The sequence below is a fragment of the Microtus pennsylvanicus genome, chromosome X (genome assembly GCF_037038515.1).
Source record: "Microtus pennsylvanicus isolate mMicPen1 chromosome X, mMicPen1.hap1, whole genome shotgun sequence".
Classification (NCBI taxonomy): Eukaryota; Metazoa; Chordata; class Mammalia; order Rodentia; family Cricetidae; genus Microtus; species Microtus pennsylvanicus.
In genome coordinates this window covers 91,085,323-91,157,411 of record NC_134601.1, presented here as the reverse complement: position 1 = coordinate 91,157,411, position 72,089 = coordinate 91,085,323, and the positions used below count along the sequence as shown (strand labels likewise).

The 72,089-nt window shown below is 38.4% G+C and overlaps 2 protein-coding genes across 2 annotated transcripts; both read left to right on the top strand.

Moving 5' to 3' along the window:
• Positions 1-36,582: 36,582 nt before the first annotated feature.
• On the top strand, positions 36,583-39,066 carry LOC142841599 (dynein axonemal light chain 1-like). Its single transcript, XM_075958522.1, has 3 exons — positions 36,583-36,693; positions 38,387-38,604; positions 38,645-39,066. Exons 1-3 carry the CDS (start codon positions 36,583-36,585, stop codon positions 39,063-39,065), a joined length of 750 nt encoding a protein of 249 aa, XP_075814637.1. The 3' UTR covers position 39,066.
• Positions 39,067-58,577: 19,511 nt separating this feature from the next.
• On the top strand, positions 58,578-67,349 carry LOC142841195 (G-protein coupled receptor 83-like). Its single transcript, XM_075957992.1, has 5 exons — positions 58,578-59,839; positions 60,448-60,573; positions 61,662-61,795; positions 62,163-62,848; positions 63,443-67,349. The coding sequence occupies exons 1-4, from the start codon at positions 59,384-59,386 to the stop codon at positions 62,809-62,811; spliced, it is 1,365 nt and encodes a 454-aa protein (XP_075814107.1). The 5' UTR covers positions 58,578-59,383; the 3' UTR covers positions 62,812-62,848; positions 63,443-67,349.
• The last annotated feature ends 4,740 nt before the right edge of the window (positions 67,350-72,089 follow it).

Genomic DNA, 72,089 nt, shown 5'->3' with positions numbered 1-72,089 from the left:
GTTTCTACTCCCTTCCAACTTGATGCCTCTATATCCTGTGATCAAAGTGTCCAATATCTTCAGCAATAGGGCCTTAGAATAAAGATTTGGCAGAACTCTAAGACAGGGAGACTGTATTGTTTGGGTCCTCTGGGAATTCTCTAATAAAAATAGGGAGGCATTCCTCACAGCTGGCACTAAGATTTCAATTTATCTATCCATACAGAGTGTCTCTGCTAAAACTTTATTTGACATTATACATTTTAAAAATTCACTTATATTTTATTTTTATTGAGCTCTACATTTATTTCTCAGCTCTCCTCCATACATTACCCCTCTCCTTCAACCCTCTCCCAAGGTCCCCATGATCCCAGTTTACTCTGGAGTTCTTGTCTTTTTCTACTTCCCATGTAGATTAGATCTATGCATGTCTCTCTTAGGGTCCTCATTGTTGGATAGGTTCTCTGGGATTGTGATATGTAGGCATTTAGTGCTATGAACTTTTCTCTTAACACTGCTTTCAATGTGTCACATAAATTTGGGTATGTTGTGTGGTCATTTTCATTGAATTTTAGGAAGTATTTAATTTCTCCCTTTATTTCTTCCTTGACCCATTGATGATTCAAGTGAGCATTGTTTAATTTCCATGTGTTTGTGGGTTTTCTGGAATTAGTATTGCTGTTGACTTCTAGTTTTAAATCGTGGTGATCTGATAAGGTACATTAGGTTATTCTATTTTTTTGTATTTGTTGAATTTTATTTTGTTACTGAGTATGTGGTCAATTTTTGAGAAGGTTCTATGAGTTGCTGCGAAGAAGGTATATTCTTTTATGTTTGGATGGAATATTCTATAGGAGTCTGTTAAGTCTATTTGAGTCATAACATCTGTTAGTTCATTTATTTTTCTGTTCTTTTTTTGTCTGACTGACGTGTCCAGTGGTGAGAGGTGGATGTGGAAGTCTCCCACTATTAGTGTGTGGGATTTAATGTATGATTTAAGCTTTAGAAGTGTTTCTTTTACATATGAGGGTGCCCTTGTATTGGGGGCATAGATGTTTAGTATTGAGATTTCCTCTTGATGTTTTTTTCCTGTGACTAATATAAAATTAACTTCTTTGTCTTTTTTGACTGATTTTAGCTTGAAGTCTATTTTGTTAGATATTAGGATAGCTACAACCGCTTGTTTCTTAGGTCCATTTGACTGGTGTATTTTCCCCCAACCCTTTATTCTGAGACAATGTCTGTCCTTGAGGTTGAGATGTGTTTCTTGTTTGCAGAAGAAGGATGGATTCTCTTTTCATATCCAATCTGTTAGCCTGTGCCTTTTTGTAGGTGATTTGAATCCATTTACATTACAGAATATTAATGACTAGTGATTGCTATCTCCTGTTAATTTAATTTTCATTGTTGGTGATGTTAATTTTTGTGTTTTTCCATTCTTTAGGATTTGTTGCTATGAGACCATCAATTGTGTTTTTGTTCCCGTAGCCAACTTCCTTGGGTTGGAATTTTCCTTCTATATATAAATTTCTATATTGCTTTTTCACAGCCTTTAGTTTTTGTTACTCTGCCCTCAACTTCCTCTCTCTGATTCTGTCACCCACCTCCTGGCATAGACCCCCACTATTCCCTTGTTTACTTTTACGTATGATGTGTTTTACTATCCCTTTTCTCTTAAAGTTTCTTTTATCCCAACCACTCTAGTGGCATATTTCTATCCTTTACTGGCAGTTAAACAAAATGCATTCAGTTTCTAACCAGCATCTGCATGTAAGGGAGAGCATGAGATATTTGTCTTTTTGGACCTGGCTTATTTCACTAAGCATTCTTTCTAGATCTATTATTTTTTCATGAAAATTTTACTTTCTTTACTGCTGAATAAAATTTCAGTGTTTATATGTACCATATTTCTATTATTTATTCAGACACTGAGGCTGCTTCTATTTCTAGTTAATGTGAAGAGAGTATAGGTATCTCTTTATTTGGAAGTTGACATTTTTGGGATGCCCAGGAGAATTTTATTATTATTATTATTATTATTATTTGTTGTTGTTGTTGCTGTTGTTTACTGTGTGTCGGGGTTTGTTGATGTTTCTTCTTGTCTTATTTTATGAAATAGTTTGCGAAACATTGGTGCTGTTTCGTATTTGATTCTAGGATAGAATTCAGCAGTGAATCCATGTGAACCTAGAATATTTTTACTTAGGATATTTTTTAAGTTATTGTTTAAATCTGTTAAAATATTTATCTCTTTTCAGCTTGAGTCTAGAAATCCAGCTATTTCTTTATGAAATGTTCAGCTACTTTATACTCTTTTTTCCATGCATTTCTAGTAAGGATGTGCTGTGTATTCTTAAATCAAAAGCCAAAATAAATTCTTAAGTTTCTTCTTGCCAAGAATTTGGTCACAACAGTGACAAAGTTATCTGATATAGATGATTTTTGTTGTCTGTACTGTTTATATTTTCATACTTGCTAATGTTCTGTCTAGTTATTCCATTAGGTAGTTAGAGTAGAATAGCAATTTCCTAAATATGACCATAAATTCTTTGAAATCTCTCTCAGCTTTTGTTTTAGGAATTTCATTAAGGCTCTCTTTTCAGTGTGTATCAGTGTTAAATTGTTTGTTTTCTTGAATGTTGAAGTTTTACTATAATAATGTAATAATACACATGTAATTTGTTAGCAGATTTCAAGGAATTTCTTAAATATACTTTATTTAATATCTGTATAAAAGTCAATACTTGCTGTTTTTATGATTCTTGGCATGGAATATCCCCTTTTACTTTATTTTATTAAAATTTAATTATACAATATTTTGGTCATGCTTTCCCTTCCAACAACTCTTTCCAGATCCTCCCCACTATTAGTACCCATCCAATTTCATGTTCTTTCTCTCAAACAATGAAAACAAAATAAAAGTCAAAGCAAATAAACAATAAGACAAAACTTAAGAAAAAATAAAATCTAAGTGAAGTCAAATTCCACCCTCCACAAAAATTTAGAGTCTGATTTGTGTTGGCCAACTATCATTGGGCATGGGGCCTGAACTGAAGTGTGGTTGATAGAACCACTAATACTCCATTGGCAAAAACCAATTTTTCCTTTCCCATCAAGTATCAGTTGCAAACAATTTCTTGTTTAAATTGCTTGTCCACTTGCCCACAGAAATTCTGTCTGGTTTGAACTTGTGCAGGTCTTATGCAAGTTGCCACAGTCCCTGTGAGTTCATATGTGTATGAGTACTTCTTAGTCTGGAAGATGCTGTTTCCTTGGAGTCATTCACCATTTCTGGCTCTTACAATCTATCTTCTCTTCTTCATAAATCCTTACACCTTGAGACTGAGTTCACTTAAGACTGAGTTTCCCAAGTCCTCCACTCTCTGCACATTGTACAGTTGTGGGTTTCTGTGTTATTTCTCATCTACTACAGCTTAACTGCTAAATTCAAAGTCTCTAAGCAACTATTATGTACCAAGTCCTCTACTTGGTCCTAGATACACACAAAAAAGTTCATCCATGTCCTGAAGAAAATCTGAGTCCTGTAATATATCTACATATAAGCAAAAAAAATAAAATAGTGGTTGAGGTTCTAATATTTTTCAGACAGGAGTATAAGCAGGCTAAAAATAATCTAATAGTATCATGCTAATAATGCTCAAAGTTTTATTTCCAAGAAGACAAAATAAACAATTATTTAATTTGCTTACTTATCTGTCCATTTAAGAAATATGGGAGTTTTCATATTCAATTGGACAATGAAACTACATCAGTAAGCAAAACAAAGTTCTGAAGTTCCTCTTATGGTCCCCATATCACAGAAAGAGACACCAGTAAAAATTCATATGAAATTTTTGGAGACCCTAGTAGTCAAATCAATGTTGAACAAAAAGAATAAAGCTGCAGGTGTTATATTACCTTATTTCAAAATACTGCAAAATAATAGAAATGACAATATGGTGATGACATAAAATATGAATTATAGGTCAACGGAAGAGAAAAGGCAGCACAGAAACAAATTCAAATGTTCACTTGGACTTTGATAAAAATGTTAGTGAAAGTGGATCTCCTGTAGAAAATTAAAATTGGAAGAGATGTGCAGTGGGGAAGAGAACGTGAAGAGGTTAGTGAACATTGCAACAAATAGAATGACCAGCAAGTATAAATGCTAAAATGAGCTTAGTGTTTTTCTGCAAAAGAAGGGTGAAAAGAAAGGGCAGGATTCTTGGTGTAGTGTGAGCAAGAAGAGTGATATTAGATGAAGTTGAAGAAGAAACCAGGTTCTCCATACTGGAAGACTTTGTATTTTGTTTTCCAAATGAGAAATAATTAGGTAATTGAATAGGGAAGTTAATGTGTCTGAATTTCAATTTTAAGAGTTCGCTTTGGCTTCTTTGTAGAGAAGGGGTAATACAGAGGTAGGGAAAGAAGCCAAAGTCCAGTAAATTTGGTATTGCAGCTGTTCATACAAAGGATAAAAAAATCCATAGAAACAGGGTGGTGACTGTGAAGAGAAAAGTGAATGGATTCAGGATAGGTTTCTGAGATAGGGAAGAAAAAAAATAGAAGTGTGGGGGGCAAGGAGAGGTGCTATCTATGTCTTTAGTTTGAAAAATAAAAGCACATTTTATTCTGGATTTAACCTGAATGTAACAGAGAAACTGTTTCATGTTTTGAGTAAGTGGTAGAAAACAAGGGGGGCGGGACATCTGGCCATCTTAGTTCACAACATCTAGATGGTAGGACATTAGGTTGCAATTGTAAATGTGGTATTGCTGAGGAAGTTTTTGTTTGTGTGTATGTATTCATGTTTGTGTGTATAGAAACACACAGGTAATACCACACTCACATATGTGTATGTATGTGTGTATCTGTGTGTATATGTGTGTGTGCAGGTCAGAGATCAAGCATGGGCATCATTTTTCAGGCAACAATTATCTTTTTTTGAGGCATTTTTTAAAAAAATCTGGACATAAAGAAGTAGCCTAGGTTGGCCAGCCAGCCCATCTCCATGCCCCCTGTTAGGATGACAATCACAAAGTACAATGTCTGACCTTTTTTATTATTTTGTAGTTTTGATGAAGTCCTTATGTTTGTGAGAGTGATTTCTCTTACAAACTAACTGACCAAGCTGTCTCCATAGCACATGAGGAAGCTCTTTTTGGCTTCATAAGCTTGACGTTAATATCATTCTTTTTTTCCCCCGATTGCCAAAATTTAAGGCTATATTATTTAACCTCTTCTGTATCTCTGTCCTAAGATAAATGATAAGATAAAGATTTCTCAAATTCCTGTCTTTTTTGCTGTCTTTATCTCCTATACACTCCTAAGAAAATGTCAAGTCCTGAGTGATGGGTCCTTGTGAGTGAATATAAACAAACTAGGGCTGTAACATGATAATTATAGGTATGCCATATTCTCTTCAATGCTGTACCCAAAAAGATAAAAACTCGCTTGAACAGGTACTCATCAATTATCCATATGACTCTGCAACAAATATTATATTTTAAAAAATTCAAGTTACACCAGTAATGAATGCTTCTTGGTAGCATAAGGAGTGATTTTCATATGTACTTTCCTTGGCAATGTTGTATAACAGACACAGATGGAGGCCTTATGAGTCAGACAAAACAAAACCATCCTCAAGGGTTGCATTAATTTTCTTTCATTTAAAGGCGAAGCAGCATCTGTATGCTCCAGTCAAATGTTTTGAGAACAAGAAGGGGTCTCATGACTTCTTTTCCACAGACATTTTCATTGAGCTAGAGGTGGAAGGGTATCAAGCAATGTGTTACCTAAAAAATCTACTGAACTTCAAAAAGAAACATTTGTTTCTGGACTTTGAGAGGCTCTGGGGAGAATCCAACTTGGTTCTATAGCTGTTCCTGCTACATCCCTGCAGAGCATCTGGCCTTATAACTCCTAAATCTTTTTATTATTCTGTGAATCAATGGATAGCCATTTATTTAGTTTTTGTGTGTTTATTTATTCATCCATCTATCTATCTATGTATCTATCTGTCTATCTATTTAATGACTGATTTGTGTGTGTGTGTGTATGTGTGTGCATGCGTGTATGTGTTTGCACGTGTACTGTATGCATTTCTTGACACCCAGAGCTCAGAAGAGGACATTAGAGTCTCTGAAATTTGTGCTATAGATGTTTATGAGCTAAAGTGTGTGTGCTTTAAACAGAATCCATGGCCACTGCAAGAGCAGCAAGCACTTTTAATCCCTTAGCTATCTATCAAGTCCAAGAGTGGATTATTTTGATAAAGACAGGAGAAATGGAATTGAGAAAATATTTTTTCTTTGGTGAATAATTATCTTCAATGTCTACTTGGCGTCAGCTCTGGAAATGTTTACCATTTATTGCCATACTCCTAAACACACAAGGACAGTGTTGATGTACTACTCAATCTTGAGAATCATAATAAAAATATATTTATATTCCTTTAAAAAGATAAGTTTGTAAACATTGATAGATGACAAATAGTTTCTGGCCTAGAAGTTGTGTTGGGAAACTTCTAAAATGTGCTATGCAGATACAATGGATCCATTAACATTTCTGATGACAGTAGTGATATTATCTCACCAAATTTTAAGACCATTCTCTCTCTCTCTCTCTCTCTCTCTCTCTCTCTCTCTCTCTCTCTCTCTCTCTCTCTCTCTCTGTGTGTGTGTGTGTGTGTGTGTGTGTGTAATTTATGAACCTAGACACTGCAATGGTCAAGATGAGAGTTAGCAGGAATTCAGGATTAACTGGGAATAAGTGTGGCTGCTGCTAACCTTTCCTAAAATAATCAATTGCTTTTGTTGAATTGTCAAATGTAGGCATATACAGTAAAAGAATGATTGAAATTCAAATTATTTTCATGATAATTAGAAGGCTTCTGATATCATTAATTACTATCTCAAACAGGAGAGTATAGGTTCTAGGAAAAATAACTGAGTCTTGTTCACCTGCTGAATTTGAAGCCTACTTTAATATTAGATTGAGATACTAAACAGAAAGTTAATATTTTATTCCGAGATAGGGAAGAAAAAATTAGAAGTGTGGGGGCAAGGAGAGGTGGTATCTATGTCTTTAGTTTGAAAAATAAAAACACATTTTAGAGACTAAGGATCAAGGGTAGAGCCAGATTGAGTTGTGTGAAGTATTCCCCTTAAACAACACATTTAATCATAATAAAGAAACACATTTTGAACCAGTTTCTGTATAGCTCAGATTGGCCTTGAACTTGTGATCCTCCCACTTCAGCCTCCTGAGAGTGGCATAATTGCAGGAATGTACCACAATAAGATTAAAATTCCTACAAAGATATATGATAAACAAACCTTTAAACAATGACCACTCTCCTTTGTAATTTGGGCTGCAGTATATTTTTATACACACTTGTGGGAGTAGAATACACAATATCAGAAGCAACAAGTGTTTTGCTGCTGTTTGCTCAACACAGCAACACAGCCCTCCTGGGTTAAGAGTGTATATATAAAAAAATGAGATTAGATGAAATAAAATTTTTAAAAGTTGGAATACTCTCCTCACTCTTTCTCATAAACTTTATATCCAATTTATAGATTAATAAGTGTTTACTCGTAAAGTCAGTATGAGGCAACTTAAGTGAGATGCAAGTTTTTTCATAGATCTAATGTTCAAGAGACTTCTGCACAATGTTCCCACAGCAAGAATGACAGGCACCTGATTAGATACATATCTAGCTAGCATTTGCTACTACTGTTGCAAATCACAATCAAACTGTTAATTCTGAATCCAGGCAGCTATGAAGTTACTAGGTGTCTCTCAACAGAGGCTGTTTCCATGACATTTAAATACTGTCCAGCAACAGTTACACACACACACACACACAATTAAAAACATAAATGTTTAATGTTGTGATCTGTTCAGCAAAGCCGTCAGAGTCAGGAAACAAAAAGCTACAAAGGAGATGAGGCCTCAAGTCAAAGGAAGCACAGGAGCTATTTCCACAATGTGTGGTGCGACTGGCCATTCAGGAGGGAAGATCTCCTCTACAAATGTCTGAGTAAAGACATACATATGCAAAAGTAAGAAAGACAATGCAGAATTCAGGATGTGAAGAAAATTATGTGGACACAAGGATTTTAAGGATTTGTAATTCTTATAGGATCATAGTATGAGACAGGAATAATCATATTTTTACTCTATGAATAACCAATTGACAGGGACTAAGGCGATTCATGTATTTGTGGGATTTAATTCATGGAATTTATGATCCAGTAAGGAAGATAAAATGACTGATCTGCAATCCTAGTAAATATTGGTAATGAAAATTCATTATTATTGGAAAATTGAGCTCAGCAAGATGTTATGAGCACAATCTTTGTCTATATATAGCCAATCCTAGTTTCTTTGTCAGTAGGATCTGCCTTTTAATACACTTTCATTGGTAATAGATGTACTTATTGATCTACTGAATTCCAAGATAACCAGGTAAGGCTCAGGATATCTAGAATACCCACACAGTTTCTTCTGGAGTGTAGCTTTTTTAAAACACTAGAATACACATTATTCGCAAATAAAGACAGTTCTCCTTTGTTTATAATCTTTTCTTTCAACGCTTAATTCTTCATAATAACTATCACAGACTGAGATTATTAATATAAATTTATATTTTCAGCTCTGAAGACTGGAAGTCTGATAATGTTTAACAGGGTTTGAGCATCCGTAATTTCTCTTTCCACGGCATGGAGATGGCTAGCATCTCTTTGTGTGTCCATACGGCCTTTCCTTGGCATATGTGTGGGAGTGCATGTAAAGAAGAAGGGCTAACGGGAGGAAGGAGAGATTTTTATATCTCTTCTTATTTTTCAAAATTTTCAATCACTATTTTAGTTGGTGTACAAAATAATGGGTTTCATGTCATTTTTCATATGTATGTATGATTGTGCTGTGATGATATTCTTTTCTATTACCATCTCTTATTACACTTTCCTATATGTTACCTACTCTCCTTTTTCCTCCCAAATAGCAGTCTACCTCTGCTGTCATTTGACACACACACACATACACACACTCACACAGTCGCATGCACACACACATGCCAATATCACATTCAGTAATGAGAAAAAAGTCTTCTTATTGGAGTAGTTTAGAACAAAAATGAGCCCAAATTTGAATTCTCTGCCCCCCTCACCGTGTTTTCAGTTATTGGTGGTCTCTTGTGTTGGTCTGATGTTTGTCTTACCATGGCAAAGGACTTTATTACGTGTTTATTGAACAGTACAGAAAGAAACATGGCATTGGAAAGAAATGAGGGTGCTTTACAAAAGAAAGAAAACAGATTTTTAGCAGAGTTTTACAAGGGGAAAATTACTTTATTGACTACAATTGATTCAGAATATTAATCAAAGTCATTAACATGTTATACACCTACATCTCCATGTTGCTTCCAACATTTGTGATAGAAATTTGCTTTGTTTAAAATTGACTCAGAATAGTAATCAAAATCATTAACATGTTATCTACCTACATCCCTATGTTGCTTCCAAAATTTATGATAGAAGTTTGTTTTGTTTAAAATTGATTTCAACCTATTCGCTACTTTCATTAAATGATTGCCACAATACATACCAGACACACACACACACACACACACACACACACACACACACACACACACACACACTGAGAGAGAGAGACTATTATGGGTATGGACATGTTCATAGTTTAAGACTGAAGTAGTATATTTTGCTTATAGTAAAAGCTGATTACATAGGAAGTGCAAGGCATAGTACGGTTGATTATATTGCTTTTTGTTTTTAATCTCAAACACATTTCTTGCATGATCTGCTAATGAAGACAGTTTGACATTTTCCCAGGTGAAATAATTTCAGTAGAACTCATGTGACATTATAATCAACTTAAGCAGCTCTCTACCCACTTAAATTTTGTCAGTGTTTTACATTTTAAGCTATATTTAGCTAGCCTTTATAGATTTACTCTGCAGTAGAGAGGTGAATTACCAAGTAAGCTGTATGAGAACAAAGAACAAATAATTTTTCTAAAGATTCAATCACTTGTTTGATGATTACTTGGGTGTACATCTATTAAAAATATCACCAGGCTAAATACTTGGATGTGCTCACAATTGCACATATCAGAGCAATACAAAGTCAAAATTTGTATTGACTGATTGGCTGATTGATTGATTAATTGATGCGTTGATTTGAGACATGGTCTCATAAAACCCAGGGTGACCTTAAACTTACAATACACCCAAGAATGATCTTAAACTTTTATACCTCGAGACCAGCCTGGTCTACAAGAGCTAGTTCCGGGACAGGCTCCAAAAACCACAGAGAAACCCTGTCTCAAAAAAGCAACAACAACAAAAAAAACCTTTTATACCATGCTGAATTATTCTGCACTTGGAATTGTACCGAGAGCATTGGGCATGCTATTCAAGCACTCTACCAAATGAACTTTATTTTCAGTCCTATATCTTTATTTGCAATTAAAAAAATATATAATCACATCATTTCCCTCATTCCCTCCTTTTCCCAACCTATGATTCCTTTTCAAACTCTTGGCCTCTTTTTTAAAATTATTATAGTTACATACATGCATATAAATGCATAAATATATAAATGCAGCCTATTCTGTCAGTTTAGTACTGGTTCTATATATATAATTTCAGGTCTGCCATTTGGTACTGGAGAACCACTTAGGGGACTTATCCACGGGGAAGACTAAATCTTCTTCAGTAGTCTTAACTGCCTGTTGGGCTTGTCTAGAGATTGGGTCCCATGAAAATTTCCCCTGCTACTTTAGCATGTCTATTGGGGTTGTTGTTCATGTCTTGTTTAGGCACCTATATTGTTGAGGTTTCAAGGGTGTAACTTCTTGATCATTTCTAGAAGATACAGAATCTTATCAGACCTCCTAGTCCTCTGGTACTTAGAATCTTTTGGCAGCATGTTATCAGATGTTCCCTGAGCCTTGTTTGTAAGTGTTGTGCTATAGAGGTATCAATTGGATTCAAGAAGCCCATAATTCTGTAGATTCTGATGAGTTGTGCCTTTCTTTTAATGGTCTCCATTTGTTGCAAAGGAAACTTCTTTGATGAGAGGTGAGAACTACATTTATCTGTGAGTATAAGGCTAAGTATTTAGAATGCACATAGGAAATGTACTGGTTTAGCAATGTGTCAGTGCTAGGTTCTCCTCTAAAATCCATGACTTCACTATCTATAGATATTTGGGCAGTACAGGCATGATATCTTTCCAATTCAACTTTCTACATCCACACAGAAAGTTGTTTACTGACAAAATGCAAATGCCACTACTGCTTCTTGAGGGATATCTTGCTCTGACACTCATTGCATTGGTTCTTAGGAATCACAGCTAGGTGTGACTATTGATTACTTTGTTCCCTGGGCAATACTATGAAAGCTAGTCCTCTGGGAGGAGACTGCTTGGTCAGTTTTATCTTTTTTCCTTAGAGTTCAGCTTCTGTAGTATGTGGTGTCTTCAACACTAGGGATGTATCTTCAACTTATGGAACATAAAGGCAACACCAATAACCTATATTGTTTTGGGATAGTCCTCTCCTCCCCTAGCCAAAAGCTGAAAAAGAAAGTTTTTTATTTTTGGTCCTGGGTTTTTTGTTGACAGTCTGTGGCTTCTAGGGGAACAAAACCATCAAATTGTCACTATTTCATTTATTCTCTCTCTCTCTCTCTCTCTCTCTCTCTCTCTCTCTCTCTCTCTCTCTCTGTGTGTGTGTGTGTGTGTGTGTGTATGTATAAACTTATGTATATTACATGCAATTTTAGGTAAATATAGAATAATGTGATTCCATTGTTTTTTTTCTAATGTCCTTAGTGTTTTTTACCCAACCACCCTTCGTCTCTTCTGTATAACTCCTGTCCCCCGTTTCCGGTTGTTTGTCCCATTTCTCCCTTAACATCTCTTCTGTCCTGCAATTTCCATCTCCAGAGCTCCCCAACCCACACAAAATAAAAAGTCCCTTTTACTTTCCTGGTTTCTATGGTTACTCCAGGTAATATACGCCTCTGAAATTTGGAGCTAGGAACCAAAGATAAGAGAGAATTATACAGAGTTTGCTTTCTCCCTCTGGGTGATTTCACTCAGTATAATGCTTTCTGAGCTCATTCATTTACTTTCTGGGTTCATTAATTTACCTGAAAATTTTATGATTCATTTTCTTTTAGTTGAGTAATAATGTACTGTGTACATGCACCCCATTTTCATTAACCATTTATCAGTTGAAGGACATTTAGGTTGTTTCAATTTCCTAGCTGTTGGTAAAAAAACAGCAATGGACATGACTAAGCAAATATCTCAGGAGTAGGATTTTGAGCCCTCTGAGCATATGCCAAGGGGTGCTGTAGCTGGGTCATAGGGTAGATTCCTTTTTAGTTTTTTGAGAATTCTCCAGACTGGTTTCCAGAGTGGCTGCACCACTTTGCAGGGCAAGCAACAATGAACAAGTTTTCTCCTGTCCCCACATCCTAAACAGTACTAGTTATCAACTGTTTTTTGTTGATCTTAACCATTATGAGTGGAGCGAGAGGAAATTGCAAAACTTACATTTGCATTTCCCTAATTGCTAAAGATGATGAACTCATTTTGAGATATTTCTTAGCCATTTTGTATCTTATTTTGAGAATTCTTTGTTCAGTTCTTAGTCCGTTTTTAATTGGGGTGTTTATATCCTTGATTCTTTTCTTTGTAGTTTGTTACATATTATGGATATTATTGCTCTGTCAGATATGTAACTATCAAAATTCTTTTCCACTTTATGGGTTTCCTTTTCACTCAGTTGATTGATTTCTCAGCTGCACAGAAACAATTTTATGTGGCCCCACTTGTCGATTGTTCACCTTAATTCCTGGACAAATGAAATTCTATTCAGTAGTCCAATTATTATCCCTACTATCTTTTTGTGTTAGTTAACTAAAAATTTTAAAAGGATATTTCTTTTATTTTTTTTAGAAATTATAATTACATAATTTCCCCCCTTTCTTTTGTTATCTTCAAACCTCCGGCATACCCTTCCTTGCTCTCTTTCAAGTCATTATTTGTTGCTACACACACACACACACACACACACACATTTTATGTGTTTGAAATGTATAAGTACAACCTGCACAATCTATATAATGCATGTTTATATGTTTTCAGGCCTGAGCATTTCTTATTGTATAATTAATTGATGTGTTCTTCCCTGGGAAAGACTATTTTGGCTTCTCTCAGCATTCTTCAGTTGACTATAGAACTATAGTCAACCGTGTATGGTTGAATCCTCCTGGACTTTCTCTCATCCACATTAGCATATTTATTGTTGTTCTTGTTCAGTTCATGTTTAGGCAGTCATGTTGGGAGACTTTATGTGTATAGCTTCTGAAATTGCTAGGAAACATAGTCTCACACAAACTTTCTAATCTTCTGGCTTTTACAGCCTTCTGTCCTCTCTTTCATAGTGATCCCTGAGACTCAGGTATGGGAGTCATGTTGGAAAGTATGCCTTAGGACTGGGCTCCACAGCTTTGCATTTTGACTGTCTGCAGTTTTCTGTAATGGTCTCCATTGCATAGAGAAGTTGCCTTGGTGAGGGGTGAGGAATACCCGTATTTGTGGGTATGAGGATAAATATTTAGAATATTGTCAGGGATTATCTTGATTCACTAAAGTGACAGTTGGAAGTTCTCAAAGATCCACAGCCTGGTTAGTTTTTGGTATTTGGTTGGGTTTCTGATACCAGACAGGATTTCCTTCTGCTTGAGTGGGTCTTAAGTCCAATTAGAGAGCTGCCCATTACTGCCAATGTTTGTGTGCCATTACTGCACCATGAGGGCTATCTTTCCAGGCTTGTCATTGCTGGGACTCAGAGATGTCATAGCTGGGTAGGATCGCTGGCTGCTTCCCTCCTCTAGAAGCTTACATGAGCCTTTTGGTAAAATGAAAGCTAGTGCACAGGGAGGAGGTTTTCGGGTCAGTTCCAGCTCGAGGGCCTCTGGACTCTGTGTCCTCTGAGCATGGCCTCTTCAGCACTAGGAGCTGATCATTATACATCTAGGGGGCACCAAGGGCAGTAGCAGTAGCCTGCAATGTTTTGGGAGTTTCTTGAACAACCCTGGTCAACAACACAAAAGAAGACTTCTTGTGATTGGTGTTGAGGTTTTTGTTAGATAATCTTTGGCACCTTGAGGCAGTATAGTCAGCATAGATAGAAATATTTAATTTAAACAATGCATGTATATTTTATGCCTACTTTTGTATCTTGCAGCTACATTTGGTAGATAGTTATTGTTTTATGTTTTTAAAACTGTTTCTATTATGATTATAAGATTTTTCTATGACATCAATATCGATCTCTGCCTTTAATATTTCTTTATTGTGCAATAAAATATTTTTTCACTTCTTACTGTGATTCCAGTCTTGCCTTTATTCTACAGAGAGTTATCTTCCTTCTATCAGTTCTGACAGAATGATACAACATTTTGTGAAGTCATTTGGTCATTTCAATTATGCTAATGCTTCAAAATCATTTGACTTTTTGTGATACTGTGTAATGACAAGTAATTACTAGTCATCTATATGTTTTTTTCCAACTTTCTCATTATATACATATGATTTAAACATACTGTGTTATTTTGTCTTCTGCAAGTTGATTTCAATCATCTTTTGGTATATATGCATCTTATATTTTATCTATAATGTACTATGGCCTGAACATGCTACAACCTTTGAGAGTTTACTTATGACATTTCTTATGACTCAAGTCATTTTTCCATAGAGCTTTTTCTGCCTGTGAAACTTATTTCAAGGCAAATATTCATGTCCTCTCTTTAGAGGAACTGTCTAATATTTTGCTTAAAATACAGTTAATTTCTCTTTTGTCAGTCTTTTCAACATGTTACTCATACTTTTAAGTAGCACATTCTTATTATCGCTTCTTAAATATATTTGCAATACTTTTCTTTTTAAATTAATTTTATTTAAAAACTTTCATACAGTATTTTAATTATATTCTTCCCTCCTCAAACTTCTTCAGATGTTCCCCACCTCTCTACCCTTCAAAGTTCATATTCATTCTCTCTAATCTCACTCAAAAAATAAGCTTAAAAACCCAATAAGACAGAAAAATCCAAAGCAAAGCAAAAAGTATACAAAAACCTGGAGTCAGTTTTCTGCTGGCCAACTACTCCTGGTCCTGGAGCCTGCCCAAGTTGATACCTACCGACACTCTGTTAGAGAAAACTGATCTTCCCCTTTCCAGCATGTATCAGTTGAAAATAGAGTCCTGTTTAGGAGTGGGACTTTTGTGTCCACTTTCTCTTCTCAGTGATGGGATTTTTGTCTGACAACACTCTTTTTGTATATTAGGGCTCATTAAAAATGGCAAGTGCATGTGTGATGTTCATGTCTCACATAGTACATGATATAGTATAGGTTTTCAACACACTTTGCATTGATGAAACAATGAAGTTTTAAAATGGAATGAATATTAGTGATTTGGGGGTAGTTTAAAAAGTTTCTTTACTCTTTTTTCGTTTCCTTGATCTTTCTGACGAAACTAGCAGCTTGAGAAGCAGCCGGAACTGTCCAAATTATAGTTGCTATGGCAACATTGCTTTTAACAGATACTTTCTCTGGCCTGACAAAGGGTTGCGGATTTTAAGAGGACCATGAAAGTGTTTTTTTCTCTGTTTATTTGTGTGGGAGTAATGCAAGTGTGTACTGAGTGGTGGTGATGAAGTGGAGGGGATGAAGCTGCTTGTCCAGCCTTTTAGCCGTCTACATCAAGAAATGCACTTCTAGCTTATTATTGGACTTTTTTTTCTCTCATACATTTTTGTTTCTTTTAAAAAATTGTTTTTAATGGAATTTTAGAAACCCTTCTTACATTTTGTTCCTTGGGACAGATTCTATCAATTCATTTATTGACTTTTTAAAGATGACTCTTAATAGCAACTCCCAAAATTCTCTTGGAAAATCAATAATAAGCTATGGTTTTTCTCTGTAAATTTCCATTTTATTCTCAGTGATATAGACACATGGAACATAAATTCATAACTTGGTTGCTCAAAGATGAATATAAAGACATTTGCTGAGCATTCCTCCTACTGTAAGTTATGTTTTCATCATATTATTCTTTGGTTGGTGGTGCAGTCTTTGGCTTTACATGTCCCGACAACCATAAACCAGAGTAAGGGTACTTCCTGGAGCTGCTGTTCCTCTGCACTGTAGGGTTCCTGAAGGAAAGGAGATTGGAGACTTCCATGTAGCCAATCGACTTTCCCACAGTGGTTGATAACCACTATTTTCCTTAAAGATTCATAGCAATTAAATCTTCCACTAAAGACAAATGTAGCAAATAAGAAGTTCACTTAGCCAGACTAAGGCTCCAATGTTAACTAACTCTAGTTTAATTCTCTAAATTACTCTGGATTACTAGGCCTCCATCTAACTAAATTATAACCAAGATTAGGTAATAAAAAGTTAATATTGATATGGAATTGGAAGGATAACAGTTATTAATATTTTCTGTTTCTTGTAAGCCATGCTTAGTGACTATAGTTTATATAAATCATCCCACTTAGTTCTCATTAAGACTTTGCAAAATAGTAGGCATGTCCTTCATGCTACATGTATAGAAACTAATCCTTAAGGTGGTGAAATACTTGGCTTTCATAATTATGTACATAACATATTGTGATAGTAATATAACATATTGTCATAACAGGTGAGTTAGCAGTTACGAAAACCAAATTTCCTGTTCATTTCATTACATTTCAAGTTTTTGTATTCTTTGATAGCTCTGCTTAATCTCAACAGTTCTTTAATACAGATTTATGGGACTCAAACTAATTATTAGGGTTTCTGTAAGCCCCATTTGATAAACACTGCCCTTTAGCCAATACTGGAAGCAGGAGGGGTAGATGTGAAAGCTCGCTAATAGATTTGTTAAAGTGTGTTTCAGGATATGGCAGAGTCAATTTCCTCCAGTCCTTTAAAGATATCTTTTCTTGGACTGTGCTGTCTCATCGCCAGGAGCTCCTGAGAAAATATCCAATGAGTCAGGCAAGGAAGAAAACATGTTATACAAAAGACGTGAGATCTACTGCTGAGTTTGGACTAGATTTTAGATTTGGATAGCTCAGTGAAGACAGGCTCTTCATCATAACACAGTGACTTGCATGTCATGTCATCGTTTCCATGTGCAGACATTTAATGTTTGGAAAAAATAAAGGGTTTACTAAAGATCTTTTTTCCTCTTTTTAAGTGTCTGATTTTTGGCATTAAATATTATGAATAACTCAGAATATGGCATATATTCTGTTGTGCTGTTCCTCTCTGGATCATGTTGAATTTTTTTATACTGGATATTAATTCTATTAATCACATCAGTTGTGATTAAAACCCTCTCAACTAGCTGGGATCATCTGGTACATTCAGTTCTGTAGGTGCCATGTACACTAATATGAGTTTTTGGGAACGTTTTCTTCGAAGCTCAAAAATCTTCCACAGCTCAAAGTTGGGTAGACGCTGACCATTTCTGAAAGCTTCAAGTAAGGTCACACACAGGGCCGGGTTGTTCTCTTCTCTACTGTCCTGTAATTTCCACCCTGATTATCATCACCCTTTTTACCAAAAACTATCACATCAGCTCAAATGTTGCAATTCAAAGCAGGGCGTTCTCTCACTGATTGAGAAGACAGAGAAAAAAGGTTGGGTTTTTTTTTGATAGTGCTGATAGCCAGAGAGATGGCAAGTGTGCCCTTTCTAAGTTTGCCCAAATCTGATATAAATGAAAGCCTTTGAGAGATGAGTCTTTTATGCTGAGAAGCAAAAAGTTCTGCTCCCTTTCACTCATTCCCCATAAAGACCCCGCCAAGCTTTCTGAATACAAAGTACTGTTATTTATTCCCTTTTCTCCAATTTTTCTGATTTCTAAAACGGATCTCTCTTAGCTTAACTGGCTTGCCCCCCAGCAATTAGTCTTTGCCTTAGAAGAACACATGGGTACAGTTACTTTAAACTAGAATACTAACAGATATTCATGGGCAACTTAAATACATTGTGTTTCAATACTCAGACTGTAAAATGGAAACAATTTACATCATAGGATTGTTATGTGCATTTTGATACCTTGTTAAAAATCTAAACATAATGACAAATCCCTAAACATTCATTCTTTTAATCCTCTTTAATTCTCTCTTACTTCATTTCTGTAAGGCAAAGAATATTAGTATTTTTGGTTCAATGTTCTTTGCCCTGGAGGAAAGAGACTAGGAACTTCTTCCTAATAATAATATGCCACTATCAGCAATTGCATGATGATAATATTTGCTCTATAGACTGCAATAAAAGGACCAGTATCTCAGTCGTGAATAGAATAGACTCAAATATAAATCAGTAAAATAAAGATGAAAGTTGCATTAGTCTGCATTCTCTAAAGGAACAGAACCAACAGGATATACATACACATATATGTGTGTGTGTGTGTGTGTGTGAAATTTATTAGTTTCTTTCACACAATACAGGGCCAATCTGGTAGTAAAGGCCTGGAGGGTTGCTGGAGACATAGTGGTCTTTAGTCCACCTTGGAAACTCAAAGAAGATTGATCTATTATCAGCTAAGAAGTCATCGGTGGCAGGAGCAACAGGGTAGACAATCTCAGCAGCAAGGCCAAGCAAGCACAAAAGGGAAATCTTTCCTTTTTCCTTGTCCTTTCTAATTTGGGCTCCTATCAGATGCTGCTTCCCATATTTAAAGTGAATCTTTCCTTATCATATAAGGCAAGACAATTAGCCTCCCGCACAGCCACAGGATAACCTGGTAAACACAATCTCTCTTTGACTGTTTCTTCCCAGGTGATTCTAGGTTGTGCCAGGTTAACAATTAAAAGCTGTCATCATAGAGGCCAAGGTTTTCATCAATTAATTATTGAGCACCTAGTGTTTACTTTATCAGTTATTATAGGGAAGGGGGGAAAGTAAGGCCTGTGTCCTGTAACTTATGTAATGGACAATGTCAGGCTGTGTGTGGATGACACCGAATTATCAGATAATAGCTACATCAACAAGGAACATTTACAGTGCATCTGTCACCACATATGTATCTCATCTATATCTCATAACAACAAACGACTAACACAGGATTGATACTTAAAGGGAGAAGGGATCTGATGAAAGTTGAACCTAGCTCCAACTAGCTATCAATTCAGTATTATTCCTGTTGTACTAAATAGTTTTCAAGGTATAGGGTGGGATGCAACAACTTCAGAAGTCTAATTTATGAACTTTATGACTTTCATATATCTCCAGTTTCTGTCTGTAGTAATAAATCCTCTACTGAAAGGTCTGCATCTGCCATACACACTGTCATATGCTGAAAACCTCTTGTAATTGTAAACTTTTCTAACATAACCCACTTCATTACTTCTCTTGCATAAATGAGCAAGGAACCTGGGGCAAATATAATTTTTAAAATAAAAAAATTCCTTAGACTTTACCATCCATTATTTTCATCCCCAGACATATGACGTTCCATGCACATGTTCTCATGGCATTACTACTTAGACTGACTTGGAAATCCATTTTTTTCATTGATCCTTTTCTAGTTGTTGAGCTTCTAACTTCCAGTTTTTATTCCTTTTGTTCTATGACCTGACCCTGCTTTCAATGATATCTGCGTTGATGGCATGCAAGTAGAAGTCTGGGAGATATTAGATAATATGAGTTTGGAATGAAATAGTGGGTGACACTGATTTATCTTTCCTCCTTTTCCTCCTTATTTTACAGCCAGAACTTTTTTTTTCTTGTAAGCTGTCATTGCTTCTTTCGCTTCATTTTACTCCCATCTCAACCAGACATCTAAGGTTTGTGTAGTCAATTTTATTTTGAAATTAAATGTAACACAGCATAACTTTCTATTGCATTTCTTGTGACAGAGAGAGAAATGGTGGTAAATGGAGAGTTCCATTATTACTCAGTGTAGAAACATGTTAGCTATTCGTAATGCTTTCTTTAACAGTGCCGAAAGGAACAGGAACCAGGTTGGGTAATATAAATTTAACTTATGTAGTTATAAATTTGACATTCTCCTAGTTTGTAGTGGGAGTTAGAATGGAGAAGAAGGACTCATCCTCAGTTTTTATTTAAGTATAAGGAATCAGAGGAATGTGTACAATGAGTATGAAACATAAGACAATATATACATGAAAGAGTAAAAGAATACCAAGAGTTTTGGTATGATATGCATAATGAAAGCTGCTGATAGACTTGAAAGTCTGTGGAAGCTCTTGAGACAATATCTTCTGTGTTAGCTGGAATGAGAACAAAGACTTTCTGGAGGAAAAGAAATTTCAGCTGAGTCCTAAGGAAAAAGAAGCCTTTGGAAAGGTAGACTATAATCTGATAGTCTAGATCATAGGAACAAGCCTTCTTGACAGTATGTGTCAAGGGATGTATACATAGGCTATAGGCTGATGAGACAAATATGGGGTGTGGCTCAGCTGTACCTTAATAGCAGTGATGTCCATTCCTGTCGTTGATAATCGTAACTAAAACTTTCTTGAGTATGAGAAATTGCATTGAGTGTTATTCTAGTTTAATTTCTGACGCTGTGATAAAACACTCTTACCAAAAGCAACTTGGTGAAAGAATGGTTTTATTTGACTAATATTTCCATGTCATGGTCTGTTACTGATCCCTTAAAGTCAGAGCAGATACTAAAGCATGAATTGGAAGTAGAGACCATGGAGAAACACGAGTTATTACCTTGCTCACAAGCCTAATCTTATCTAGCTTTCTTATACAATGCAGGACCACTTGCTCTTGGAGTGTTGGCATCTACAGTGTGCTGGCATCATCTACTTAAATTAATAATCAAGACAATTTCCACAGGTCAATCTTATATGTGCAATTTCTCAATTAAGCTTCACTGCTCAGGCATTTCTGAGTTGTAACAAGGTGAGTTTTAAATTAATCATTAAAGATGTTTTACAGAAGTCCTTTTTTTTTACTTTGACAGCTTTAGGTACCATCATCACATAATCATTTTTTTGAACCAAATAATGAACTGAGAAACAGAGAGATGGCAATGCTTGAGGTTATGTAGCCTAGTAGAAAAGCTGTGTGAGATCCAAAGTTACCCTACTCCACCTGAGCCACGTTCAATGCCACAGTTTTCTAAAGCTTCTCTTTCTAAATGATTGTTAGTCTCTATAACCAAAGAGAAAAGTTCAGGGAGTCTTGCTGTTGACCCTACAAACCCACTGAAACTTCCCGAAGAATATTACATATATCACTGAGGGATTTTCTGCCTCCCAGCACTGGTTCTTTTTTTCTAAATGTTAACGAGGGGCATGCAACCATAGAGAAAGGTGGGGAAACAATCCTTAGATCCTACTAATCTTTTTGCACATGGAAGTCTAGGAGATCTCCAGCATACATTTCTCTATTTGCCTACTTAGAAAAGAAAGTCATTGCTTCTATTTTTAAAAACGTATTTTCAAGATTATAATTTGATTACATTATTTCTCCCATTCCTCTCTTTCTTCCAAACCCTCCCATGTACCTTACTGTTCTCTTTCAAATTCATGACTTTTTTTTAGTATGCATACAAAAATGAACTCATAAATACAACCTGTTTAGTCCTTATAATGCTGCTTGTAGATATGTTTTCAGGGCTGACCGTTTGGTATTGGATATCCAGTTGGCTCACTCAATTCTGGTAAAGAGTATCAACTTTCTATCATCCCCTGTATTTATTTTTCTAGGGTTGAGGACTCATGAACTTTCCTCCTTCCTTCTATATTTATTCCCTAAAATTTCCTAATTAACACTCTGTTTTCCTTTTCTTTAATTACAAATATTTTCATGTTATGACTTACTTCTGCATGCACCTTATCTTCTTCAAAACAATTATCACTATCTAAAAATCACAGTTTGTTTTGCATTTATTATTTGCTAATTCCTATTAGACTGTATGTTCCACAAAAGTAGAAAGTTTACTTGACTGCATCTCCAAATTCTAACATCATACCTGATTAATAACGTATTTTTCAATTAGTGTTTGTTGGATGGATGGATGAATGCTGCCCTCCCCAACTGTGGTATTCATGCTTTTGTGAAGTAATACTTAGTATCAATAAAAGACCTACTATGTTATGGGGAGGCAAGGTAGAAATGTCCCAGTATGATGTCCTAAATAATGACTTCACTTAAACTCACTTGTTGTCCACTTGGCACAGGTTGGGAACAGAAAGATCCAACAAGCCTGCCATGTTCCAATAACTTCCCTAGAGGATTATGCTTGTTGGTTCCCATGGAGACCAGCACAGCAAAACAGTCCCAAAGGTAGATCAAATAAGGGCACTTGCATGAGGCACTGTGCTTGCAAGGACCCTTGCTGTGATGGATACTAGAGAACAGGAAACATGTAGACAATAAAAGGTGGAAGAAGGAAAATTTTTGGTATAATGGGGAAAAACATGTTAGGTAAAAGCACATTTTTAACTTTAGACTCAAATACATCTGTGTGGCTATACGCATGTAACTAAAATCTTACAACTTTTTCAGTTCCCTCACCTATAAAATGCAGGTAACCTATGTAAAACAGTTCTTTAGAGTGTTTCCTAAATTATATATCTGTGAAAATTCCCATTATAGTATCTGACGCATAATAGATAATCAGTAGATAATTACCTTTCTGTTTCCTGTCTGAATTCGAAAGGGATAAGGCTAGTATTATTGGAGTGTCTACATAGAAAAGTTCCCTTTGCTTTAAATACTTTTTCCTTGTTACTCTGTTCACTCAACAAATTTCAATCAAATATTTGCACATAAATCTGGCAGCATATGTATTGGGAACTGTCATTGCAGGACTTAATTTCAAAAAGATGAATGTCTTAAGAGTTTCTATTGCTGTGAAGAAACACCATGACCACGGCAACTCTTATAAAGGGAAAATATTGAACTGTGGTAGCTCACTTACAGTTCAGATGCTTAGTCCATTATCATCATGGTGGGAAACAAGGCATCGTGTATGTAGACATGGTGCTGTAGTGATAGCTGAGTGTCTTACATCTTACAGGCAGCAGGAAGTGGTCTGACAGACTGGGCAGTAGCTTAGGCATATGTGAGACAATCTCAAAGTCTTCCTCCACAATGACACTTCCTCCAAACAAGACCGTATCTACTCCAACAAAGCCATATCTCTTAATAATGCCCCTCCCTTTGGGGCCGTTTTCTTTCAAACTACAACATTCCACTCCTTGGTCTCCAAAGGCTTAGAGCCACATCGTAATGCAAACATGCATTCAGTCCAACTTCTAAAGTCACCTTAGTCTATAGAAGTCTTAGACTTACTTAAAATCTAAAGTTCAAAGTCTCTTCTTAGATGTATGCAATTTCTTAACTGTAATCACCTGTAAAATCAAAATAAAAAAGTAGATAACATGCTTCTAACACAATTGCACAGGATATACATTATCATTCCAAAATATAAGGAAAGGAGCACAGTGAGGAAATACTGGAGACCAAAAACCAGCTGGACAAACCCAAATACTGCATCTCCATGTCTGATGTCAAAACACTCCAGATTTCAAACTCCTTTCAGCTTTGTTGACTACAACACACTTCTTTCTCTTGGGCTGGTTCCACTCTGTTAACAGCTCTCCTCAGCAGGTATACCACAGTTCTCGAATATCCAACATCTAGGAGCCTCCATGACAATCCAGGCTTCAAATACACAACTTCACAAAATGGCCTCTCTGGGCCAACATTCAGGGACACTCCTTACACATACCTGGCCTCTGTGGCCTTCCTTAGGCATGGAGGCCAATTCCATAACCCCCTTTTCTATCCTTGAGGCTAAAGCCAGAACCACATGACCAAAGCTGCCAAGTTCTGCTGATTCCTGGAACTGGAGCATCGCCCCTTTACTCAATTACATCTTCACCAGCTTTTCCTCCTTTACTGCCTAATCTTGGCTGTCATGAAACTGGATCTGTAGACCAGGCTGGTCTCAAACTCAGAGATTTCCCAGCCTCTGCCATCTGAGTACTGGGATTAAAAGTATGCACCACCACACACTGCTCTAAGCTTTTCTTTAGCTCCTTTTCAGAAGTTGGAGGTGTATCTGGGTGAGATTTTGCCTTTACGTCCCTTATTCACTCCCTTTAGTCCATTTTTTAATCTATTTATTGTAGACAGAGTTTTTCATTGGGACCACTAGCCAGCTCTCAAATAAATACACAGAGGCTTAATATTAATTATAAATGCACGGGTGATATCTTAGACCCTTACAAATTAAATTAACACATATTTCATATCTAAGTTCTACCACATGGTTCATGGCTAGTTACCTCATTTTCTACATGTCCTGCTTCTTCTGCATCTGGCTCGAGACTCCACAGACTCTGCCATTCTTCTTTCCAGGTCCTCTTAGTCTTGCTCTCCTGCCCAAACTCTTCCTGATCAGCTATAGGCCAGTTCAGTTCATTATTAACTCATTATTAACCAATGAGAGTAATACAAACACACACACACACACACACACACACACACACACACACACACACACACACACACACACACACAGTGTACAAAGATTGTTTATCTCGTTGAATGCAGGACTTTACTTCATTTATTTATTTTTTTTTAATTTATTTATTTATTAAGGATTTCTGCCTCCTCCCTGCAACCGCCTCCCATTTCCCTCCCCCTCCCCCGATCAAGTCACCCTCCCTCATCTGCTCGAAGACCAATCAGGGTTCCCTGACCTGTGGGAAGCCCAAGGACCGCCCACCTCTATCCAGGTCTCCTAAGGTGAGCATCCAAACTGCCTAGGCTCCCCTAAAGCCAGTACGTGCAGTAGGATCAAAAAACCCACTGCGATTGTTCTTGAGTTCTCAGTATTCCTCATTGTCCTCTATGTTCAGCTAGTCCGGATTTATCCCATGCTTTTTCAGACCCAGGCCAGCTGGCCTTGGTGAGTTCCCGATAGAACATCCCCATTGTCTCAGTGTGTAGGTGCGCCCCTCGCGGTCCTGAGTTCCTTGCTCGTGCTCCGTCTCCTTCTGCTCCTGATTTGGACCTTGAGATTTCTGTCATTTATTTAACTCCATTCTTTTTTTTCTCAAATTTGCATTTCATTTTCTTGCTCCTTTTCATTATAGATATTCATTAGAGTTGCCACTAATAACCACATAGATGAGTCTATACTGGGCTATTTTGAGATTTCCTCTGCCAATGGAATTAACCCAAATCTCCCAACTTTAGTCTCATGCAGATCTTTGGACAAGGGCAAAAAGCAGCCACATTCCTCAAAATATTCCAAAAATGATTTCTAGGCCACATATTCTTCTCCCCTGTAACCTCTTGTGTCAGCCCCCCACAGTTTGACAGATCAAACAGTACCCCTATCTTCCATGCTCCTACTGGTATGCCCTATTAAACATCATTTAAAACATTCCACTGCTGTCTTAACCCACATTTCCCAAATCCATATTACTCCAAACAAAACATGGTCCAGCCTATCATAGCAATAACCCAGTCCCAGATACCAACTTCTGACTCAGAGATTCAATAGCTGTGAAGAGACACCATGATCACAACAACTCTTAAAAAGGAAAACATTTAATTAGAGTTCAGAGCTTTAGTCCATTATCGTCACAATGGGAAGCAAGGCGGTATGCAAGGAGACATGATGTTGGAGAAGTAGCTGAGTGTCCTACAGCTTGACTTGCAGGCAATAGGAAGTGGTAGAAACGTAGGCATATACAAGACCTCAGAGTCCACCTCCACAATGACACACTTCCTTCAACAAGACCACACCTCCTAATAGTGCCCTTTGGGGTTGGTTTTCCTTTAAACCACCATAGCTAACAAACAAACAATAAATACTTGAGTTTAGAAAATGTAAAGGGATTTTTTTAGGTGGAAATAGGCAAGCTTTTTTTGCTTAGAAGTACCATATTGGTTCTGTTGTGGATGATGTATTGTTGGTGAGCTAAGCACTATACCACTAAATTATGCTTCGCTCCTGTTTGTATTTTTTAAATATTAATATTTTCTAAGTCACTAAGTTGACCCAAATGAATGTAAAGTCACTCTATAGGCCAGGATGTCCTTGAAATTAGGATCTTTTTGGTACAATCTTTAGAGCAACTACAATTATAGCTGCATCATTATGCCCAACTTCTTTCCACACTCTTGACCTATGTTGTAGAATATTTTTTTATTCTCAGATTTCCTTAATTTTTATTGTCAGGCATGTGGCCTAGTTTGGTTCTTAGATTATTGTGGCCCAGATGCTTCAAGGTAAAAGGCAAAGAAGATATTCCAGAGACTGAACAAAGTCTATAAAAATGGAATGGAAAAGCTGTATGTCTAGATTTAAAAAAAACAATAAATTTTCTAAGATTGATTCAGTCAAAAGTAGCAAAAATCATCATACACCAATATCTTGTGCCAGAGGTTCTTAATCCTAGATACTTATTAGAAGCAACAAAGAGACTTATCTTGATGTGGGATTCCCCTCTGTATTCTGTGAACACCATTGGTTAATAAAGGACTGTCTTGAGCCTGCACAGGGCAGAATAGCGGTAGGTGGGGAAAACTAAACTGAATTCTGGGAGAAAGAAGGCAGAGTCAAGATAGACACCATAGAGCCACCATGGGGGAAAGAAATGAGCTGGCAGCTGGAACCTTGCCACAGGAAATCCTATTCTGTGTTTTAGTTGAGACATTTGTTTCTTCCTTCTGAGTTAGCTCACTCAGGACAACCTTTTCTAGTTCCATCCATTTGTCTCCGATATATATTTTTCTTCTGAGGCCCTGTAATTGGAATGAGTCTCCGATATTTTTAATGGCTATGTAATATTCCATCTTGGAAATGTGCACATTGTCTTTATCTATTTATTTCTTGACAGACATCTAGTTTCTCTTTAAGTTCTGTCTAGCACAGTGAGAGCAGCAATGAACATGGTTGAACAAGTGTCTCTGTAGTAAGATGAAGTATCCTTTGGTATATACCTAAGAGTAGTAAAGCTAGTACAGTACTTGAGGTAGAATGATTTCCATCTTTCTGAGGAATCATCCCACTGACTTTCATAGTGTCTGTACAAGTTTGCAGTCCCACCAGCAATGGATCAGGGCTCTCTTCTTTACAAATCCTTGCCAGGATCAGCTGTGACTTGTTATTTATCTTGGCCATCCTGAAATGGTGAGATGAAATTTAAGAGTATCTTTGATTTGCATTTCTCTGGTAAAGAAGAATGTTGAACATTTCTCTTCTTTTATATTTATATATTTTCTGTGTCTTTCACATTATGTTGATTATTTCTTTAGCTGTTTCTCAGCCATTTGAATTTCATCTTTTGAGAATTCTCTGTTTAGATCTGTACTCCAGTACTTAATTGAGTTATTTTTTTTTTGGTGTCCAGTTTTTCAAGTTCTTTATATATTTTGGGTATTAGCCTTCTACAAGAAGTGAAAAAAATCTTTTCCCATTCTGTATCCTGCTGCTTTGTCTGAATGATTATGTCGTTGCCTTACAGAAGCTTCTCAGTTCCTTGAGGTCCCATTTATTATTAATAATTGTTTTTAGTGCCTGTGCTATTGGTGCTCTATTCAGAAAGCCTATTCTTGTGCTAATAAATCCAAGACTATTCCCTTACTTTTTCTTCTATCAGGTTCATATATTTTGCCTAATGTTCAGATCCTTGATCCACATGGGTTGTTTTTGTGCATGGTGATAAATATTGATCTGTTTGCATTTTTCTATCATGCAGCCATCCAGTTTTAATAGCATGTGGGGGCCCTCCCCTTTTATGTGAAGTATATAAGCATGTGGAAAATAAACACGGGCAGGTTCAGTATTCACTGAGTTTCCCTCTGGGTGCTGTTCTATATTTCTGCCTTTTATTTCTCTCATATCTCTTTTCTTTTTGCTTAATAATTCTAATCCTCATGCTCCTACCCAGGAAAGTGCAAATTTTGTTAAGGCTGGACCTAGACAGATGTCACTCCAATGTGCGGCTTATGACAATAGCACCATTTGTTGAAGATGCTGTCTTTTTCCTACTGTATATTTCAGGTTTCTTTATAAAAATATCAGCTATTCTTAGGTGTGTGGACTTATTTCTGGATCTTCAATTTGATTCTGTTGAATAATATGTCTTATGCTAAAGTTCTGTAGTACAAGTTGAGCTTGGGGAAGATGCTACCTTCAGAAATTCCGTTATTAGGTTCGCCAATTGTAGATTCTGTGACCCCTATTTATGGCTAGAAACCAATTATGAGTGAGTACATCCCATGTTCTTCTTTTTGGGTCTGGGATACCTCACTCAGGATAGTGTTTTCTATTTCCATCCATTTGCATGCAAAATTCGAGAAGTCATTGTTTTTTACTGCAGCGTAGTACTCTAGTGTGTATATATTCCATACTTTCTTCATCCATTCTTCCATTGAAGGGCATCTAGGTTGTTTCCAGGTTCTGGCTATTACAAATAATACTGCTATGAACATAGTTGAACAAATGCTTTTGACATGTGATAGAGCATCTCTTGGGTAAATTCCCAAGAGTGGTATTGCTGGGTCCAGGGGTAAGTTGATCCCGAATTTCCTGAGAAACCGAAACACTGACTTCCACAGTGGTTGCACAAGATTGCATTCCCACCAGCAATGGATGAGGGTACCCCTTCCTCCACAGCCTCTCCAGCAAAGGCTATCCTTGGTGTTTTTGACTTTAGCCATTCTGACAGGTGTAAGATGGTATCTCAAAGTTGTTTTGATTTGCATTTCCCTGATTGCTAAGGAAGTTGAGCACGACCTTAAATACCTTTTGGCCATTTGAAGTTCTTCTGTTGAGAATTCTCTGTTCAGTTCAGTGCCCCATTTTTTAATTGGGTTAATTAGCATTTTAAAGTCTAGTTTCTTGAGTTCTCTATATATTTTGGAGATCAGACCTTTGTCTGTTGCGGGGTTGGTGAAGATCTTCTCCCAGTCAGTGGGTTGCCTTTGTGTCTTAGTGACAGTGTCCTTTGCTTTACAGAAGCTTCTCAGTTTTAGTAGGTCCCATTTATTCAATGTTGCCCTTAATGCCTGTGCTTATGGGGTTATACCTAAGAAGCGATCACCTGTGCCCATCTGTTGTAGGGTATTTCCCACTTTCTCTTCTATCAGGTTCAGTGTTTTCGGGCTGATAATGAGGTCTTTAATCCATTTGGACTTGAGTTTTGTGCACGGTGATAGATATGGGTCTATTTTCATTCTTCTACAGGTTGACATCCAGTTGTGCCAGCACCATTTGTTGAAGATGCTTTCTTTCTTCCATTGTATACTTTTAGCTCCTTTATCGAAAATGAGGTGTTCATAGGTTTGTGGGGTAAAATCCGGGTCTTCTATACGATTCCATTGGTCGACTTCTCTGTTTTTATGCCAGTACCACCCTGTTTTCATTACAGTAGCTCTGTAATAGAGTTTGAAGTCAGGGATGGTAATGCCTCCAGAAGATCCTTTATTGTATAGGATTGTTTTGGCTATCCTGGGTTTTTTGTTTTTCCATATAAAGTTGATTATTGTCCTCTCCAGATCTGTGAAGAATTTTGATGGGATCTTGATGGGGATTGCATTGAATCTATAAATTGCCTTAGGTAGAATTGCCATTTTTACTATGTTGATCCTCCCAATCCAAGAGCAAGGGATGTCCATCCATTTTTTGGTATCCTCATCAATTTCTTTCTTCAATGCCTTAAAGTTCTTGTCAAATAGATCTTTCACTTCCTTGGTTAGATTTACCCCAAGATATTTTATGCTGTTTGTGGCTATCGTGAATGGAGAAGCTTCTCTGATTTCCCTCTCTGCTTCCATATCCTTTGTGTATAAGAGGGCGACTGATTTTTTGGAGTTGATCTTGTATCCTGCCACATTACTAAAGCTGTTTATCAGCTGTAAAAGTTCTTTGGTGGAGTTTTGGGGGTCGCTTATGTACACTATCATATCATCTGCGAATAACGAAAGTTTAACTTCTTCCTTTCCAATTCGAATCCCCTTGATCCCATTATGCTGTCTTATTGCTATTGCTAGAACTTCCAGCACTATATTGAAGAGGTATGGCGAAAGTGGACAGCCTTGTCGTGTTCCTGAGTTAAGCGGGATGGCTTTGAGTTTCTCTCCGTTTAATTTGATGTTAGCTGTCGGCTTGCTGTATATAGCTTTTATTATATTTAGGTATGACCCTTGTATCCCTAATCTCTCCAAGACTTTTAACATAAATGGATGTTGAATTTTGTCGAATGCTTTGTCAGCATCTAATGAAATGATCATATGGTTTTTTTCTTTCAGATTATTTATATGCTGGATTACATTGATAGATTTTCGTATGTTGAACCAGCCCTGCATCTCAGGAATGAAGCCTACTTGATCATAATGGATAATTTTTCGGATGTGTTCTTGGATTCGGTTTGCCAGTATTTTGTTGAGGATTTTTGCATCGATATTCATGAGTGAGATCGGCCTGTAATTCTCTTTCCTGGTTGAGTCTTTGTGTGGTTTTGGTATCAGAGTAACTGTAGCTTCATAAAAGGAATTTGGTAATGACCCTTCTGTTTCTATATTGTGAAATACATTAAGGAGTATAGGTATTAGGTCTTCTTGGAAGTTCTGGTAGAATTCCGCATTGAAACCATCTGGTCCTGGGCTTTTTTTGGTAGGGAGGTTTTTGATAACCTCTTCTAATTCTTCGCGACTAACAGGTCTATTTAGATTGTTCACCTGGTCCTGATTTAACTTTGATAAATGATATTTATCTAAGAAAGTATCCATTTCCTTTACATTTTCCAGTTTTGTGGCATATAGGCTTTTGTAGTAAGATCTAATGATTCTCTGAATTTCCTCTGTGTCTGTGGTTATGTCCCCCTTTTCATTTCTGATCTTATTAATTTGCAAATTCTCTCTCTGCCGTTTGATTAGTTTGGATAGGGGTTTGTCAATCTTGTTGATTTTCTCCAGGAACCAGCTTTTTGTTTCATTGATTCTTTGGATTGTTCTCTGTGTTTCTATTTTATTGATTTCAGCCCTCAGTTTGATTATTTCCAGTCTCCTACTCCTCCTAGGTGAGTCTGCTTCTTTTTTTTCTAGAGCTTTCAGGTGGGCTGTTAAGTCTCCAATGTGAGCTTTCTCTGTTTTCTTTAAGTGGGCACTTAGTGCTATGAACTTTCCTCTTAGGACTGCTTTCATAGTGTCCCATAAGTTTGAGTATGTTGTTTCTTTATTTTCATTGAATTCCAGGAAGACTTTAATTTCTTTCTTTATTTCTTCCTTAATCCAGGTATGGTTCAGTAGTTGGCTGTTCTGTTTCCATGAGTTTGTAGGCTTTCTGGGGGTAGCTAAGTAAGAAGGTGAACACAAGGAAAAACATATCGTTATCCTCTTGGATAAGGGAAGTAGACAAAATTGCCGGGGAGAAAAGTGGGATCTTGGGGGTGGGGTGGGAAGGGGGTAAGGGGAGATGGGGAGAGAAAAGGTAGAAGGGAAGGAGGGGGGACTTGGGGAAATAGGAGGATCGGGATAAAGGAAGGTTGGATAGGGGAGCACGGAACCACAATTCTTAGTTAAGGGACCCACTTTAGGGTGGGCAGGAGAATTGACCCTAGAGGGGCTCCCAGGTGCCCAAGCTGAGGTCCCCAGTTAGTTCCTTGGGCAGCTGAGGATAGGGAACCTGAAATGACCCCATCCTAGCGCAATACTGACGAATATCTTGCATATCATCTTAGAACTTTCATCTGGCGATGGATGGAGATAGAGACAGAGACCCACACTGGAGCACTGGACTGAGCTCCCAAGGTCCCAATGAGGAGCAGAAGGAGGGAGAACATGAGCATAGAAGTCGGGACCACGAGGGGTGCACCCACCCACTGAGACAGTGGAGCTGATCTACTGGGAGCTCACCAAGGCCAGCTGGACTATTACCAAAAAAGCATGGGATAAAACTGAACTCTCTGATCATGACGAACAATGAGGGCTGATGAGACGCCAAGGACAATGCCACGCAGTTTTGATCCTACGCAATCTGCTGGCTTTGTGGGAGCCTAGCCAGTTTGGATGTTCACCTTCCTAGATATGGACGGAGGGGGGAGGACCTAGGACTTACCACAGGGCGGGGAACCCTGACTGCTCTTTGGACTGGAGAGGGAGGGGGAGAGGAGTGGGGGGAAGGGGAGAGGGGTGGGAGGAGGGGGAGAAGAGTGGGAGGAGGGGGAGAAGAGTGGGAGGAGGGGGAGGGAAGGGGGAGGCTGGGAGGAGGTGGAAATTTGTTTTTTTTTCTTTATTCTTCTTTTATCAATAAAAAAAGAAAGAAATTCCTTTATTATTCAGGAGTGTTTTAGGTATCTTGGGGTTTTGTGTTTGCGTGTTTGTTTCCATATGAATTTTAGCATTGTCTTTTCAAAGTCTGTAAAGGATTGTTATGGAATTTTGATGGCCTTTGCAGTGAATCTGTAGATTACTTCTGGTAGGTTTGTCATTTTAATTATAATAACTCTGCTGATCCAGGACCATGGAAAATCTTTCCATCTTCTGATATCTTCTTCAATTTCTTACCCCATTGTCTTAAAATTTTTATAATATATGTTTTTAACTTTATTGGTTGAATTTACCGTAGTATATTAGGATATTTTTGAAGCTATCGTGAAAGATGCTGTTTCTCTGATTTCTTTCTTAGTCCATTTGTCATTTGAATGTAGTGAGGCTAATAAGTTTTGCATGTTAATTTTGTATGGCTGTTACTTTACTGAAAGTGTTTAATAACTATAGTTATTTCCTGGTGGAATTTTTAGGTTCACTTTTGTATACTATTATATCATTTACTATTGAAGAGATTTTGACTTCTTCATTTCCAATTTGTATCCCATTGGTCTCCTTCATTATTCTTATTGCTCTAGCTAAGACTTCAAGTGCTATATTAACTAGGTATGGGGAGAGAGTAGCCATGTTTTTCTTGTTCTTGGTGTAAGTGAAGTTGCTTTAAGTTTCACTCCACGTAAGTTGATGCTGGATGTGGGCTTGCTGTAAACTGCTTTTATTATGTTGAGGTATGTCACTTGTATTCCTAATCTCTCCAGGACTTTTATCATGAAAGGATGTTAGATTTTATCAAAGGTCTTTTTCTGCATCTTTTGAGATGATCATTTGTTTTTTTTTCTTTCAGTTTATTTATATAGTCCATTCCAAGTTTTAATTTTCATAAATAGTTTGTAATCCCTGCATCCCTGGGATGAACTCTACTTGATCATGGTGAATGATCTTTTTGATCAATTTGCAATTGATAAAATACTTCAATTTGCAAGTATTTTATTGTAAGTTTTTGCACCTAAGTTCACAAGGGAAATTTGTCTGTAATTTTCTTTCTTTGTTGCATCTCCACGTGGTTTGGGTATCAGGGTATCTGTGGATTCATAAAATGAATTGGGTAATATTCCTTCTGTTTCTACTTTATGGAATAATTTGATGAGTACCAGCATTAACTCTTCTATAAAACTCATAGAATTCTGCACTAAATCCATTTGTATCTGGCTTCTTTTGGTTGGGGAAGTTTAATTACTGCTTTGATTTCACTGTGTATAATAGGTTTCTTGAAATTGCTTATCTGATCTTGATTTAACTTTGGTAGGTGGTATATGCTGAAAATAATATTCTTTTCTTTCATAGTTTACAATTTGAAAGTTTCTAAAGTATATTCTTATGATGATCAGGATTTCCCTTGTACCTGTTGTTATGCCCTCCTTTTAATTTTAATTTTACTAAGATTAGATCTTCTCCATTTCCCTTTTAGTGAATTTGGCTAAGGGTTTTTCAGACTTATTGATTTTCTCAAAAATAGCCTTTATTTGGTTCTTTGTATTTTCCCCCATTTCTTCTTTATTAATTTTAGACACATATTTGATTTTTTCCTTGTTATCCACATCTCTTGGGCATTATTTCTTCTTTTTATTCAAGTGCTTTATGGTATGCCATTAAATTACTAATATGGGATCTTCCTAATTCTTTTCTAGGCACTTAGTGCTGCAAACTTGTCTCTTGGAACCTCCTTCAGTCTTTCTTGTAGATTTTGGTATGCTGTCTTTATAAGTTCATTCTATTTTATTCTTTTTGTTTTTTTTTTCTTTTTTGAGACAGGGTTTCTCTGTGTAGCTTGGAGCTTGTCCTGAAACTAGTTCTTGTAGACTAGGCTGGCCTTGAACTCACAGAGATCCGCCTGCCTCTGCCTCCTGAGTGCTGGGATTAAAGACGTGTGCCACTACCTCTCAGCATATTTTTATCTTATGCTAAAAATGTTTTTAATTTTTCTTACTTTCTGTCTTGAATCATTTTTTAATTCAGTAGTGAATTGTTTAGTTTCCATGCATTTGTAAACTTTCTGTTATTTCTGTTGCTGTTTGAATCTAGCTTTATTCTGTGGTAGACAGACAGAATATAGTGTGTTAGTTCAATTTTTTTTGTATCTGTTGTAGTTTGGTTTGTATCTGATATGTCGTCAATTTTGAAGAATGTTCTATGAGATTCTGAGAGGAAGGTATATTCTCTTGTGTTTGGTGGAAATATTCTGCAGATACCTGTTCGTGATTTTGGCTTATGACATAATTTAGCCCCAACATAATCTGTTTAGTCCTTATCTAGATGACATGTCTGTTGGTGAGAGGGGGTATTGAAGCTACCCACTATCACTGTGTAAGGGGCAAATATGTGATTTAAGTTGGAGTGGTGTTTCCTTTGTGAAATTGACTGACCTTGTGTTTGGTGCATAGATTTGTAAAAGTCCAGCATCTTAGAGATTTTTTTTTCCTTTGATGGGGATGTAATGTCATTCTCTATCTTTTGGATTAAGTTTGGTTTGAAGTCTATTTTGTCAGATATTAAAATGGTCACACAAGCTTGCTTCTCAGAGTCATTTCCTGGAATACCCTTTTCCACCTTTTTACCTTGGGGTGATGTCTATCCTTGATGGTAAGATGTATTTCATGAACACAGTTGAAGGACAGATCCTGTTTTATATTCATTCTGTTAGTCTATATCTTTCTATTGGGGGAATTGTAACATTTCTCTTGAGAGATATCTCAATGATCAGTGTTTGTTGTGGTTGCATGTTATTGGTTTCCCACTCTTGATTTGCTTCTCTGAGATTATTTATTTCTTATGTTTTCTTGTGTATGGTTAACCTCTTCAGGTTGAAGTTTTATTCCTAGTTCCTTTTGTGATGCTGGAATTGTAGATAGATACTGCTAAAATTTGGCTAAAAATCCTAGAAAGTCTTCATCTATTGTGATGGAAAAATTTGCAGGATGTAGTCTTGATTGGCATCTCTGATCTCTTAGTAGTGTTTCTCAACTTTCCTAATGCTATGACCCTTTATTATTGATCCTCATGTTGTGACCTCAAATTTAAAATTATTTTCATTACTACTTCATAACTGTAATGTTGCTGTTATGAATCACAATGTAAATATTTTGGGGGATGAAGGCTTGCCAAAGGCATCCCAACCTATAGAGTCTGTCACAACCTATAACTTCTGTCTAATCTCTCTTGGCTGATAGAGCCTCCACTGGAAAGACAGGTCTTATTCTAATAGGTCTGCCTCCATTCATTCATTGACCTTTCTTCCTTTTAGCTTTTAATACTCTTTCTTTTACCTTTAGTGTTTTGATTATTTAATGGAAATTTTCTTTTCTGGTCCACTGCATATGACATTCTGTATACTTCTGTACCCTGATAGGCACTTCCTTCTTTAGATTAGGCAAATTTTCTTCTTTAATTTTGTTGAAACTATTTTCTATGTCTTTGACCTGGGTTTCTTCTCCTTCCTCTCTTATTATTATTCTTATATCTGACCTTTGTATTGTGTCCCAGATTTCTTGAATGTTTTGTATCAGAAGTGTTTTAGATTTAACATTTTATTTAACTGAAGTATCCTTTTTTTCTATCATGTCTTCAATGCTTGAGATTTTCTGTTCCATCTTTTGTATTCTATTGATGAAGCTTACCTCTGAGGTTCCTGGTCAAGTTTCTAAATATTTTCTTTCAGTTTTCCCTTATTATTGATCTCTTTTATTCATTCTATTCCTGCTTTAACATCTTGAATTACTTTCTTCCTTTAATTCCACTGTTTGTTTGTGTTTTCAGAACTCATTAATGGATTCATTCTCATCCTTTTTAATGTCCTTGAAAATACTCTTAATAATGTGAATTGAATTTTTTGTCTTGTTCCAGGTATATTGTATTTCTCAAGGCCTACAATAATTCTGGGCTCTGGTGGAAACATCCTGTCCTGGTTGTTATTGATTGTACTTTTATGCTTGTGTCTATGCATGTGGATTTGAGAAGGATGCAATTCTAGGCACAGATATCTGGTCTTATTTTTGTGGGTAAAATTTTCATTTGCTGGTTTCTAGTCCCCTTTCTGTATCTCAAGAATGTGTAGTAGGTATGATACTACTTGGTAGGGAGTGCTTCTGAGTTCCTGTCAGCTGTGACCACTTGAGGCTCAGGGTAGAACTTGTTTCTAGGTATTGGGAGCTAACAAGCAGTAATGGATATAGAGAGTGTTAACAGGAAGAAAATTTGGCCTGCCAGGGAGTTTGTGGAGTCCATAGGGAATGGAGGAAGAGAGAGAACTGAGGAATTTGTAGGCATTGCTACAGTAAGGCTATAGAGGAAATGAGCAAAGATAGCCTACCCGATTCTTTTTTTTTTTTAATTGATTTTTATTGAGCTCTACATTTCCTACCAGCTTCTTTAGCTGGTGTGGCCAGAAGGCTTTCAAGAAGAGAGTAGCTTGGGTTTGGGTGGCTGAGACTGAGGGTTGGGGTGAGAAAGGGAGGTTGTGGGCAAATATCTACTTAGTTCTCTGGGAATCGGAACACAGAGATAAGAAAGGTGACAGCAGTTCTGCTACAAATCTGGGGAGACTAAGGCTTTGGAATTGGAGAATGGGAAGGACAATGAAGATTACCCCATCTATCTCCCTGACTGTTCTGGCCAGTGCTTTTCCAGGGTGTTGGTGGGTGAGACAAAGAAATGGAGCTAGGAAGGAAGGCTGTAGGAGAGGATCTGTTTAGTTTCCGGGGAATAGGGGCAGAGAGAAAGGAGAAGGCAATCTAATACCAAGCTGGAGGATAAGCGTGTTCCTAATTTTAATGTTACTGTTTTTCAAATGTTTCATTGAGCTTTGTTTTTGCTTTTTTCAACACTGTAAAGAATATTGGTCTGGAGTTTTTGTGTTGTTGCATCTTTATCTAGTTTTGCTGTTACACTAATACTGGCTTCATAAAAAATATTTTGGAGAGTTTCTCCTCCTTTTCCTACTCCTTCTTTTGAAGTAAATTATTTAAAATACTTTAAGAAGTATTGGTTGTAGATCTTTGAAGCTTGGTAGAATTTCATTGTGAATTCATCTGGGTCTAGCCTCTTGCCAGTCGAAATGATTTTCAATATTGTTTCATACTCTGATTTTTACAGGCCTGTTTAGGTTGTTTATCTCTTGATTTTAATTTTGGTCATTTGAATGAATCCAGAAATTCATCCATTTCTTTTAGTTTCTAATTTAGTGAGTACAGGTTTTGAAAGTATTTTTAATAATACTTTTTACTTTCTTTGGTGCCTGTTTTAATGTTTCCTGGTTCATTCCTGATTTTGTTTATTCAAGTCATCTTCTTTCTTTTGTTTAGTTAAGCCAAGAGGCCATAGATCCTGTTTATCTTCTCAAAGAATCATCTCTTAGATCCATTGATTCTTTGTATTATTTTCTATGTTTCTATTTAGTAAAATTCTTCTCTGATTTTTTTTTGCCATGTATTGGAGTTCGGTTTGATTTGCTCTTGTTTTTCCAAATTCTTGACGTGTATCATTAAGTCATTTTTGAGCAGTTCCTGATTTTGAATGTAAACACTTAGAACTGTAATTTTGCCTTATACAACAGTTTTCATTGTTTCACAGAGGTTTTGTTTTATTATGTTTTCATTTTCACTTAGTTATAGGAATTTTATTATTTAGCTTTTTATTTTGAAACCACCATATTCCCTAACTACATTCTCAACATTTGTCCTTATACCAAGAGATAAGTATAGTACTCACTCTTAATCAAGGAAACTTCTCAATAACAGATGAATATCATTACAGATAAACACAACCCATCCAAATGCAGTTTTGGAGCCCAGACTAAAGGGGTGCATCCACAAAACTGTCCCACACCTAAGGCTCAGGGAACATTGTGGAAACGTGGGGTAGAAAGATTGTAGAAACCAGAGATGGTGTCCTCAAGGGATGTCAAAAATCTTACTCATAAAAATCTCAATAGCAGAGTGGCAGTAGCAACCGCCGGAATGCATTGACAGAGCAGTGATAATGGGCATCCTTGGCGTGTTTGGGAGCCTAGAGAAGAGTATTTTAATGTTACTGCCCAGGCAAAAGCAACAACAATTAAAGAAGCTCTGTCCAGATGGGAAGAAAAGACCGGTCAGAGGCCGTCTGAGGCCAGAGAGATAAAACTGTATGCCCAGATCCCCCCGATAGAGAAGATGGATGCGTCTCTGTCCACACTTGCCAATTGCGAATTAAAAATGAATAATTCCTCTTCAACTCAAATCATGAGGGAAGCTTTCCCTGTCTACAAACTGCATTGAAAAAATTGCCAACCTGAACGGCTTAAAAAACTTGAGGATTTTGTCCTTAGGAAGAAACAACATAAAGAACCTCAATGGACTGGAAGCAGTAGGAGACACGTTAGAAGAACTGTGGATCTCCTACAATTTCATTGAGAAGCTGAAAAGGATCCATGTGATGAAGAAACTGAAGATTCTCTACATGTCTAATAACCTGGTAAAAGACTGGGCTGAATTCGTGAAACTGGCAGAACTGCCATGCCTGGAAGACCTGGTGTTCGTAGGCAATCCGCTAGAGAAGAAGCATTCTGCAGAGGGCAACTGGATCGATGAAGCAAACAAGAGGGTGCCGAAGCTGAAAAAGCTGGATGGTATTCCGGTAATTAAACAGGAAGAGGAAGATGAAAACTAAGGTCGTACTTTACACTTTGTGTTAATTTATTTAAACGTTATGAGAAGAATAAAAAAAAATCTCAATAGCATAAATACCTAAACATGAGTTGAACAATGACAAGAGCAATAGACATGTAAAAGAGGGTAGAGGAAAAACTTCTGAGGCCTCAACCTTACAAAAAGAACTAGAAGCAAGCAAGAAATGCTGAGATTGGGAGAAATAGTTTTCCTTAGGGAAGAACATGCTAATCATTTATCCAATACCAACTGGTCAGCCCTGAAAACATATATACAAGTAATGTTATACAGACTGAGCACATGAATACGCTCTTTCACACACACACAGTAACAAATTAATTTAAAAAGAGTACCATAAATTTAACAGAGAGCAAGGAATGTATGGAAGGGCCTAGAGAAAGGAAAGAGAAGGGAGAAATATAATTATTACATAATCTCAAAAATAAGATTAAAAAGAAATAAATATGTACATGAGTATTTTCTGTAAAATACAAATAGAGTAAATATTATTAACTGTAATTCTTGTTTCTACCTGTTTTATGTGCAATTTTACAATGTTAATGTTAAAACCTTCCTTTTTATTTTTTTCTTTCCATATTTTTTGATAAAAATTTACCATTCATTTTACATACTAACCCCAGTTCTTCCTCGCCCTTTTTTTCAGCTCCCTTATCTCCCCCCTTCCCATCCCCCATCCACTCCTCAGAGGGGGTAAGGCCTTCTCTGGGGAGTCAACAAGGTCCTGCATACCAACTTGAGGCAGGACCAAGCCCCTCCCCCATATCAAGGCTCAGCAAAGTATCCCACCATAGAAAATGTGCTCCAAAAAACCAGTTCATGCACTTGGGATAGGTTCAGAGGGTCTAGTTTGGTCCCATGCAGGTTCACTAGCTGTCATTCCATAGCTCCCACTAGCTCGGGTCAGCTGTCTCTGTGTTTTTCTTTTCCCATCATGATCCTGACCCCCATATGTTCATATGATCTCTATTTCCTCTCTTCAGCTGAACTCCAGGAGCTCAGCCCAGTGCTTGGCTGTGGGTCACTGCTTCTTCTTCCATCAGTTACTGGATGTAGGTTTTATGATGGCAATTAGGATAGTTACCAATCTGGTTATAGAGGAAGGCCAGTTCAGGTACCCTTTCTGATAATGCTAGTCTAAGCTGGGGTCATTCTTGAGGATGCCTAAGAATTTCTCTAACAGCAGGTTTCTCCCTAACCCGATAATGGCTCCCTCTATCAAAATATCTCTTTCATTGCTCTCTCCTTCCCGCCCTCCCCCAACTTGGTCTTCTTGATCCCTCGTTTCCATCCACTATCCCCTTCCTTCTATTCTCCCCTCACAGTTTGCCCAGGATCTTATTTTTCCCTTCCTGGGGCCCTCCATATGTGTCCCTCTTAGGGACTCTCTTTTTACTTAGCTTCTCTGGGATTGTGGATTGTATTATAACTGGTTATCCTTTGCTTTATATCTAATATCCACTTATGAGTGAATACACACCATGTTTGTCTTTCTGGGCCTGGGCTACCTCATTTAGGATAAAAACCTTCCTTTTTAATTAGGAAAGGGGAATTAATATAGGATGTCCTTCTGTACACTGTGAATATGTGTTACTTTTATTGGTTGAAGAATAAAGCTGCTTTAAGGTATGGCAGGGCAGAATATAGCTCTGCAGGAAATCAAAGCAGAGATAGATATAGGCAAAGAGAGATGCAAGCAAGCTGCTGGAGCAGCAGAAAGAGTTAACACCACAAAGCCACGTGTGTATAGACAGGTGATTAAAAGTGGGTTAATTTATATGTAAGAGCTAGCCAGTAATGAGCCTGAGCCATCGATCAAGCAATTTTAATTAATATTAAGCTTCTGCATGATTATTTTATAAGCAGGTATGAGGATTGGCGGGTGGGAGAGAAACCAATCCACCAGGACTTAGCAGGACAGAGAAAAGTATCTGGCTACATGTATATTGCTTAGAAGAGTATCAAACTTGGGAAAAATATTCTAAAAGTGTTTAATTTGGAGATATTATGATTTTAGAAGATTAATGTCCATGTTGTCAAAACAAAGGCATGGCAACAGGAACAGCTGACAACTCATATCTTGATCTACAAGTTGGAGGCCGAGAGAGGAAGAGTCAGAATTGTAGGGGTCTTTTGACAGCTCAAAGTCTGTCCCTAGTGACACACCTCCTCTAACAAGACCACACCTCCTAATTCTTCCCAAACAATTCTACCAACTCAGGAGCAAGTATTCAATCTTATAAACATATGGGGCCATTCTCATTCAATTTACCACAATATTAATATGAGATATTGGAGATAAACAAGGAAAAACAAGATTATTCTTTAATAGCATATCCAAGTTAACAAGGGTTTGATTTTTCTGGTTACTTTTCTGTGAACTTGACATATGCTATAATCACCTGAGCAGAGGGAACCTCAATTGAAAAATGCCTCAATCAGCATGGCCTGTAGGCAAAAATATGGGTCATTTCTTGATTAATGACTAATATATGAGAGCTGAGGCTACTATGGACAGTGTAATTCCTGGGCATATGGTCCTGGGTAGTATAAGAAATCAGACTGGCCAGGCAGTGGTAGTGCACGCCTTTAATCCCAACTCTTGGGAGGCAGAGGCAGGTAGATATTTGTTAGTTCAAGGCCAGCATGGTCTACAGAGCAAGTTCCAGGACAGGCTCCAAAGCTACATAGAGAAACTCTGTCTTGAAAAAACAAAACAAAACAAAAAGAAAGCAGACTGAGCAGGCCATCAAGACAGCTGTATTCCTCCAATGTCTCTGCCTCAGTTCCAATCTTCAGACTCCTGCCTTGAGTTCTTACACTGTCTTCTCTTCATGTGTACTATAAATTGTAAGATACTATAAATCATCTTCCCTCCAACTTTCTTTTTGTCGTATGTTGTGGAATATTAGTTTAAGACATGTTACATTTGTTTATTCTGTGGGATATTTGTTTAATGATGCAAAGATAGGTTGCATTCTTTTAGGTTGAATATGTTTAACTCTGTAAAACTGTGTTACTTTGCCTGTCTAAAACATTTAATTGGTCTAATAAAGAATTGAATGTCCATCAGGTAGGCAAGAGAGAGAACTAGGTGGGGGCTGCCAGGCAGAGAGAATAAACAGAAGAATAAGAAGAGGGAGAGGAGTGAGGAAAGGAGAAGAGGAGGACAGTAGGGGCAACCCAGCCAGCCACCTAGCCAGCCACAGAGTAAGAAGGAAAAAAGATATATTAAATAGAAAGGTAAAAAGCCCAGAGGCAAAATGTAGTTAAAGTGAAATAGGATCAGCTGTGTTAGAAAAGCTGGCTAGAAACAAACCAAGCTAAGACCAGGCATTCATAAATAAGAATAAGTCTGTGTTATTTGTCATCTGGGTGGTGGGCCCCCAAAGAGGAAAAGAAGCAAAATCAAAAAACAACTACAGTCATGACTTTTATCATAGCAACAGAAAGAAAACGAAGTGTGTATCCAACCTCAAATACACTCAGCAATGAGTTTCTTATAAAATCGTAGTTAATTTTACTACCGTAGGCTGGACCTGTACTGAGGATGAACAACAGAATCATCTGGGAAGGAGAACATTAAAATGATCCCAAAGCTCATTGTAAAACCTACAATTACTTTGGTTTTTGGGGGTCAATACCAATATTGATATTTGTTAATCCCAGATAATTAAAACTATCATCCCAGATTATGTAAAATATGAATTGCTATTCTCCCCTCTTTGTACTAAAGTTTTTTCTCAACGCAGTCTGTTCCATAGGAGTACTACTTATTCTAAATTTTCATTCTACTTCATTGAAATTTATCTTAAGAATAACTCTACTCGTAAGTCTAAGTTTGGAACATGAAGCTATACCAATTAATTGTCTTATGGTAATCGTTCAGAGGTGTGCCGATTGTCACTCTGCCTTTTACCCGGTTTTATTTCCTTATTCGTTCCCTCAACTCCATCCAGTCATCTTCCTTTTCTCCCCATCTTATTGACTGATTCCTGTATTTAAAATCACTATTTGTCACTTTGTGACTTGGAAACATCTACCGAGGGAAAGTTAATCATTTTCTGAGGCATCTCATTTGCTATTTGAAAGGCTTATAATTTAAGCTTTTAACCTATTTAAAAAAATAGAAAGAAAAAATAAACCTTTGTTGTGTTTAGTCGAAATCTCTATCCTTATGCCTTCTAACAAGGAATTCTTGATCTTTTACAGCCACACATATTCTTCATACTCCTCATTAGTAATAAATTTTCTGAATATAGACTTAGGTAACGTTTACCCTTTTTGTATCTTTTCCAGGTTTGATAGCCCTATGTCTTTGTTAGACTTGGGATCCAGGCAGCTCATAGCACTCAAATTCTTCTTTTATAAGAGCGGTCAACTTTGTAATAGTCTGTCTCTAAATATAGGAAAAGGTCAGCATAGCACCATGTCTTGTGAGGCTGAACTGCCAAAATAAATACCTTGATCATTGATCCACCTGCATGATCTCCAATACTCCATGGATGCAGTTCCTATGACACTTACTTTGCTGTTGCTCTAACTGTTGTTGCCATTTCCAGGTCCCGTACTTATTATCTTCCTATCAATTAACTCTACTCCAGATAAATCCACACCTACAGAATAATGGTTATTTTGTATGCCATACCTCTGAATATAACAACCTGGGAAGTATGTGAAAAGGTGTACAAGATCGTGATTATAAAGTTTATACATTGTCTGTACTTTTGTTCATATGTGTAGGTACAGATGCATGTGTGTATGTAGAGAGAGATAAGAGGTCAGTCTAGGGTGGTGTCATTTTCAGGTGCTGTCACCTTGATTTTTTTTCAGATGTCTTCTCTCACTGTCTTGGAACTTGACATACCAAATGGGGGTGACTGTCCAGCCAGTCATCTTTCTTTCTCTGCCTCCTTGGGACTGAAATTACAGATGCACACTACCAACAATTTTTTATGTGGGTACTGAGGACCAAACTCGGGACTCATGTTTGTATAGAGATTCCTTCACCTACTCAACTATCTCCTTATCTCCTATACATTCCCTTCTATGTTTCCATCTCTTTACTATATATTACATATCTGTTAGTTTTTGTCTTCTTCAATCGTGGACTTTCACTATAACCTATTCCTCAATGACTTTCTTACTTCTAATAACAATTATTTTTGAAATTTTGTATGTCGTGTCCAAAAACCAAATCTTCCAAATTTAAATTGAATCAGTTCCCAGAATCCATTTTCTTGACCTCAGTAACACATTAACCCAAATTTCTTATATCATTCTGAGTTTTGCTTTGCTGTTTTCTTTATCATTTTTTTGTCCAAGTGGTCACCTACATCAAAGGTATGGCCATTTTTGCTGTCTTGGGGATTAACTTTTCAATCTTGGCTTAATTTAGACATTAGTCTGTCTACTACTATCCTATGATTGATCCTGCATTTGCCTCCTGTAGGAACTTGCATAAGCAAGTGATACTCCACTGCTACATCTACACTTTCATTCCGCTAAAGCTGATATAGAAGGTTTACTCAGCATGTGACAGGTCACTTCTCTGACTCTCAGGAAATACTGATTATGAATGCCAGACAACCTAATAATGAGAAGCACGATGATATTCTTTACTACCACTTAGTCCACGATCCCTTCCACTGATAGATGGAGATGTGGCTTAGATTTCCTGGATGCTGTCTAACTGACAAGTTTACAACTATACAGCAAAGTCCAAAATATGGGGCTCAGAAAAACACTTCCTAAAAATTAAATGTGGCACTGGGACAGTAATCCCACCAACTGGGAGCTAGAGGCAGGGAGATCACAAACGGAAGGCCATTCTAGGGCACACAGTTATTTTGAGGCGGCCTGGACTACATACTGAGTCCTTGCCCTGAAACAGAGTAGGCTATTAGAATGGATTCAACTCAGACCTTGTCATGGAGGTCTGGAAATGACACATCTAATTTGAAGTAGCCTGGGGCAGAAAACAAAATTAAATCACACTTTGCAAGGAACACTCCTGTAGCTTGCCGAGTGAAGTTTCACAGAGAGAGACCACTCTGAGCTAATGGTGTCAAAAGTTCAGAACTAAAGACCCCAAGCAGCACATGTTTATTGTTAGTTCTGAGAAAAATTGAGCTGTAAGAAATCAGACACTTTCAATAAAATTAAGCCAGAAGATAGGGATTATTATTTCCTCTCTGTTCTAGACCTTGAGAGACTTAAATTCTAGTCTTAGGTCTGCTCTTAGCCCCTGATGCGAGCATGGGTAATGGCAGTGTCTACTCTCAGTGTCAGTTCCCATGGCCAGGGAGACTCCAGCCCTGCCACCGATTGTATGCATCTCTTCCTGGATATTGCAACCCTAAATTTGGCCCAAGAGCAGTGCAGATACTGGCTTGTAATATATCATATTGTCATCAAAAAGAAAACATGTTTCATCATGGCAGATGCAATTCCTTGCTTCACAAGACTGGGTTTGTATAAGTAGGGAACAAATGTACCTATCTCCATGATATATATATATGAACTGGTGAAATTTTAGAAGCTTATAGTGACTCTGAAAAGGAACTTTGTTATTTATCTAAGGAAACATCAACTGCATTTCTTTGGAATTTTCATAAAAATTGAATATGTATGTATGCACAAAACATATACATAAATGGCCATAACAAATTATGTATAGAAATGTAAAATGAAGGAAACTAAAATATTCTTCAACAGATGAATAAATTATGGTATATTAAGTGTCACAAAAGTGATGCTCTCCATCCTGGAAAGAAAGATTTGAGCTAAATGCAGTCTATTCAGTAAGTTTGGTCAGAATCTCAAACTGTGTATCCCAAACGGTCTCAAAATAGTGATATGGCCTAGGCTGGCATTGCATTTGTGATATTTCTGCATTTTCTTCTTGAATGTCAAGATTACAATATTGTTTGTAACACAAAACAATGAAAAATCAGATCTTATAAAGGTTCCCCTATATGAGGTCCTTTATAAGACATTTTCAGAAATCACAATATTTTAGTAGAAAAAAAATCTGCAGTTACCTTGGTTAGAGTTTAGGCTGGTTGTGGTTATAAAGGGGTAGCACAATATAATTTACTATGATGTACCAGCTGTCTATTCTTTTTTTTTTCCGAGACAGGGTTTTTCTGTAGCTTTGGTGCTGTCCTGGAACTAGCTCTTGTAGACCAAGCTGGCCTCAAACTCACAGAGATCTGCCTGCCTCTGCCTCCCAAGCACTGGGATTAAAGGCATACGCCACCACCACCCAGCTTGTCTATTCTTATAGGAATCTATAAATATAATAGAATTCCACATGCACAAAGATTATTTGTATAAACTAGGGTGAATTTTTACTATCATTGTGCTTACAGTAGAGTGCTGGCTTTGCTTGCTGACTGTGAATGTGAAAGGTATACGGAAAATTGGCTGAAGGGTATATGTGATCATTTCTGGAACATAGCTGCTACTTCTTAATAAATCTGAAATCACTTCAAGTTAAAAGATGAAAAGTTAGTAACAGAGTGCTGAGGGAAATGATTCTGGACATTGTGTTTATGAGGCAGGAATGGACAGCCTACAGTTTCCGTATGACCCGTTGGACACAGAATCAGGAATATCTGGGTTCAGATTCCAGCTTTTCTACTTTCCAATTGAATGATTGTGGATGAGTCAGTCACTTGGCTTCTAGGCTCTTTAATTTATTCATTTAAATGGGAATAATACTATTTATTCCCCTAAGCACACAGGAGTTTAAAATGCCTGGATCCTGACGAGTGTAAAGTATTTGTTCCTTTCCTAGAACTTTATGGAGTTTAAAACGAAGCTGTCATTCAGGATTACCAATTCTGTTGGTTGATTCTGGGACTCAAAGCAGAGGAACTCAAGCAAATACTTCAACAGTATTAAAGAAAATGCAGGGAGGCTAGGAGGCAAAGAGGCTAGTGTATAATAAAAGTGCCCTAAGAATGCTTTCTGCCTACAAAGTACCTAGTAGCGCTGCAGAAGTAAGCAGTTCCTCTTGTAGTGGAGTTTAAACATCCCAAGTGGGTTGGCATAAAAAGAAAGGTACCAAAGTGATAGCACATGCTGTTGCAAACAATTTAGCCCTCTGTATTTAATTAATTGACCTTAAGTACTCGATGCCCTGTTGTCATTCATTACAAAGAAATGTGACTATACTATATGTCATAGACTAAAGACTACTTCATATCTAACTACTTTATATGGTGGCCTTACTAAAATAAATCTTCACACAAGGAAACAACTAATGTTCTCAGAAAGTCATAATAGAAAAAGTTCTAGACCTAAACCTTTAAAAAAAAATTTGAGGGCCACTGATCAAGTCCCTAATGCTCTTCGTGCCTCAGTTCTCTCACAGTGTTTATACTATAGCACAATATGACTTGGGCAATTGATTTTTCTTTGTTTGGAAACTTAAAAGACCTTTTAGGAGGGATAACCCTGGACAGAAAGATTGACAAATGAGCAAATGCAGTAATGTTGAGAACGTGTGCTTATTCATTTTTGCATTTCCACATTGATCAGTCTCTTTTGACTCTCAGTGAGTTTTCCAATGATTTATTTTCTTCTCATCACCAACTTTCTAGTAAACCAGGGAAGGCCTTGTTAGCTCATCAAGTATGAATGGGACCAGCAGACTGTATAAAAGGGAGATGAGACATGCTCCAGGGAAGTTATTGTAGTCATGCAAAGGAACTTTGTCAACCCATACTCTTCATATAAAATCTATGGATTTAAAGTCAGCACAGTGAGTGAAATCTGGTAAAATACTTGTTGTTGTTCCTGTATGCACTTTTTATTTCAAGTGAATGCAATATAAGTCTGAGAGAGTCAAGGAATACGAAGAGACGGAAGTACAAGAATAAGGAAGACCCCGATTCTGATCTCTATGATCTATAGCTTTATTAATAGAGATAGCATACAAAATATGACCAATATAAGCCACAAGTAATGAATAGAGGCTCGTGTGGTTTGACACGCCTCTTGAGATAGGTAACAGAAGAGTACTCTCCAATTACATACTTAACCCAGTGTCTAGGACGGTTTCATTGCAGTTATTGAAGTGATCCAAGCAATAAGTCACCCATGAAATCTGTGATGTTCAATTAATACTTTTCTTCACAGGTAAGAAAAAGAACTCAATTTGCAGTTATACGCGGTGACCGGATGAAGCCTGGGTAAGCAATAAAAGATCCTCTATTTTCTAGAGACTTGATTATTTTGTATGTGACATGTCCTCATTCTAACACTGATTCTTAGAATCCAGAGTTTTCCATTGTCTACTCGTTTTTAATATAGCAATTTTTACTTAAATGTGAGAGCAAAAATTAATAAATGGAACCTGTGGAAACTGAGAAGCTTCTGTAAAACAAAGGACGTCATCAACAAGACAAAATGGGAGCCTACAAAATGGGAAAAGATCTTCACCAACCCCCACATCAGACAGAGGACTGATATCAAAAATGTACAAAAAACTCAAGAAAATGGTCATCAAAAGAACAAATAATCTAACCTGGCAGTGGTGGCACACACTTTTAATCCCAGCACTCAAGAGGCAGAGGCAGGCGGATCTCTGTGAGTTCAAGGCCAGCCTGGTCTACAAGAGCTAGTTCTTGGACAGGCCAAAACAAAACAAGTAATCCAATAAAAATTGGGGTACAGACTTAAACAGAGAACTCTGACAGAAGATTCTAAAATGGCTGAAAGACATTTAAGGAAATGCTTAACATCCTTAGCCATCAGAAAAATGCAAATCAAAACAACTCTGAGATTCCATTTTACACCTGTCAGAATGGCCAAGATAAAAAACACTGAGGACTGTCTATGCTGGAGAGGATGTGAGGTAAAGGCAACACTCCTGCATTGCTGGTGGGAGTGCAAACTGGTACAGCCCCCCTGGAAATCAGTATGACAATTTCTCAGAAAATCAGAAAACAACTTTCCTTAAGACCCAGTAACACCACTTTTGGGTACATATCCAAAGGATTCTCGATCATACCACAAGCACATGTGCTCAACTATGTTCATAGCAACATTATCTGTCATAGCCAAAACCTGGAAACAACCTAAATGTCCCTTGACCAAAAAATGGATAAAGAGGACGTGGCACATTTACACAATGGAGTACTACACAGCAGAAAAAAATAATGACATCTTGAAATTTTCAGGCAAGTGGATGGTTCTAAAAAAACATATTGACTGAAGTAACCCAGAACCAAAAAGGAAAATATAATATATACTCACTCATAAGTGTCTTTTAGACATAAAGAAAAAAACCCCAAATCCGAATTTACAATCCTAGAGAACCTAGACAACAAAAAGGACCCTAAGAGAGACATACATGGATCTAATCTACATGGGTAATAGAAAAAAGACAAGATCTCCTGAGTAAATTGGAAGTGTGGGGATCATGGGAGAGGGTAGAAAAGGAGGGGAGAAGAGAGGAGAGCACAGAAAAGTATATAGCTCAATAAAAACAATAAAAAACAAGAAAAATAAAATAAATGAGAGCTAAAAAAATACAATGAATTTTTTTCTTCCCTGTCACTTCCATTTTACTACTCCCATGTCCACTCACCTCCCCAAATGTATATCTTTCTCTTCTTTAACCATTATTGTCAAATGTAGATATAAATGAATCCACATATATCTATATAGCCTATTGGGTTGGTTCAGCGTTTCTAGAATATGTATGTTTCTAGAATTGTTCATTTGGGTATTGGAAAACCAATCAAGGGGCTCATCCATAACAAAGATAAATTCTGTTTTTAGGAGCTAATGCTTCTATCTCTTCACACAGGCATAGGGGCTCCATGAAACTTCTTCCATCTACACTGGATGCCAATTGTGTGGAATGGTTCAAGTCTTGTTTAGGGGACCATGTTGTTGAGATGTTGTGGATATACTTTTATCATCTTTTGCCCACCAAGTAAGAACAATTGAGCTATTCCTATTTTTCAGTTTATGGCAAGATTTCTGATGCTAGAATTTATCACATCATTCTCCAAGTGTTTTAAAATCATTGGAAAATAATTTCTGAACTCAAAAGTTCAAGTATTTATGATAAGGGCATGCGAACCCGATAGGGATGGTTCAAGAATCCAGAGAAAGCCATGTAGTAAATACATGTGTTAAAATACTTTATTGTTAAGCAGTGTTTGCTGATATTTAAGCATTTGCATGTGTCAGATCTTTCATATGAGGGCAGAAACACAGAAATTACTATGCTTATTTTACTGCTGTGGAACCAAGGCTCAGTGACGCTTGGTGACATTTCTCAATTTTTACAAGATGAAAGGAGCTGAAAGGAAACCAAAACTCCTGGTCTCATGGCGGCAGTGACTAATGTTCTTTTCATTAAACAAAGAAACATCAAGATCAGCTGTGTGAAAGAGGGAGGGGGAGTGTTTCCAATTTGAATAAATTTGGTAAACATTGCCTTTTCAAAATGCAGAAATATAAAACAATAATAATTTGCTTAAATCTCCATTTATCAGCTAAAGGAAGATGATGGGCAGATGGCTGTTTGGTGATCTCTTGTGAGAAGAATATGAATTATGTCTTTAAAGATATTTGGAATAATATGCTTTCAATGAGAGAAGCTCCCAGCCAAGCACACTGCCTTCTCCAGACAGCATTTTTGGATGCTTCCTGAATCTATAACTACTGTTTTTCAGCCTAATTTCCCTCACTTGTCTTGGTGGACAGTGTCTTACCTCCAATGTGAAAGACCAGTGTCACCAGCAGGGATTGAATCTTACCAGCATACACAATCAGCCTATACAGACAGCGTGGCTTGTTTATCTCCTCAAACTTTCAGCCCTTGCCTGTATGTCAGTTGGCTGAACTAGGGAGAAACGTGCTGTAGCATTACAGAAGCTAGTCAGGAGGGATTTTAGGAGACTGCATTAAAAATAAATAACAATAAATGTGGATAAAAGATAAGATAAACGAAGCAAAAATAAACAAGTGACTACGTGAATAGATACATGACACATTCATACACTGGAACTTCACTTTCCTTGTCAATGAAATGGGTCTAAATCCATGTAGCTGCAAGATTCTGGTTCTCATTAGATGATGCAAGGCAAAGAGGGTACCTAAAATGTTATTTATATAAGTTGGTGTTGGGGAGATGGCTCAGTCGTCAAAGTATTTGCTGCATAAGCATGAGGAACTGAGTTTGATCCTCAAAGTCCACATAAAAGTCCAGTGTTGTGATGTATACCTTAATCCAAGTGCTGGAAAGGCAGATATCTGGGGCTTGTCCGGTAGTCTAACCACTAAGCTCCATGTTCAGAGTAAAAGTTTTTATGTTAGTAAGAGATGGTTAATAGAATCCTTTTCTTTCTTTGAAGATGAGAAGAACTCTGATAGTACCTTTTACTTGCTTTTTTGCTTTTTATTTTCATCCTAATGCTGGCCTTTTATTTCCTGTTTCTTAAACACTTCAAATTTGTTCTCAAGTCAGGGCCTCTTCAGTTGTTTTTCCTGCTACCGGGATACCAACCACTTACCTTTTATTTTTGCTTGATTGAATCCTAATTTTTTCTACGTATCAGTCCTCATATTGCCTTCCCAGAGTGGCGTAACTCATCAAGTCCAATGAGTCACATACACCTCAGCCACTTTCTTTATATGACTCATATTTTCTTCATAGCATTTTCTATAAAAATATTTAGTTTACTTGTTCACTAACCTGTTGTTAATTTCCCCCATGGGAATGAAAAGTCCATAATGATAGTGATTTTGTCCATCTTGTTCAATACAAAAATGTTTGAATATTGTTTATAAGAAACAGTTTAATGGAAAGTTTGGCAAGTAGAGTATGGTTCATTGCTAAGCTGGAAGGAGGCAAATTGCTAAATGCTACGGTCTTATCCTTGTGTGCTTGTACTTTTGCCTTCCTATGTCTTCTAGTCAAAATTGCTGTGTTTGTAAGGTACATCTAAGAATTGCCTTCCCCATCTCTGGCACGTTTAGAAATTGAAAGAAGAAAAGATTTGATGCATTTTTGAATGTGTATATACTGCCCTAGGTAGCATTAACTTACTTTATAGCCTAGGATTATATGAGAAAGGAATTTCAGTTGAGGGATTGCCCAGATCATATTGCTCTATGGGCATTTCTATGAGGAATTGTTTTGTTAATTTCGTGTAGGAGAGCCTGCCCACCATGAGTAGCACTATTCTCTGGGAAGGTGGTCATTGACTATATAACAAACCTAGCTGAGCATGAGCCTAGGAGTAAGCCAGCAAGCAGCATTCTTCTGATAGCTTTTGTTCTGAGTACCTGCTGTCAAGGATGAGCTGTGTAACCTGTAAACTGAAGTACAATCTTTCCTTCTCTAAGAAGGCCAGACAGGGCTACATAACCACCCTAGACTAATTTTGATTACCCTCAGGTTAGACAAAGCACCATTCAGAAGTCACTGTTCACAACTCTCAACTGTGAAAAGACAAAGTTAATAAGACACCGTTGTCGGAACCAAAAGAGATGGGAGGATTCTTTAGATGGCTCTCAGGAACTTCCAGACTTTGAGATTCTGAAATTAGTGAGACAAATAAAAGCCATAACTCACATTCTCATTTAAGATATATTTACTAGTAGTCTCGTGTATGCCAAACAAAGATCACACAAGACCAACCAGCTTGTTTCAGGCAGGAAGAAGTGATAGGAAACAATGAAACAGAACCCATAGTCACAAGCACAGTAAATGAGGAGATTTGAATGCAGGGAAAAGTGTTGGAGCAGACAGTACTTGGGGTCTTAGGTTCTAGTGATGACTCATCCTTCTATATATTGGCTTTAGTGTCCCTTTATGTAAGAAGGTGGTCTTTTGTCCTTTATGTGACCCATTGCTTTTTAATTTTATCATTTAAATGTTATGTGAATACAAGCACAATCACCTGAATAAAAATTTTCTGACTTTTAGTTTTCTGGCAATGAATAATTGAAGGGGAGGAATAGTGCATGAAATTGGCTGGGGCCTCAGCTTCCTTAGCGATAGATACTTGAAGGTGGGAGACTTGAATCACAGTGGGATTCTTAACAATGTATTAAGGGCTTCTCCAAAGCCCTATTAAAAAGCTCTGCACTCTTTCCTGACACCCCCCCCCCACACACAGACACACACAGACATACACACACACACACACACACGCATTAGAGTCACTGACTATTTAAAACCTGTATAGAAGCTTTGGACTAAGTTTCAAACCCTTAAATTTGAGATGGTGTAGCATCTGGACAGAACATTCTAGCCAGCGACCTTCCCCTGGCCTGTTCTGGCACAGTGCTTACAGTGAGAACTACTTACGCGAACAAAGAGCCTGAAGGAAGTGTACTCGTCCTGTCTCCACACCTTTTATAAGATCAGATCGCTTTGCCCTTTTCCTTTCCTGCCTTTCTTTCTGTCGTCACCGAAATATCTCTGAGAAGAAAGCCCAGGAAAACCTATGTCTTTTCCAAATAGACACTTGATGCTGCCTACATTGATTTCTGTCCACTTCATTTTTTTTTTCTGTCTCGGGTATTAGAGATATTTTTTCTTTCTTTATGTTTTTTATGTTACAAGGAGCTGTCTTCCTAATAATTATGAACAGATGAGACTCCAAATAAATATGAAGAGAGTCTTGAAATGCCTAAAGTATTGCATGAGGAAGCGATTAAACTGATTATGTGTGGACCCAGGGAGACAAAGTAGGGTCATAGGCCGGAAATCTCTGTAAAGGTCTTGGCTTAGTGGAGCTCTAAACCATCTCAAGTTTCACTAGAAAAATAGATATAGGGTGCTAGTTTGTTGTTCTATGGCGAGTGAAAGCTGAGTCTGGATGACATTTTGAAAAAGCAATGCCTTTCCTAGGTTCTGTGATGTTATAACTAATAATTACGGGAATCTTTAACTCAGGAATCCTCTTTTAGCTGTCTGATTGAGTTCATATCATCTTCAACAGTTGCTAGCAGAAAAACCAGCATCGTCATTTAAAATGATATCACAATAGGCTTTTCCTTTGACTATTCACCTCTTCCTGTCAATGATTCTTCCATTGGACATTTTTTTAAGCCTGTCAGATTTGCTAGGGCTGAATATGCTCCTAACCACATTGACCAAAACTTCATTTAGCTTTCTGTGATCTGTTGGACAGAATAGTATTTGGCTATACTTTTTGATTATCAAACTTGGAGATAATAGGTTTTGTTGCAAAGACAGTCTTTGTACTTGAAAATTAGGTATGAATCATCAAGGACTGTTTTTGAGAAGAGCAAAGAGAATGAAATCCAGCACAAAGGAGGAAATACGGGATCAAATCAGGATCTGGCTCTGAATTTCTCCATGAGAGCAGGTGAAGCAGCAAAGGGTGCTAACTACCCCAGGAAGAGTTTCTGGCCATGATAATGCAGGCTTGTGAGCCCTAAACAAAATCCAAAGAGGTGGTTGGTTTTGTGATTTTACTAGTTTTCAGCATCTCCCCATAGAAGAGGGACCAATTCAGTGGGAAATCAGTTTTGGGAAATGTTTGAAGTTAGGAAGGGATAGACCATCACAGGTTAGCATGGCCACAGCTAATGGGAGGCAGATATTAGGTAAAGACATTTGGATGAAGGGAAGTTAAGTTTTCAACAGGATAACTCAAACAGAGAAAGACAGGGGGGAAAACACAGCAAGGAGAAAGGGGAGCGCCAAGGAATTATTTGCATCAGAATTTGCCCCTTTGTCCATGAACTTCTTGTCTTAGAAAGATCAAGCAGGTGTCAGAATCAATGGCAAACTTGGTAGATCTTCCTGGTTCAATGGCCTTTTAGTTTGAAAGGCGAATGTCACTAAAGATTTCGTGAGTGTTGAAGTCGACCAAAGCAGGTGTCACATTTTTCTTTTCCTTGTCAGTATTCAGGCTAGAAGTGGGGCATAAAATATCCATGAGAAAATTGTTTTCCAATGTGGACTTGGGAAGCAAGGTATTACTGACACCAGTGGTTTAGTAAAAGATGTGTTTTGTTCTTGTTACTGGTGATTTAGTTTGGTTAATCATTTTGTTCATATTTAAGACTCAAAAAAAAAACCAACCCAGAAGCTGTAATCTTAAGAAGAGAGAATGGTCGTTGTGAAGCACAAGTGGTCTATACTGAGACACAGGCGTACAGTTAGACCAACTTCGAGCTGCTTGGCCAGTGATGAGATTACTTGTGGTTAAGCATTGGAATGAATTTCACAGATTCCAAATGAGATAAATCTGGCCTGTATTTTCTATAGATAGGACCAATCAAAGTGTTGTGTGAGAACATTTGGTTTGGATACTATGGCTCAGTGTGAAGACCTGGAGAGAAGGTTGAACACATCTGACAATTGCAGAAATCCTTCTTAACATAAATGTCTAATTTTGTGAAAGAATAGAAAAAAAAGCAATGCAAAGGGAGAACAATGTGCGTCTGCAAGATGCATGCATAACTTGGAAGTAGTACATAAAGAGAAGTGCTTATTCTGGCTCTTACTGTACAAAGCATCCTTCCTTCTTGCTCCAGCCATGCCATATAATGATTTTCTTCAACTTGCAACTACACTGTCTCCATGAAGATACTCATAAAACATTGCAGTAATAGATAAATGCATAGAAACAAGAAAGGCTAAACTTTTGATTCAAAACATTTATTTTTGTTACCTGGAGCAAACCAGAAGCATTTCCTCTCTCTATCTTATACCTAATTTGGGGGCTGAAGTTTAATCTCTCTCCTTTTTCTGCCTGTCTCTGTCCTTTGGGTTATTCAAACTCCAGATCAAGTGCTAGTTTATCTGCAAAGCTTTCTCAGATCACATCTTGTACTATTTGTTCCTTTATCACTGACTGTCTGCACATCTTATGCTTGCCTCAATTAAGTATTTCCTGAGTATGGGTTCCTCTCTTTAGTGCGATGTTCTGCTTCTTAGAAATAGACACTATGATGAACTCTTTTTTAATCCTTTATTCCTTCTTCCATTGATAGACTGGGAACATAAATGGCTTACTGACCCCAGGCATTCCTCTGATTACTGACTGTTGTAATCCCCTTTGCAAAGTCTCAGATAGCTGATGGGTAGATATTGAAGACTTGAGGGCCAAGAAGATACCATATGTACATCAAGACATGAAATGAGGAAAAAGAGATACAGTGGTGGTTTCAAAGAGAAATAAGCCAAATTCACAAAGAAAAGTATTGTACCCTGTTTGGTGGCACATGTTTGTAATCCCAGAACTCAGGAGGCTGAGGCAGAAGAATCAGAAGTTTAAGGTTAGCCTTGCCAACATGGCAAGATGCTGCCTTATTGGGCTGACGAGGGAGGGGGACTTGATTGGGGGAGAGGGAGGAAATGGGAGGCGGAGGCGGGGAAGAGACGGAAATCTTTAATAAATAAATAAATAAATAAATAAATAACAAAAACCCAACAAAACAAAAAGACAAATATTTTATTTATAAATTAGACATAAAAGTGATAAAAGCAAAAAGGGGATTGTGTGGAAAAAGAAGGAAGACAGGTGGGTCCCATGGAGAACAATAACGGATATTAGACAATAGCGGATAAAAATGATTTATACACACGTATATCATTTTCTTACTGAACCCCAAGATTTAAGCAATTAATACAGGGTAATAAAAATGTATCCAAGTTTTAAGATGTGTGATAATGTCACTGTGATACAACACACATAATGTCTGTCTTTGCAGAATTCACTACTAGCAGTGTTGTGTGGATCTTACATTTGTATGAGAAGAGAGTCTTCCCAAAACTTTTTTGAGTGCTCCAGAGCCTCTGGCTCAAAGAGCATGACAACTAGGTTTTAAAGAAATGATTATTAAAAAAAGGGTGAGTATGGAATGAACATTAGACCTAGAAGGAAGTGGGGGGGTGAATAGAATCAAAATATAATATGAAATTCTCAAATAATTAACTGTATGCAAAATAATAATAGGCATTATCTTATATATAATATTATACTAACTATGTAGAAAGGGGCTGGAAGGAGCTGGTAGATCAGCAGTCTGGGTCTCCATATCAGAACCCTGATATTTACTCTCTTGCATTTTAGTTAGATTTTAGAAGTTTCATCTTAACCCATCATCTTCATAATATCGTAAGCTCTTTGGGGTCCTGAAAGTCAGGTTAGCATTGAGTTGATGTGTCTTGACAAACTTCTCATAAAACTACTGCAAAGAGATCGGTCTAAAGTCCCTGACATAGTGCCTTCTCTAGGATGGGTCCCTGTGACAGAATTACGATTTACTTTACGTGTCTCATCTTCGTGAGTCACCAAACAAAACACAAACTGTTTTTCTCTGATCTGCTACTCAGTATTAGCCCATCCTCCACCATCTCCCCAACAGCCACAACAAACCAGGAATATTGCAACACCCTCAGATCTGCCTCCAACCTTTCTTACTTTCTTAATGTATAATCAGCAAGATGTGTTCAGTGCAAACACCCAAAAGTTTGCTTATCTGCATCGTGGCTCCTTTGTGATCTTTGATGGACAATGATGATGGTGATAGTTCTAAATTGATTCCTGCTTATTTCTTAATCAGTAATTATTGGCATTTTTGAGATCAGGTGTCTTCTTTTTTAATTCCTCCGGGAGAATAGATATGTAGTCTCTGGGCTGTAAAGGGTGGCTAGGAAGTCAGGAGTCTGGCTGTAACAAACACCAGGATTTCTTAAACGGAGTGCTCCTTACTGCACAGCAGAAGTATCTGAATGCCTGTTCTCATTTTTAATTTTGGTGCTTAAAGTATTCCCCCCTGACTTTCTATAACTGATCTATTCCAGTTTTTCTACTTATCAATTGCTGAGAGAGGGGTGGCAGATGATAAGTAAATGGCACGCTCGAAAAGACCAGAATCTTCTCCATCCTTTTAAGGAGGTAACTTCGTTGTTCTGGTTGTGACTTTAACACCTCTGGAATGGAGATGTTGCTAAAAATTTCCAAGGGAATGGCTGGTCTGGGGTCACCAGTCCTAGAGTGTTTTCCACTGCCACCCTCAATAAGGAGGCTACAGCTCCCTCTCCCTGCCGGTTAGATTTTTGCATCATTGATATGCAGAAGCTTCGCAAATCCTAAATCTTCCTAAGGGACGAACCGAACCGTTTAGAAAGCTGACTAATCTGACACAGTCTAGCTTCCGAAAGAGTCACTTTCTAGGGGGCAGATGATAGTACCCTTTTTCCAGAGGCCAGGGGCACAGTTCCCTTGTCAGTGGCATGCAGTTTTGTGGCTAGACATAGCAGAACATCGTGTTGAGCCCACTCCCAGGTGACTCTTTCTTGCTTCTCATAAGTTAAACTTCCCTCCTGACTCGGCAGTTGCACCCTGCCTCGTTCATTCTCTCTGTGAAAGCCCCACATCTGGGCAAATCTTTCATATCGACCACTCTCCCCAGGCATCTGACTGGCATGCTGGTCCAGATGCGACTGCAGTCTCCACAGCCTCCGTTCAGTACCTGTGTCACAGCCAGCCGGTGCCTAGAGCGATGATGCAGAAAAAGAAACAGAAAGCAAGGAAAAGTCAGCAGATGCTGGATTCAAATTATAGGCAGGGCGATGTTAAAAAGAAGAACCCATTAACAATAAATCCAGGTTCCTAACTGCAGGATTAGAAAAGGGAGAGCTAAGAAGAGCAGCGAAAGGAGGGGCTTGAAACAGGAGCGACAAAGACTTTGTCAGCCTCTCAGACTCCCCAGCCCAGAAGGACAGGGCGGGGGTTGAGTCGCGGCTCCCCATTGGCTCCAGCGCGGGCCCCTGGACTTCTATAAAGGGCCGCTGCAGAGCAGTCTCTGCACGGGCTTGGAGCTGGAGTGGCATTGCCTGACTCCGCCCTGCCCACAGCGCCAGCCGGCCTTGGACAGAAAGACTGATGACTGACTGAAGGAAACAGAGATTGGGTAGGAATAATCAATGGCAGCATGGAAGAGGATCTGTGCTTGAGGGAAGCCTGACGCCATCTCCAGTTTGGAGCAGGTGCTGTGGGCACTATCCAGGAAGAGCGTTTGCAGACAGCCTGTCCTGTGTTCAGCTGCCCAGCTCTGCGCACTTGCCCACCCTGAGCAGGTCCAGTCTTTTTTCCTGGTTCCTGGTATTTCTCCCCTCTCCCTGCTCCAGACACCTTGGAGAACACTTTATCAGCTCAGAGCTCCAGGGCACTGAATAGATTGCCTGCCTGTCTGTCCACAGCCTCAACTTGCCCTCTTCCTTCTTTGAGAGGCTCCTGGGCAAATAGCTTAGGGACCTCACGGTCCACTAAAGGCACTGGGATGGAGAAAAAGCCAACCACAGAAATGCCCCAAGAGGCTTTCCAGAGCCCTGGCACCACGAGCATCTTCGGGGAAGAGCTGACTCCAGAAGCCCTGAGTGTACCTTTTGGTTTTGATGACTTGATCACATCCACTACTTCCCAGGTACTCCAGGCTGTGTCCAATGTTGCATCTGTGTTTGGGCATGGACAGTCCAAGACTCCAGAACACATGACGGGAGACCTGGCCGACACGTCAGGTCCCCTAGATGTGGAAATTGTGTCCGAGGATAATCGATTGGAGTTCTGGTTAGTGGTAGGGTACACCATAGTGGTCTTTGCCTCCATCATAGGCAACTGGGTCTTCAACTATATAATTTTGAAGTACAACAGTGTCCATACTGCCTCCGGCCTCCTCGCTGTCAACATTTCTGTGACCAACATGATGCTTGCTCTTCTCAGCTCTCCCTTCACCATGGTAAGCTGGGGTACTGAGGAGGGTAACCGGGGGAGTGGGGCAAGAACTGAAGTCAAACTTGGTGCTTGCAACAGTCGGTGCTGTGTGGTCAGAGGGAGGGAGAGTTAGAAAGGGCTGGCTTGGTTTGGAGAACATTTTTAGAGGAAATAGAACAAAAACTGAGAAACATTGAAAAGGGCTTGGAAATGTGTTAGGCTAGTTGTTGTGTCGCCAAATTAATCCCTTGCTGTGGTAGAGGCTGAGAGAGTATTGGGCTGCCCAGGGAGGCAGTGGAACCTGTTGCTAGTGAGTTTTGGACTAATGTATGAATTCAAGTTTTGTCATAAAGATTAACCCTGCTTCTCCACCTTTCAAATGTTGTGCATGAACTTGAATGTAGTTAACAGGTTTTGTGATTTAGTGTCCCTCCATGTCTTCAAGCCGGAATGTTGTGTGGGAGAAAATGAGATGGGCATGAGAACTGGAGTGTAAAAATATTCCTTTGTTTGTTGGGAGAATGACAGTAGCATTTTGGTGAGAAAGGAGACTTTTATTTGCGTCTTGGGGCTTTGGAGAGGGATGGACACAGGGCTGAGTTCCTATGCGTCATCAAACCATTTTTCCTACAGGTGCGCTATATGTGTTATGCTCTGGTGTTTGGAAAGATGACCTGCCACCTCAGTCGCTTTGCCCAATACTCATGTGCCTATGTGACTGTGCTGAGTATGGTAGCTATTTCCCTGGATCGGCATCGGGTATGTGCCTCCCACATATCTTGCCTAAGATATCCTCCTAGATGAATGGAGAAAAGTGAGGTCACAAGAAATCTACAAAGTTTTCCAAGTTCTTAAGTTCATATATGCAAATGTTTATGTGTAATATGTTTATGTGTAGTAATGTTTATGGTGATATTGAAAGATGTAAAATACAAAACTTCACCAAATTAATCCTAAAAAAAATGCTACCATCTTTTCTGTGGTGCTATGGGAATAGAGATGTGGCAATAAACACATGATACATGTTCTTTTGGGAAATCTTTCCTGTTTGCTGCATTGCAGGACTGGCTAAAGGAAGCAAGAGGGCATGGATAAGTGAATGTAGATGTAGTAGTATTAGACCTGTCTGAGAGTTTAGTAAGGAAGGTGGGAATGAAGTCTGAGAGGAAGGATGGGGGGGGAAGTGGCTGATGAATAGAGATGAGTAAAGAGGTAGGAGGAAGATTGAAGTCAATTAAAAGGAAGAGAGGCAAGGGAGAAGAAGCTGTGGTCATAGCATAGTTAATCATTAAGGAGGGAGACAGAAAATGAGTGGCGGGGAAAGACCAAAGGAATGAATGGTATGTGATTAGATCCAGTTAAAAAGCTATCTGGAAAAAAGATGAGAGATAGTCAGGAACATAGAGCAAAGGAGAGAGGATTGGGAAAAAAGTGACTATGAAGGAATCAAGATGGGAGGGGATGAGAGGGGATGGGAGGGCATGAGAAAAGCCATGGAGTAAGCCAGGTAGAAGGGTAGATGAAGGAATATGTAGGATACTGTCATACCCGTTAGAAGGTAAAGAAAAAAATAAGTCACGCTACTGGACATCTGTTTCCTTTCTCCACAGAACTGCAGACAGAGAAAGAGGAGTTTTGAAGTCAGTTCACTTGAATTCCTGATTTCTTGAAACATAGCAGTGCTGTAATTTCATGAGCAAAATGCCACATACATGTCAAATGAACTAGTACATAAAGCACATTACCCCTACATACTAAGTCTTTGTACCCTTTTATCGGAATAGCAGCTTATTGATGTCTAACTTTAATTTGAGTTGTTAAGCTGGATGGGGTCCTTTTTCCCCCAGGTGATGCTACATCCTTTGAAGGCCCAGATCACTCCCATGCAAGCCAATATTTGCATCATTGTCATCTGGATTGTGAGCACCTGTGCTGCACTGCCACATGCTGTTTACCAGAAGCTTCACCAGGTGGAATTTGGGTAAGAGCAACATGGGATAAGAGGAATGCTGTTATACTAGCAGCCTGGAAGCCATAAGGAACGATTTAGCAAATAGGAGCTAGAATAACACATTTCAAAACATAGGTGGAAAAATAAAATTCTTCTAAACTGTTATTTGTCATTATTTCCCGAAAACTCTCAAGACAGTGGGCTATAATTTCCATCCTTGGGGCCATGGCTTTCCTATAGGTACATGAGAAGCCTGGGTCAGTTGAATCCTAGCTCTCCTGGTTTTATGCTCAATGCAGACACAACACAAACAGTAAATACATCTCAACCTTAAGACCTAATTGCCTTAAGGAAAAGACTAAATCATTGGTTTTGTTTTCTCTCTCTCATAACCTAGAAACACAACTGAGGAAAGTGCCTGCCTCCCCAGTTTCCCATATACTTCAAAATCCACGTGGGTGTACCTTGACCTAGGCACCTTTATGGTCTTCTTTATGTTGCCTTTGCTGGTCTTGGCGGGTGTCTATGGTCATGCGGCCAAAAAGCTGTGGATCCATGATCCTGTTGATGACATCAATATCCGCACTTACATCTGTCAGCGTGGGAAGAAGAAGCAGACCCTAAAGATGCTGATGTTGGTGGTGTTTCTCTATGCGATCAGTTGGCTCCCCCTCAATGTGTACCTGGTGCTGCTAGCCAGTGAAGCCATCTCAAGCCACAATAGTCTCTATTTTGTCCTCCACTTGCTAGCAATTAGCAGCTCCTGCTACAACCCCTACATCTATTGCTGGCTCAGTGATAGCTTCCGTATTGAAGTGCGAAAGGTCATCATGGAAATCCAGAAGAAGCTGCTAGATAAAATCAGACGCCTTAGGGGAGAGCATCGCCGACTGCGCTCTGCGTCTCGTGCCCATCCCCTTGATCCTGAAGATTCCAATCCAGGAGTGCCCATATTCCCACGATTCAAAGATTTTGATGAGCTGCCAAGTCCCCCTCCTTCCCCAGCAGTGCACATCTCCTTTATCCACGCAGTGCCTCAACTTTAAGCTGCCCAGACCGCGACTGACTATCAAAATATCTGAGGTATGATAGGATCAAAATAATTAGAATTTATTATTGTTTTTGAGTATCACCCATATATTGTACTTGTGTACAGATAGTGCAGGCCTCGGGAGATCTGTGAGCTCCTATATATTATTATTTATATTTTATTTAGATGCACACAAGACGGATTTCATTACTATGTTTCCATGGAAATGCTAGGAGACTAAGGTATCATTTCTGAAATTTCACAGGATGCTCTGGGAACTTGAAGCACCTTATAAGTGCAAGCTCTTGGTCGTCTCTTCTCTTCTGTGGTAGTGAGGATAGGAAACGTTACAGATGCCCAGGAACAGATGAGGCAGGAAATAACTCTGATTACACCCCATGTAATCAGAGTTATTTCCTCAGGTTGCTGTACAACAATTTGGTGACAGCTTCTCTCTGAATGCAGAAAAATTGAAGTGCCCAAGTTCACACTTCAAAATCCCAAACCTCCTCCGTGTTTCTGACTATACATTTAGTTTCATACGTTGTTTCATGTAAATTTGTACTCTCTACTTTTGTCTTTCTTTTTCTGGAAAAAGAGAAAATATAATGTGCTTACTGTTGTTTTAATTATCCCCATCTCTTTAGCTTATGGACAATTTCAACTCAGCAGAAGAGAGGAGAAGGAAGAAGTGATACCTCATCCTGTCACTGCCATTCTTCTGGAGACAATGTTATTAAGGTCCTCTGGACAGCATTCATGGATGCAAGTGTCAAGATGATACCAGGATGAGAATTGGACTTGTGATCCTCCTCATTTTCCTCTCTTCTTCTTTGCCTCCTCCTCAGTATTCTCGTTCTCCCTCTAGCCTCTCCCCATCTCCTTCCTAGCCTTTGTCCGTTTCCTCCCCCTTGCTTCTGTTCCACCTTCTACTCATCCTTTTCCTCTTTCACTTCATCCTCTTCTTCCATTTCTTTCTCCACTACTATCTTTCTTCCTGTTTTAAAAATCTCCTTAACAATGAATGACAAGTTATCTGTCTGAGATATCTCTTGGTTGGTAAGGTATCTACAAGTTTTTAGGATCAAAAAATCAGGTAATGATTCAGTTTCCAACTATTCAGTTTTCACATAGTGAAAAGATGTGGTGGCTTTGGAGGTCCAGAACTTCAAATGTTTCTGGTAAATTACCATACTTGCCATAGTGTTGTGTCCCTTTTAAGATCAAGCATAAATTGGGAGAAAGACCTAATTGAAGTTTAAACTCAGTTTCATTCCAATGTCTTTTTCTTCTTCCTTTTTATCCTTTGAATTTAATCCATTGATCCTGACCTATCATTAATACCCCAATTGTAAAAACAATGAACTTATATTACTGAAGTACAGGTATACATATTTGGAGTACCTTTAGGGTGAAACATGACCTTATCTTCTATTGTGACCAATATAAACTGCCAACCTACCTGTGATCTTTAGGCTTCAGCTGTTTTGGTGATTAGTAGTCTTTGTGAGTAGTGAGCTCGCTTGTGTATTTTCCAACATGCCATGTAAATAATTCTGATTATCTTAAGGACAGATATGTGTATTTCCTTTTCATTCGTATTTGATAGAATAGATGTTTCCTAAGACTGACTGCAAGCAAAGTCGAATTTTGCTTGAGTACTGCATGAGTCTTAGAAGGATTTTACCTGGCTCTGGTAGCCACCTTCTTCTCCTATTCAGACTTAGGAGAATTTTGGGTAAAAGGGCTATTCTTGTAATTAAAATGAACCTTGTGCTTTGTGCTTTAACTTAATGTTCTATCCTTCCCCATCTCTGTATGTAGAATCACACATTCTTTCACTTTCCAGTAAGGTTTGGACATTGGAATGCTCCAGGTAATCCAGCTTCAAGGTTTGTTGCCGACTTGGCTAGAAACTCGACAGACTCAGAACTTTAAACAACAGCTTTGGTGGTGTATGGATGTTTGAAGAATTGGGCAGACGAATAGTTTCAACTTCACGCGGGCCTTTGTTTAGATGTTTTTCCACAGCACAGAATCTGAATTCGGTACCCAGCCAAGTCTGAGGGCGCTACAGTTGTAAGAAGTTTCTGGCTGAAGGGCTTATTTGGTGGGAACATCGTTCTAAAGAGCTCTAGATTTTAAGCTCTAACCCATGTGCAGCCATTTAGCTCTGTGGGTTCGGGCATGGTGCTAAAGAACTGTGGTCACAGGTTTCTAAACCCCATGTGTGTCTTTTTCCATAGATTGCATCACTCACCCTAGCCAATCTTTTTTGTACAAAGGTTATTTAGAAGCTACCAAGAAGGTAGCAGCAAAACTGATGTGTAAATATTTCAACACCTGTTTTCTCGTCTGGAGACAACAGTTGCTATCCTTTACTGGCTGGGTGTTAGCTGTGTCACATTACTCAAAAGACATCATTTTTCATATGTACAAATGAACAAAGAGAGTGTACCAGAAGTGGCAGACAAGAGAAACTGCTAGATTCCCTCCTTCGACAAATTCAAAGGCAGACATTTCATGTTTTAAATGCCAAGAAACTGTATCTTGGTACAAATTAGGATATTTGCAGACATGCTTCGATGAGCGTAAGCTCTGCATGTAGCCTGTTTGATATTCAACCTTAACAGGACAGTTTGGAGCGGGGGAATTCCTCTATTGGCACAGATATCTGGGATGCTGGTAATCATGTTTTGGTCACTGTATATGTGACATGCACATTCTTTCTCATGTGTTTTGATCTGACAGTCCCTTTCACTATAAATCCCTGTGTATCTTGTAAGTTATCTTTCCCCAGTGTCACACAAGGTTCTACAAATGTATATACATATATATATAGCCGGGCGATGGTGGCGCACGCCTTTAATCCCAGCACTCGGGAGGCAGAGGCAGGCGGATCTCTGTGAGTTTGAGGCCAGCCTGGTCTACAGAGCTAGTTTCAGGACAGACTCCAAAACCACAGAGAAACCCTGTCTCGAAAAAACAAAAAAACAAAAAAAACAAAAAAAAAACCAAAAAAAACCCAAAAAAACCAAAAAAAATATACTAATCTAAATATTTAGCTACATACACCAACACAGTATAGTATATTAGGTCACATAAGCTTTCGCAACTTTGTTGTTTCTGAAGACTTTCAACATCTCCAGACGCTGAAGCAAAGATTCACAGATGAAAACACTGATGTCATCTGGTATACATTAGGAAAGAAAGAAAATATACCTGGCATAAACAATATGAGAGTAAAAATGATGTTGTTTATTCTAATACTTCTTATTCACAGACTTCTATGTGTCTATTTCAAACTTACTTCCCTTATATTAGTAATAGTAATATCATGTATGTGATTATGACTTTATATTATAATTCTCAAAATAAGATCTTATGATAGTTATTAATAAGTGTTCATTTTCAAGATTTTACAACATATTGAAAAATTAAAAATTTCTGGGGTATTCTATAAAGTTTCAACACTTTAGAGGAAGCTCAACACTAAAGGAAAGAAGAGCCTGATCTGGCTGCTCAAGGAGCACATGGAGGAAACGGTGTAGATTAGCCTGGTGAAATTTGCCTGACATAATATAGTCAGGCCTGAGTAAAAGTGTCTGTGCTCAGATTTATGTAAATGGATTTATGTTAATTGGATTGTTGAAATGTAGCATCTGGAATGAATTCCTGCTCTTTTGTGGTGAGACCTCCTGGAAATAAAGTTTACCAGTATATTTTTATAGAAAGACCTTAGAAGGCAACAGGTAGAGAGATACTGTGCCTCATGGCTTTTGATTTAATAGGATCTTGTAAGTAGCAACTCTGACTACTGTACTTGTAATTTTAGACTGGGCTGTAAATGCTTTTGTACCTGCAACGTAACTCAAAGGAAAGTCTGTTGTAGAAATACCCCAGAATAAAATTATTTAAATAAAAAATAGAATAAAAAAGCATCTTTAAATTTAGAGTCTATATAGTAGTTAGTGAAATTTTATCCATTACCTGCCTGTGCAGTCCTCCTCCCCGTGGAATGGAACTGAACTTGCTGATACCCTAATGCTTTCAGCTTTTCAGCTTTCCTCACAAATTCTGTGGAAGTATGGAATATATCCTAGGCACGTGTACATAGGCACATCAAACACTTGCTGCTTGATTCAAACCTACTAGTGATATGGACTGTGTGGAACCGAAGCCTTCTGGGAGAAAGACTGACACCGTCATATTCTACTCACATGAAAAAGGAATAAAGCTCCCTGAAGTGATATTGATGAATTACCCCTTCACAAAGGGAAAGAAAGAAATCTTACCATTTTACAACAGGAGAATGAACATTATTCCTCCCAATATGCTTGTTACTTGTTTACCTGTAACCGTTGCTTTAAATATTATCTACGATTGTTGTTATTTCTCTCTGCTCTAATTTAGTGTGTGACTATGTATTCTATATCAAAGAGAGGAGGGGCCAAAGGGAAAGGGGATAGTGTGGTTACAGGGGTATGGAAATTGTAGTAGATTAGTACATATATATTTACATAAATATAATAAATAAAGCTATTCATTCAAAGCACTCCTGATCTCTTCTTGTAGCTCTAATATGAAAAGGGAAAAGGATGGGGGGAGGCAGTTGGGTTGGTGGGTATTTGTGATTCACAGCGGCTCATTAGCTAAAGTCAACATTTAAACCCAAGGTTCAAATCAGGAGCAGAAGGAGACGGAGCACGAGCAAGGAACTCAGGACCGCGAGGGGTGCACCCACACACTGAGACAATGGGGATGTTCTATCGGGAACTCACCAAGGCCAGCTGGCCTGGGTCTGAAAAAGCATGGGATAAATTTGGACTAGCTGAACATATCGGACAATGAGAAAGAATGGGAACTCAAGAACAATCGCAGTGGGTTTTGATCCTACTGCACGTACTGGCTTTGGGGGAGCCTAGGCAGTTTGGATGCTCACCTTATGAGACCTGGATAGAGGTGGGCGGTCCTTGGGCTTCCCACAGGTCAGGGAACCCTGATTGCTCTTTGAGCAGATGAAGGAAGGTGACTTGATCTGGGGAGGGGGAGGGAAATGGGAGGCGGTGGCGGGGAGGAGGCAGAAATCCTTAATAAATAAATAAATTAAAAAAATAAACCTTTCCACGTAATCAACACATAGGCATTAAAGTATAAGGGGATGGGGTGAGCGTATAACATAAAAGCAAATCCTTTTATGTTTTCTATGGAAAAGTTTTGGGGTGAACAAAGGTTAGAATACTCAACAGAGGGAAGATGCCTTACTTGGTAAAGTTAAATTCAGAATTTGAGAAGTTTATTATTCCTCTAAATCTGTGGTTCTGAACATGTGGGTTACGACCCCTTTAGGGTTAAAATGACCCTTTCATAGGAGTTGCATATCAGATATCCTGTATATAAAATATTTACATTGAGATTCACAAGAGTAGCAAAATTACACTATGGAGTACCAATGAATATAATTTTATGGTTGGGGTTACCTCAACAAGAGGAGCTGTCTTAGAGGGTCACAGCATCAGGAGGGTTGAGAAGGAGGCATCACTGCAACTCATCATATTAGCTCTTAGAGATGCTCATATAGTCTCCTGTAGGCTTAAATCCTTTAATAGTTAGTAGGCGTATATGAAGGTTTAGCATTTCTCAGATACATTAAAGGAGAACAACTAGAGAATAAACTCATTAGACCCCCAAACCGTAAACACATTTTAACAAATGCCAAGGTCTTAACGTTTTTTTGACTTCTGCCAAATTCTATCCCCACGACTATAAATTCGGTTTATTTTCTTCACATAATGACTTTTTAGATACCTGTTTGTTTTCTAAAGACAGAAAGAATGAAAGAGGGAGGGAGGGAGGGAGGGAGGGAGGAAGGAAGGAAGGAAGGAAGGAAGGAGGGAAGGAAGGAGGGAAGGAAGGAAGGAAGGAAGGAAGGAAGGAAGGAAAGAAGGACATGGATTTTTGTGGATGGGGATGTGGAGAGGACCTGGGAGGAGTTGAGAGGATGGAAATATAATCAGAATATGTAATATAAAAATATGTTTCAGTAAAAATATTTGAGATGATAAGATTTTTTAAAGGTTATGTTTTATTTCAGTCCCTGTGTTTGTGTCTGTGGGTGTGTGCAGGTGAATGTAGTGCCGGGGGAGGGCAGAAGAAAGTGCTGGATAGGTAGCTGCGAGCTGCCTGACATGGGTGCAGGCAAGAAAACTTGAGTCATTTGTAAGTGGAGCTGAGCCATCTCTCCAGTTTCATGGTGGTTAATTTTAAATGTCTATTTCCTGAAAGCCGGAATCACCTGGGAAGACAACCTGAATAAGGAAATATCTAGATGAAGTTGCCCTATGGCAGATTGCCTTGCTTGGTAATAGGGGTGAGAAGAGCCACACTGAATGGGGGCATTACCAGTTTACGGTCTGGGCCTGGAACTGTATAAGAGAGAAGAAAGCTAGCTGAGCATTAGCAGCAAGCAACAGGCAGCTTGACTGTATTTGTTTTTCTCTGCTCTTGACAGTGAATGCGCTGTGACCTGCTGTCTCAAGATTCTGCCTTTATGACCTCCAGCAGCAATGGACTGTAACCTTGAATTTTAAGCCCAATTAACTTTTCCCTACCCTGTGTTGCTTTTTGTCAGGATATTTTATCACCGGAACACAATTAAAACTAGAACTGATTAATAACTTCAAAGTTTAAATCTAGTTCCACTTACGTAGCTTTACCAGCATTCCCCAATCCCCAAGCCTCTGTCTCTCTGCCTTGTTTTTGCTTGACTATTTTCAGCCACTATTTGGTAAAATAAACTTATAAAGAAAGTACCGTTTATAAAAAATAAAGCTTATAGTTTTAAATGCCTGAATTTTCAAATGGTATAGTGTAGATGCCAGCAAGGATCCCAGCTATGGGAGGGTAGAGTGGATAAAAATGATTACATTTCAATCAAGGAAGTAGAGAGTGGGAGAGACACCCATTCCTTTAACAAGCAGTCTCTGGCAAGAACTACAGTTAGATCACAGGAGAGCTAACTTAACTTAAGTCTTTCTAAAGCCATGATGCCAATAGGACCTTGAAGGCTTTCATTAGGCCCTAACACTTAAGTATGACTTTACCTGGGTCCCACTTTTTAAATACCCTAAATTTTGGGAACTCTTGAGAGTTACCCTAACCAATTTGAAGCTGTCAGCATATTGAATTTTTGTTTATGCCTATACTAATACACCTGCTATTCAAGCCAAACTATTTAATATGTTTAGGATTCTAATAACCCTACTTTCATAGTCTCCTTTTTTTAAAAATCTTTTTTTAAAATCTTTTCTTTATTGAGAAAAGGAGAAAAAAAAACAAGTTTCCACTTCCTCCCAGCCTCCCATTTCCCTCCCCCTCCTCCCACCCTTCTTCCCCTCCCCCCACTCCTTTCCCCCTCCCTCTCCAGTCCAAAGAGCAGTCAGGGTTCCCTGCCCTGTGGTAAGTCCTAGGTCCTCCCCTCCGTCCATATCTAGGAAGGTGAACATCCAAACTGGCTAGGCTCCCACAAAGCCAGCACATTACGTAGGAACAAAACCCCTTGCCACTGTCCTTGGCGTCTCATCAGCTCTCATTGTTTGCCATGTTCAGAGAGTCCAGTTTTATCCCATGCTTTTTCAGTCACAGTCCAGCTGGCCTTGACGAGCTCCCAATAGATCAGCTCCACTGTCTCCGTGGGTGGGTGCACCCCTCGTGGTCCCGACTTCTTTGCTCATGTTCTTTCTCCTTCTGCTCCTCATTGGGACCTTGGGAGCTCAGTCCAGTGCTCCAGTGTTGGTCTCTGTCTCTATCTCCATCCATCACCAGATGAAGGTTCTATGATGATATGCAAGATATTCGTCAGCATTGCTATAGGATAGGGTCATTTCAGGTTCCCTATCCCCAGCTGCCCAAGGAATTAACTGGGGACCTCGGCTTGGGCACCTGGGAGCCACTCTAGGTTCAAGTCTCTTGCCAACCCTAGTCTCCTTAAGCAGAGCTTCTTAAACATTTCTCACTCATGAGAACTTTTCACCGGAGCAATTTTTACACAACCTTGACTATATAGGTACACAAAAGAAGCATACAAATCAGATTTTCCTGATGAAAATTATGCATGTGTTTGCATTTGAACTACATTTTTGCTGTTGCACTTTCAGAAACTTCAGTGTTACCAATCCCTCCCCCCAAACCCATCATTTAGCTTGTGGGAATATGTGGGGTCACCACCTAGTTTAGGATATTCTGATTTTGACTCCAGCCTGGAAAGCAAGCAAGCTAATTTCAGATATTCACTTCTTCCTCTGCTCCTCCAAATCCCATGCCCTGTCTTATTGCAGCTCTGCATTTCCTTCTCCCCCTTCCCTGTCTCCAGAGGATCACGCAGATCTTCTGCTTCAAACTTCCCATCCCTGACTCCTCACTTTATCCCAGACTCTTACTCCAACAGACAATCCCTGGGAACTCACAGGCTACTCAGGTCAGATAAGCAGGTAGCCTAAGTATGGATCTTCACCACTCCTGCCCCTCCACCAAATCCAATCCTCCAGTCTAGCCCCATCTCTATAGCAAACCACCTACTGCAGTTTCCCCCTTCTTTCTGCCCAGCAGGTCACACCGACTTTCTCCTTTAACCTTCCTACCTGGCCCTCCTGCTATTCTAACCCTCAACTCAAACAGGGCATCCCCTGGGAACCCACGTGAGAGAGAAACAAGTAGGCCAGCAAAGCACGTAGGGAAACTTCATATCATTTATTTATTTATTTATTTATTTATTTATTTATTTATTTATTAAGAATTTACACCTCCTCCCCTCCTCCCATTTCCCTCCCACTTCCCTTTCCCCCTCCCTCTCCAGTCCTAAAAGAAGTCAGGGTGCCCTGCCCTGTGGGAAGTCAAAGGTCCTCCCCCCTCCATCCAGGTCTAGGAAGGTGACCATCCAAACAGGCTAGGCTCCCACAAAGCCAGTACATGTGGTAGAATCAAAACCCAGTGCCATTGTTCTTGGCTTCTCAGTCAGCCCTCATTATCAGCCATATTCAGAGAGTCTGGTTTGTTCACATGCTTGTTCAGTCCCAGTCCAGCCTGCCTTGGTGAGCTCCCATTGGATCAGTCCCACTGTCTCAATGGGTGGACGCACCCCTCCTGGTCCTGACTTCCTTGCTCATGTTCTCCCTTCTTCTGCTCTTCATTTGGACCTTGGGAGCTCAGTCCAGTGCTCCAATGTGGGTCTCCGTCTCTATCTCCATCTATCGCCAGATGAAGGTTCTATGGTGATATGCAAGATATTCATCAGTG

Excerpts from the sequence above, each read along its gene's own strand:
- LOC142841599 (XM_075958522.1), top strand. The coding sequence starts at position 36,583 with ATGGATATAGAGAGTGTTAACAGGAAGAAAATTTGGCCTGCCAGGGAG. Across the intron at positions 36,694-38,386 it reads AATTTGTAGGCATTGCTACA|AGCAGTGATAATGGGCATCC; the intron begins GTAAGGCTATAG and ends ATGCATTGACAG. Across the intron at positions 38,605-38,644 it reads TCCACACTTGCCAATTGCGA|GAAGCTTTCCCTGTCTACAA; the intron begins ATTAAAAATGAA and ends CAAATCATGAGG.
- LOC142841195 (XM_075957992.1), top strand. The coding sequence starts at position 59,384 with ATGGAGAAAAAGCCAACCACAGAAATGCCCCAAGAGGCTTTCCAGAGC. Across the intron at positions 59,840-60,447 it reads TCAGCTCTCCCTTCACCATG|GTGCGCTATATGTGTTATGC; the intron begins GTAAGCTGGGGT and ends TTTTTCCTACAG. Across the intron at positions 60,574-61,661 it reads TTTCCCTGGATCGGCATCGG|GTGATGCTACATCCTTTGAA; the intron begins GTATGTGCCTCC and ends TTTTTCCCCCAG.